Below are 72,089 nucleotides of genomic sequence, written 5' to 3' on the forward strand. Positions count from 1 at the left end.
AGGGCAAGCTCAGGAAGGTTAGTTTGCCTTCAGGAAGAATGTGGTTGAAAATAGATTACAACTCCCCGGCTAGTTCAGGGAGGGGCAGTAGACCCTCAGGCTACTAGAGAACCTGCATAGAACATCCTTAATAATGTGTCAAAAATGAAATGAATAAAGCTTACCAAATTTAAGTTAAAAAAATTGGGATCCTGGTGACGATCTAAGGCTGTGGACATGCATCAGACCCCAACCACCACAGAAAATCCAGAGCCTTTTAAAACCTGAAGACCTGGTCCTTTCCCCACCACTGGAGGCCCTCTTGTGATAGTGGTGAAGTGATCTGTCATCAGTCATGATTCTGTGATGATATCCTCTGTTTTCTTCCATGTATAAAAAGCCCATGGTGCAGTCAGTGGATCTCATTGGCATCTGCACTGTGTGCTGGCTGTTGATTTTCCTTCTTGAATGATTGCCTTTGTCTTGCTTAAGGCAAAAGAAAAGGGTCTGTCTAGGCCAAGCAGTCCTGCTGATGTAATAGGTTAAGCATTGGTCTGCTAAAGTCAGCAGTTCAAAACTTACAGCTGTTTCTGCTCTCATAAACAGTTAGTCTGTGGTCTGGGGGACTGGCCCCAACCCCAGCTATATCAACCCCCGCCCCAAAATAATACACCGCTACAGAGGACAGCACTGATGATACAGCCCAGAGAGAGGGGTGGGTCTGCCCAGACCGCACAGGAGCAAACTAAGAGGGAAAGAGAGGAAGAGAGAGTGGACCACATCGTAGTCCACCAAATCCCGAGGATAACATTCTGGTTGAGAGCAGCCAATGAACAGAGAGGACTGTAGGGTTGGCCTCACCGTGAGACACGGCATCCCCTCACTGACCCATAGTGCTACTGGGGATACACTGCGGGAATTGTGCCAGGTCTGACCTCGAATGTCCCCACCCCCACCTCCCTGCACTGGGGCGGAAAATGAAGGGAGCGCAACAGAGCAGCAATGGGAGCAAAGCAATGAAGTCCCTGAGGAATCCCGAAAATAGACTTCGGAATCCAGGGGGCAGGGCTTGGCACCTCATCAAACTCAATCAGAAAACATTCATAAGGGTCAGCAGACAGACCTGGAACTATTTATAGGCTTTTTCCCCCCTCCTTCCTGCCCCCCCCCATGTCTGTCTATATATGATAAGCAGGATAAACAACACTAAGGAGAAAACAATGGGACTAATGGTTCTGGAGGGTACAGGGGAGAGGGGGAGGTGGGGAAAAGAAGGAGGTGTCAACAAATGTAAGGAGAAGGGAACAAGTGATCTAAAATCAATGGTGTGGAGGCTATAGAATGCCCGGTGGGGGTTGATCAAGTGCAAATGTAGCCAAGAGAAATTACTGAGCTCCAAATCAAGGTCAAACATGATAGCGGGACAGGAGGCAAGTAAACAGAAATAGAGAAAAGAACTAGGAAGCAAAAGACATTTATAGAGGTATAAATATTGGCACATATATATGCAAATATATTTTTATATAATGATAGTGATATAGGTCTATGTACATATATTTATAGGTTAAGTACTAAGGTAGCAGACAGACATTGGGCCTCTATTCAAGTCCTCCCTCAGCACAAGAATACTTTGTTCTAATAACATGGCATTGTCTGATGCTCACCTTCCCAACAAGATTTCTGGAGACAAAATGAGTGCTTAAATAAATGAAGAAAGCTGATGGTGCCCAACTATTAAAAGATTTAGCATCTGGGGTCTTAAAGGCTTAAAGTTAATCAAGTGACCATCTATCAGGAAAGCAACAAAGCCCACATGGAAGAAGCACACTAGCCTGTGTGATCATGAAGTGTTAACAGGATCAGGTAGCAGGCATCAGAAGACCCAAGATAAACAACCATACTAATGAGATGGAGGGGAGCTGTAGTGGAGATCCAAAGCCCATCTCTAGACAATTGGACACCCCCTCACAGAAGGGTCATAAGGAACAGATGAGCCAGTCAGGGTGCAGTATAGCACCGATGATACAACAATCCTCTAGTTCTTTAATGCTTCTTCCCCCCACTCTCATGACCCCAGTTCTACCTTACAAACCTGGCTAGAACAGAGCATGTACCCTGGTACAGATAAGAGCACTCGACACACACAATCCAGGACAGATGACCCCCTCGGGAACAGTCATATGATATCCAGGAATATGGATATCCTGAGGGGATGGGGGAAGGTGAGGGGAGAAAGGGAGAACCCCTAGCTCCCCCGCTCCTCCGAGGGGGACAAACAACAGAAACATGGGTGAAGGGAGACAGTGGATGGTGTAAGATATGAAAACAATAATAATTTGTAATTTATCAAGGGTTCATAAGTGTGGGAGGGGGAGAGAGGAAGGGGAAAAGGAGGAGCTGATACCAAGGGCTCAAGTAGAAAGAAAATGTTTTGAAAGTGATGAAGGCAACATATGTACAAATGTGCTTGATGCAATTGATGTACGGATTGTTACAAGAGTGGTAAGAGCCCTCGATAAAAAATTTTTTGAAAGTTAACTCTTTGAAACTCAGAGGGGCAGCTATACCCAGTCCTCCAGGGTTGCTGTGAGCCAGGATCGACTCAACGACAGTGAGTTTTTTGGATAGAACATGTTTGAGTCTGGGGTGTTTCTTCCTATTTCAAAAAGCTCACTGCCCTTGAGTCGGTCCCAACTCAGAATAGGGCAGGACTGCCCTTGTGGGTTTCTGAGATTAGCTCTTTGTGGGAGTAGAGAGCCTCATCGTTTCCCCTCAGAGTGGCTGTGTTTTTGAACTGCTGGCCTTGTGGTTAGCAGCCCAACTCGTGACGACCACACCACCAGGGCGCCTTTTTCTGCCCCTTAGCATTAATAGATTAACATATCCTGATGCTTATCCCATTTCAGATGCAACTGGTGTATCTAAGTAGTGGTGACTGCGTTATTTAGGTCAAAAGAGCCTCCACCTTGATATTCTTAAGCGATAAGGGCACTCGTGTGACTTTTGTGACAAACCAGGCCAGCTTCATGTATTTTCAAAGCATGTGATTACTGGAAGGGACAAGCTCCATTAAAATCCATTTTGTAAATGGCCATGAACCAAAGGGAGTGCTAATCTGATGAAGGGAGGTAACTTAAAAAATTATTTTTAAACCATTTCACTGACATACAATTCACATATCATACAGTTCATTAGTTCAGTCACATTCATAAGAGTAGTGAAACCCTCACCACTATTAATTCCAGGGTATTTCTCCTGCTTTGTACTTGCTGTTGTTAGCTCTTCATTTCCTGCCCACCTCCCCTGCCAGGTCCCTTTGAAACTATTAATCCAGCTGCTGTCTCTCTAGGTTTACCTATCACGAGTTTTGTATGCAGAAAAACATGCAAAATCAAAACAAAACATAAACCGCCCAATGACAGAATGAAACAGATGTCACGTTTGGACCTTACCTACAACTGCAGTGATCTGCCTTCTAATGTTAATCCTATCAAGGCCTTTCCCGTCCCTGGTCCACAGTCAGAGCAGATTCGCCTGAGACCGAATCCTCAGAGGGGACCCTGCGAATGGGTCTGGGGGTTTCATCTCATCCCGGTGTTCAGAATTTAGGTTTTAATACCACTCCATACTCCAGGTTTGGTTTTTCAGTGATCACTTCATGGGGCAAACATTGAGCAAGGCATGTCATACGTACTAATTATTCTTAGATTAAAGATTAAGTGCTAGATCAAACTCCATTCATATATCTGTGGTTTATATATGTCTCTGGCTCACTTAAAAGATATCATTATTATTTTGTTAAAGGACATTATAAATTATCCCAATGGGGCACCTGGTAGCTCTATTAATATTACCATTAATTTAGTATAGATTTCTATGCCAGCCAATAAGACAGAATTTTAGGAAGATGGATTGACAGAACAGCTGCATTCATGGGTTCAAACACAAGAACCATTGTGAGGATGGGACAGGGTCAGATAGTGTTTTGTTCAGTTGTAAGCAGAGTCAGCACTAACTCAATCACAGCTAAGCACAGCAACAACAGCCATGTTTTTGTCAACCAAATGCCTTTCCTGATAGGTCTCAGTAAGAGAAGTTGGAGAAGAGATTGATTGGATTAAATGATGCAGCTGTGACAGTTAATGGGGTTAATTGTGATTGTAAAAACTTGGGATTGATTGGTCAGTTTGACTATCCTGCTGGGTATGAAATGAATCCTGTCAGCAGCAGAAAAGAGGATGCTTATGAGTATCCAGAAAGAATAAGGAGTGGGAATGGGACACACTCCACAAGAGGGGAATGTGTCAGTGACCCAAGGTTCCTGAGCATTGAACCTGCCTGTTCCAGGGACAGAAAATCGTACCATTGGAAAAATGGCAGAAGAGTAACAGAACCCAGAGTCAGAGCACAAGACAGAGTGGTGGCGTTTCCAGCCCTTGGAGCTAATAAAGGTGAGTGCCTTTTGGAAGGAGGCTTGCTTTCGGAGTGGGGTGCCTCCATGCACTTAACTGGGGTGCTAGGTTTGCTGACTCACTGAGCCAGAGATGAGTGGCTCTGGGCTGAAGCTAATGGTGGAGTAGTTTGCCTTCTGGACCTTTATGGGCAGTGTTAAAAGAGCTCTGTAACATTGCTCAAGCAGAGCAGAGGCCAAGGGACCTTGTAGCTGAGAGGCCAAGGGACCTTGTGGCTGAGAGGCCAAGTGTCACAGAAAAGTCACAGATGAGAGAGGTGTGCCTGTGGCACAGCTAAGAAGAGACTGTCCTTTCCAGAACTGTGTTCTGAGCATTTCTGATCCTGAATCACAACCTGTTAACTTCCCTAATAAACCTTGTGATTGAGAGCATTGTCTGTGAGTTCTTTGTGACCACTGCATTATGTGACCACTGAATTAGCAAACCTAGCGGAGAAGTAGAGAAAGCTGTGGGAGGCATAGTTAGTGTCCAGATGGGCAAGGAAGGCTGGAGACATGCCTGATCCCAGTTTCATAGGAATTGCTCTTGACCTCGGGTTGAGTCATTGTCCCCATTTTGAACCCAGAGAAGGTCCGGTGCTGCCAACACATCACTGCCACTGAGTTGACTCTGACTCATAACAACCCTGTGGGCCAGGGTAGACCTGCCCCTGTGAGTTTCCAAGATTGTAGTTCTTTACAGGAGTCGAAAGGTCCTTCTTCCTCCTGAGAAACACCTGGTGGTTTTGAACCACTGATCTTGTTATTAGCAGGGCTAAAACGCCACCAGGGCTCCTTGAAAACGATTCTAAGCTCTTTTATTTTAAATCTCAAAATAGCTTATGGCTATCGGCCATATTATTAGCAGCCAGGTCAGAATAGCCTGTTACCAATTGATCTCAGTAAGAGAAGGGCAAAGTTCAATCACTCACGTTGAGAAGTCAATAGTAGATCTTTTGGCCTCCTTGTCCCTTTGTACACTGCATTATAGCTAGCTGACTTTTGAGTCATTTCGTTTTTTCTCGAATGAGCATGCTGGCCCTGTAGGCATATAGAACAATTGCTCCAAGTAAACCTTACGTTTCCATTTCTTTGCATTTGGGTTATTTTTAACAAGGCTTGTTGACAAAGCCTTTTCTATGGAGCAGAGTGAATCTAGGCATTGGAAATTCTCTTCAGAGACTCAGGCTTGATCCCCAGACAGTGTACCTCCTGTGCAGCCACCACCCCTCTGTCAGAGGAGGTTTGCATCTACTGTTCTTGGGGTGCCAGTTAAAATCGACTGAAATCCATTCTGCAGGGCAGCCAATGAAACCCTATGGACCACACTGATCTGATCCACAACCCCTCATGGGAATGGTGCAGAAATGGACATCGGTTCCTTCTGCTGACCCCCAGGGGGGGAGGTCACCTCAAGTCAGAGCTGACTCCCCAGTAGCTAGCCACAGTGGCATGTAAAAACTGAGTGACTGACAGCTGCTGACTGATAACCAAAAAGTTCATCTCCGGCAGAATAATAAAACAAGTATGTGGAAGATGGAGTCAAAGATGTATGTTAAGGCTAACAGAGGGAGGTCATCCATCTCTTAACTGGAATATGAGGGTGACTCATCTAATTCATGCATACACCAAGTACTTTGAGCAATTAAAAATTATTCATGATAAACTCAATATTAAAATTTTTATTGTAAAAATACAGATGACACATTTGCCAACACAACCATTTTCTCATTTAGTGTACAAGTTAGTGACCAAATGACATCGTCATGTTGTACAGCTGTCACCAGGGTAGGTTGCCAAACTTTCCATGACCATAAACATAATACACATTTTGTATAGTTAAGGCAAGTCTGCGCAGCAAAGGACAGTTCATTCCATTCCCAAATACGTGACTATCTTAACCCAGCTCCTAAGAAGTGTTCTCATTGCTTAGCATCATTTGTCATGATCATAAAATTCACTTACCTAGCTAAAGAATGCTTGACACGGAGAGAAGTAACAATGGTAAGAATCTAAAGTCTCCATGTCATTTCTACAAATGAATTGAGGGCTGTTTGAAATAGATATACTAATTGTGTTTTCCAGTTCTAGAAAATGTTAACTGATTATTAGACGTCAAATCGAGACCTTTTACCCAGAAGTTAAAAGAGAAATGTCAGTCATACAAAATTTCAAGTCTAACCTGGCCAAAGGCAGGAATGCTGGTGTACAGCGGCCAAAGTACACAACTGCTGACCGATATGTTGGCAGTTCAAATCCACCGGCCACCCTGCTAGAGAAAGACGTGGCAGTGCGCTTCAGGGAAGTTTTGTAGTTTGGAAACGCTATGGGGCAATTCTGTTCTGTCCTATAGCCTCACTGTGAGTTAGAATGGACTTGATGGAGAAGGGTTTGGCTTCTTATTATTATTGATGGCAAAAGGTAACTCTAACCAAAGTAAGTAAACAAATGGCAGATTTGGGAAGAAAGCATGGACGTTATAATGATTTGTGTGCTTTTCACACGTTGAGTATGGTCCAGTCACATCACGAGATACTCCACAGCCACCTAAAAGAGTGAGAGCTGCACAGGGGACTTGGGACATCACCCCTGTCGCTTTGTTGCACTGTGGTTGGCTTGTGCGTTCCTTTGATGCTGGAAACTGCTATCAGTATCTCAAATACTCGCAGGATCACCTGTGGAGGACAGGTTCCAGAGGACGCTGGGCTGCTACCCACAGGGTCAGCAGTTTAAACCCCTCATCCACTCGTTGGGAGAAAAACGTGGCTTTGTAGTCCCATAAAGATTTACAGTCTCAGAAAATGACAGGGGCAGTCCTATAGGGTCACTCTGATTCAGAATTGCCTAGATGAGCTTTGATTCCAAAAATTTCCAGTGAATTATTTTCCCTAACCAGTCATAAAAGTGGATTCTGACTAATAAAAACAAAACCTCAAACAGCTTCCGTTGAGTTGATTATGATTCATCGAGCCGCTCTAAGACAGGGTAGAACTGCCCCGTGGGTTTCTGAGAGATAACTCTTTATTGAGAATAGAGACCGTCTTCTTTCTCCCAAGGAGGGCCAACTGGTTTTGAACCACTGACTTTGCAGTTAGCAGGCCAACGTACAACCACCTGTGCCACCAGGGCTCCTCAATTCTGACTGATAGAAATTCCATATGTAGACCTGTAGACTTTCCGATGAGCGATTTTCCAGAGCAGCCAGCAAGGGATTTCTTTTGAGGTTTGTCTGTCACTTTGAGGGCCACTCCTGTCCTTAAGACAGACAGGAGAAGACATGTGCTGGCAAAGAATACTAGATCTGTCTGGGAAGAATGTAGTCAAAATAGAATGCTCCTTCGAGGAGATGGTGGTGAGACTTGCCTCGAATGCTTTGGACATGTTCCAGGAGAGATCAGTCCCCGGAAAGGGTCAGTTTGAAAAGATGGAGGACACAGTCGCTGCACCTGTGGGTTCAAATGTAACAGTTATGAGGATGACACAGGGCCAGGGCCTGTTTGGTAGGTAAGGAGAGCTCTGCGTTGGAACGGATTCCATGTTTTACTTAGAAGTATGTCGTTTAAGTGTTACATATCTGGGTGTTTGCAGGTGTCTCTTAGTTGTGGACTTTTAATTCAGTCAGAGAATATGCTTTATATGATCTTGCTTTTAAAAAAAGTGATGGAAACCTAGTTTGGGCTCAACCCAAACAGCAACAACATCAAACTGAAACAAAAAACCCTCACTGCCATCAACTCAATGCTGACTCACAGCGACCCTCTAGGACAGAGTGAAACTCCCGTGGGTGTCTCAGACTAACTCCCTGCAGGAGTGGAAAGCCTCATCTAACATCATCATCATCATCAACAACAACAACAACTCAGAACAAAAATATCTATCTTTCCAAGTTTGGTAGTGCCTATTCTTCTCTCCTTGAGCATCTCTCATCTCCTAGCTTAAGTAGTTACACACTTGACCTTTGCCCTCTCATTCTCCTTCCCTGAGTATCTTCCTTACTGTCTTCGGTGCTACCTTTCCCTCGGGTGCAATTCTCATCCATCATCTCTTCCCTCTCTATCCGATTCCCAGCGGGTCTCATGATGTGCATGGTGACAGCTGATTCTTCTATCTCCAGTGCCAACTGTCCCTTTGAGTTTCAGACAGGCACCTGGATCCTGCCATCTTCTCAATAACCCCACCAGCCGTGATGGACATCTCCTAACAGAGAAACCTAACACAGCTCCCTACTGCCACCTCTCCCATCTGCTCCTTCATTTGTTAATAGTGGTCTTAGATACCTGGAGCTGCGGTGATAAAAGATACCACAAGTGAGTGGCTTTAAAGGATGGGAATTTTTCTCACAGTTCTGGATGCTGGGAGACGAAATCGGGGTCTAAGCCACGTAGATTCTCCTGTGCGCCTCTCCCAGCTTCTAGTGGCTAGTGGCAATCCTAGACATTCTTTTGCTCCCTATAGGTGCCTCTTTTGCTCTCTATAGGTGCATGTGCCCAAATTGTCCATGGGTCTATTATCTTTATGTGTGCATATGTGTGTGTATGTGCGTGCTTTGCTCTTTTTACAAGGCACCACTCAGAAGAGATTAGGTTTAGGATGCCCGCCCATGGCATGGAGGATAATGCATTAATTTGAACTGTGAGGTGAGTGGTTCGAAACCACCAGCTGCTCTGTGGGACAAAGGGGAGGCTTTTACTCCCATCATGATTCACAGCCTGAGAGACCCACAGGGGCCGTTCTACCCTATCCTGTAGGGTCGCAGTGAGTCAGAATCACAATGAGTTTTGACCTTATTACCTAACAAAAGAAAAACCCAATTTCCAAGCAGGATCCTATTTCTAGGCACGGGTTAGGAGGGCAACACAATTCTTTGGGGCCCCTCTTGACTCCCTGAGACAAGAGCAGCAACCCCTCTCCCAGCCAGAACCTCACCCTCCTTTCCCAGCCCCCTTGCTCCTGGGGCTAATCTCTTATAAAGTCCCCCGATGTCATCTCCCACCCTGATGTGTGCGCTTTTCCTTCCCTCCCTAAGGCCTGCCTTAGGCCAGTCGCTACTTACCCCCAACAAATCACTCCATACTTGCTGGCTTAAAATAGCCAACAATGATCATCTCCTTTTCTGTGATTAGCTTGTTTGGTGATGCCTCAGGAACCCCCTGGAGAGCATAATGAACATGTTGACCAGCACTACAGTCACCTAAGGGTCAGGTGCTCAGATCTGCTTCCAAGTGCACTCACAAGTTACAGGCTTGTGGCAAGTTCCTTACATGGAACTCTCTCGTGCAGGGCTGCCACCCTGGCCGCTGGCTATCGTGGAGTCCTCAATGGAGATCCATGTACTGGGGACAGGACAGGGGGCTGCCTAGGCATGGGTCATGCCCTATCACGCATGCCCTGACTGCCCTTGTTGGAAGGCCCTGGCCCAATCTTGTAAGCTCTTCTATCTAGCAATATCTACATGTCCCAGTTGCAGGGCCATGGTTCCTGCTTCTGTGACTGTCACTGTGATGTCTTCATCAGCCACTGAGCCTGATGTTGTGACACTTCCCTGTTGTTCCCTGCCTTATGTGACTAGTATGCTGAGTCTGAATCCTCAGACGCCATTATGACCCCGGATGCAAATGGCCTCTTTCCTTTACATGACGTGTCTGTATCTCAGACCCTTTTAAATGTACTCCTCAAAATTTTTGGCGACGGGGAGCTCAATAAAGCCCAGCCCGTACTTGAGAGGGGAATTAAGTTGCACCTATGAAAGTGTTTGTATTTGTAACTTCTGAATGACACATAGTCCCAAAGATTAATGGTTTAAAATATCAACCCAAACCCAAATCCACCACCATAGAGTGTTCTGACTCCTAGTGACCCTGTAGGGATAGGAGAACTGCCCCCGTCTAAAATGAACGTTTTATAGGAATACAAAACTTCTTCTTTCTCCCGAGGAACTGTTGGTGGTTTCAAACTGCTGACCTTGACGTTCACAGCCTTGCCTTTTTTCTGAGGAGCGACTAGTGGTTTCACATGAAAAGAAAGGCAGCTGTACCTGGGGCCTTTGCCTCAAAGTCTACCTCAAGGCCGCAATCAGCACGTGGCCCAGCGCTGGGGGAGGGTGTACACCCAGGTAACCAGCAGAGAATCCACTTCTATGCTGCCCAACGTGGCTGGTGGAAGAATACAGTGAGCCCAACAGTTGGATGGACTGAGCGCCTGGCTCCTCCCTAGGTTGAACGGAAGCCCACCTCCACTCCTGGTCACACGGACTTCTCCCTAGGACCCTGCACGACATGGTAGCTGGCTTCCTCTGAGCAAGCAGTAAGTCAGGGGGCACACAAGTTCTCCTTTTACAAGAATCTCAGAAGAGGGTTATGCTATGGCTTTTGCCGTCTTCTTTTCATTGGTAGCTTCCCTCTCAACTCAGGTCATGTTCATGGGGAAGGGACTACACAAGGGTGGGTGTGGGGCCAGCGGGGGGCTGGGGGTGTGTGTCTTAGAGATTGCTACCAGGGTTGAAGAGGAAGGCCCTTAACCAGAGGGACTGACACAGTGGCTCCCAGGCTGGACTCCAACATAAGAACAACCGTGAATGTGGCACAGGACCAGGAGGTTTCCTTCTGTTAATGTGGGATCGCTCTGAATCGGAACCCACCCTGACTACCCCCACAGCCCGTGTTTCCAGGGCAGTTGATGGGTCTCGGGCTTAGGGCCTTCTTTCTCAGTGGCCCGACACGCCCAGTGAGGATTCCCTTTGATGAACTTACTAAAAAATGCAGATTCCTGGGCAGCGAAAGAATTCTCATTTTATAGATTCAGAAATTCTTAAGTTTTAATAACCCCAGAGAAAAATCCAAGCGGCAGGCATAGTGTTCAATGCCCAAGTCGTGCGCCAGTGAGGACAACCCCTCCGTTTCCTTGCGTGCAAAGTGAGGGAAATGCCTGCCTCCAGTAGTGCTTCCACGTTCAAATCATATACTGCCCGTCGAGTGCCTGGCAGCGTCCGACATTAAGGCATGTGCAACTTTAGCAGGAACTGCTCACTCAATAGTTACTTATTTGATTTCAAACCACACTCCCTGCCGTCCAGCCAACTCCAATTTCTACGGGCAGGGTAAAGCTGTCTGTATTTTTTATGGGAGTAAAAAGCATCTTTCGCTAGCAGAGCAGCTGGTGGTCTTGAACTGCTGACCTGGGGATTAGCAGCCCCCCTCACTTGCCACCAGGGCGCCCTTGTTCAATCTATCTCCCAGCCCCGTGTCTCGCTCCCTAGGGAGTAGATGGATCTAGAGGGATTTCAAAGGCAGCTATCTATGCTGTATTCTGGACAATGGGCTACAGTGCAAATGTTTTCTTATTTTTTTCTGAGTTTTAAAAATCATTAAATATTTTTATTGGGGGCTCTTACATCTCTTATCACAATCCATACATTCATCCATTGTGTCAAGCACATTTGCACATATGCTGCCATCATTTTCAAATCTTTCTCTTCCCACTTGATCCTCTAATATCAGCTCCCCATTTCTTTCCCCTCCCTACCCGGCCCACCCTCCCTCATGAACCCTTGCTAAGTTAGACATTATGTTCATATCTTACATCGTCCTCCATCGCCCCTAACCCACTTTTCCACTGTTTGTCCTCCTGAGAGAGGGTTATAGGCTGATCTTTGTGATCGATTCCCCCTTCCTCCCCTTAATCCTCCTGGTATCTCTACTCTCATTGTTGCCCCTGGGAGGAGAGGGTGTTTATCTACCCTGGATTCCCTGTGTTGCGGGCTCTTATCTGTAGCAGTAGCACAAACATTTTCATTGTGATTTTTTTCCGGAGGAGGACATTAGGCCAAATAAGTCTGTGAAACGTTGCCCTTGCCTATTTCAAGTTACTGATCTCATTGTCACCGGGCACCTGGACGGCACCGCTGTAAGTTTCTGTGCCTTTGCCCATGTCTAACGAGCAACTGGGTTCACCTTTTAAAACCTGTCCAGCTGTAATCCCGTGACACTGAATCCTCCTTGCCTTTCTCCTCACGATCTGAATGAAAATAGTACGTACAGACATCAATTATATATCTAATACAAGACCACGTTCCAAACCGGGCCTTCTCCATGTCATGTCAGGATCATATGACGATGGCTTCCAATAGTTGTGCAAATGCTTGCAAGTTAGGTGTGGCAGGTCAGTTTCTAAAGATGGCCACTGCGTTTCCCAGCCCACGTGCTCCTCTGCAGTCTGGCCCCTTAGGAGCGAGAGGCTCAACTAGGATATGGCAGAGGAGAAGCCGAGTTCTGGGAGAGTCAGGTTGGCACCATCTGCTTCGTGCCTCCTGATACACTTCCCCTGGGGACGCCCAATCTCAGAAACCAGACCCATTCTGTGAGCGTCCCACTCACCGTCAATAAGCCTGCCATGAGTGGTGTCCACCTCACTTTCTGACCAGTTTGGCGTTTTCAGATGGCTGTTGGCCTAGCCAGTGACCTGCAAGCACGAAAACCACCCAGCAGAGCCTAGTCAAACCACAGGACTTTGGGAAATACTAAGAAGCTGTTTGAAGCCCTTAAGTTTTGGGGTGATGTGTTAAGCAGCAATAAGCATTAGCAGCTAGGTTTGTCAGTTATCTACTCTTACAAGAATGCTGCGTAATAATACCAAAACTATACGGCTTTCAATAAGCACTTATGATTGCTCGTGAGGTTACAGGTCACCGGGAGGTTCTGCTGATCTGGACTATGCTTGACTGATCTCCGTTTAGCTCACTTGAGCATCTGTGAGCTGGCAAGGTGGCCGAGGGCAGCTACTCCGGCATTGCCTCACACACCCGGCTGCTGGTTCACTAGGGCCCCAGACGGAGCCGAGCCTCTCATCCTCCAAGCTGGGCTGTTTCTTTGTGTCATGGTAGATGGGCAGCATCCCCCAGGACCCAAGGGAAGCATTCAAAACCTCTTTAAAGTCTACACAGAATTGGCCTACTATTATTTTCTCTGCGTGCTACTGAGTCTATTGGCCATAACAAGCCATGAGGCCAGCCAGTCCAGAGTTAACTCAAAACTCACTGCCACTGAGTCAATTCTGACTCCAGGAGAGCAGATGAGAACTGCCTCTGTGTGATTCCAAGATTGTAACACTTTACAGGGGCAGAGAGCCTCATCTTTTTCTCTTGGGTTCCAGTCCAAATTTAAAGGGTATGCAAATAAAATCAAACTCTTGGCTGGAGCCGCTGTGAAGTCACACCATGAAAATGCAGAGGGGTGAAAAAGTAGGGTACAATGTAAAAAGTCTATAAAGAATAAGTATTAAACTTTTATTGTTTTATTGACAGTTTTAGAAAGTAAGAAACATTTCTCAAATGGCGGTTACTGAACGGTGTTGGGCATTGTCCTTTTCCTATCCAAACTCATTAATGGCAGCTATCTTAAAGCCTCCCCAAAACGTCCTGGGAAGAGTCTGAGCCTCTCTCAATTATCCACAGTAGTGTTGAATTATTCATCATCACAAAGTTCCCATAAAGACAAAAATTCAATCAGTTCTTTATTCAGTTCTTATTGCTCTACCTTTCCCCAGTCCATTGATACACATTTGAAGAAGCACATGCTGATTTCCCCCCCTAAACGGTAACTTTCACCTCAGGGATTCAAGACAGTTTAGCAGGAAGGCTCCAAGCACCACCAGAGTTAACAGTGAATGAAAAATGTAAATGAATTCCTGTTTCCAGAGTGAGCCAAGCACAGAACAGAATAAGGGAACCAGAATATCCCAAGGTCAACAACTGGACATTTGTGAAGTTTGCTTAAAAAAAAAAAAAAAAGCTTTTGTATAGATATGCATGGATTAAAAACACATACAAAATGAACAAAAATGTTTTCTTAAGTATTTCTTAGAAACAATCATATCTTTTAAAATTGATACATTTTTCTGGGTTCAACAATTATAAGAAGTGGAATAGATCTTTGTACTTACACTCAAGATACATACATTTATGAGCTTAACACTGGAATATTGGTTGTTGTTCTTGACAGGCTTTCTTTTTCAAAGTTTTCCTAGGAGAAAAGATCTTTAAAAGAAAGTCTCTCCAGACTACCCATTATTTTTTTTTAACATTTACTTTGGAATAAGTCAGTGTTACAACAGCTTGATTTTGAAACATGTTGATTTGATGCTGGCGTGTTAATGTTCTTTTTAAGATCTTGCTTTGGAAAAGAAAGTGTGTAGAAAAGCGATTCGGCCCTGGCAGGACCAGGTGTGCGATCCACCCGTACAGTCCACTGAGTCAACTCACAGAGTGTCTGTCTGTGTTCAGAGAGACTAAAATGGAAAGGGACGGGCAGTAGAGAGGTTAGCTTTTTAAAATTCTTTTTGTTTAAACTTAATATGTATTTTATTGTGGTACATATACACACATATTTATACATGAACACGGCGTGGGACTTGCCGTTTCAGTACCTTTCCATGCACAACCTGGGACATCAGTTTGCAGCACGGGGGGAGAGGTTAGCTTTGGCTGGTGTATTCATTCCAGGGCACAGGGGAGATATCCTCCTCCTGAAGCCTGAACTAGACACCTCTGGGAAGGGATGCGCACCCTACTGTCACAGGCACTGACAGCGGCCACTCTCCTGGGAGAGGAACTATGCTTACCTCCTTGACAGCCACAGTCTGAACTGCAAGGACAAGATTACAGGCCAGAACTCAATGTGAGCTACCCTGCTACCAGTCGCAACACAAGGAGTTCGCAGTGCTTCTCCAGGGGGTGTTGCTGGCACGGTCAAGGGCGATTTTGGGTTGTGGTTGGGTTAGGCTGGGTCGTGGGAGAGGATCCCAGACCCTGCAGAACATTTCAGTCCCTTTAGGTTACCTACTGAAGGCCTTCAAGGGGAGGGCGACAACCAAAACACCTTCCCAGCTGAGATCCACTCAGTGATATGACGGGAGATGATCTCTCACCTCCATGACTTCCACCGAGAGTTACTGCTTCCAGACCTTCAGGGACAATGACTGAAGGGGAACGTTTTGTGGAAAAGAACATCATAATCAAACATTGTATCAGAAAGGTAAACTGATTTCTTTAGACGGTTGGGAAACGGAAAGGCTTCCATGCACAGAGTCCAGCATTGTTTTTTTATCCCCAAGTGCACACATACAGGAGAATGACTCTTGATGGTCCCGCGGCAGGTCTGACCCATTTAACTTTGGCATAAAGACACGTGCACCTACTCCGCGAGGAGAAGGAACCGAACAAAGCATGCAGACGCGTCTTGGGGTGCGTCCTCTCATACCGGGGCTCCAGGGAATGGCTGCTGTCTTTGCTCCAAAACTTGCTGACTTAAGAGCTGCTGCTGTTTCTGTAGGAACTGCACGACTTCTGGACTCCGCAGTAATGACTTCAGAAAGGAAAACAGAGCACATCAGTTCTTTGTCGCTATCGTCATTCTTTTTTTAATCTCATAAATCTTTTTATTGGGGCTCATACAACTCTTTATCGCAATCCATACATACATCAATTGAGTAAAGCACCCTTATACATTCGTTGTCTTTGTCATTCTCAAAATTCACCTTCCACTTGGGTTCCTGGAATCAGCTTGTTTTCCTCCTCCTCCTCCCTCCCCGCTGCCCCCTGAATCCTTAATAGTTTATAAATTATTACTTTATCTTATCTTACACTGCCTGGCACCTCCCTTCACCCACCTTCCCATTGCCCATCCCCCAGAGGCGGTTACACATAGATCTCCGAGATCGGTTCTCCCTTTCTACACCCCCTTCCCTCCTGGTGTCGCCACTCTCACTGCTGGTCCTCAGGGGTTCATCCGTCCTAGATTCCCTGTTTCCAGATCCCTACTGCAATGCTGTGCATCCTCTGGTCTAATCAGGTTTGCAAGGTAGAATTGGGATCATGATAATTGGGAGGGGAGGAAGCGTTCAAGAACTAGAGGAAGGTTTTAAGTTTCATTGTTGCTACACTGAACCCTGAGTGACTCATCTCCTCCCCACTTCCCCTCTGCAAGGGATGTCCAGCTGTCTACAGATGGGCATTGGGTCCCCATCATGCACTCCACCTCATTCATGGTGATGTGATTCCCCCCCCCCCCCCCCCGCCGCCTTTGTTGTTTGAGACCTGGTCCCCTCAGCCCTTCACGATCACACATATTGGTGTGCTGCTTCCATGTGGGCTTTGTTGCTTCTGGGCTAGATGGCCGCTTGTTTACTTTCAAGCCTTTAAATCCCCGGACACTATATCTCTCAATAGCCGGGCACCATCAGCCTTCTTCACCACACTTCCTTATGCACACCTTCGTCTTCAGCATTTATGTGAAGAAGGTGCTCACACAATGATGTTGTTTGTTCCTTAGTGTCTGCTACCTGGTCCGTTCAACACCTTGTATTCGCTTAGGCTGTGTGCGTTTTCTCTGTGGGCTTTGTTGCTGTTGAGCTAGATGGCCACTTGTTTGCCTTCAAGCCTTTAAGACCCCAGACGCTGTATCTTTTTGATAGCCGGGCACCATCAGCTTTCTTCACCACGTTTGCTTATACACACGTCTGTCTTCAGGGATCATGTCGGGAAGATGGGTATCATGGAATGACCATTTAGCTGGGCAAGGTGCTATTGTATTGAGGAAGTGTGCGTGAGGAGGTTCAATGTCCACCTGCTACCCTACTACTAAACCTATAAATATATGTACACAGGTCCATTTCCCCCATATTCATAAATATATTTACATATGTACATGTTTGTATTTAGGCTTCTATGTATACCCTTTGCTTCCTACTCCTTTCCTCTATTTCCCTATGCTTTCCTCCCATCCCACTACCATGTTCAGCCTTCATTCTGGTTTCAGTAATTCCTATCACCATTCTTATGTGACGAGATTGTATCTGGGCTATGGAATGATGCTGATGCGTCCCTAGCTATACCGAAGACACACATGCTTCCCAAACGAACACAGGCCTGGAGTACATTCACTTCTGCAGCTGGTACGTTACAAGAATGCTGCAAACTAATAATACAGAATAAAACTAGATGCCGGACACCAAAATACTAAAGCCTAGAGATAACAGGTAGGAGCCCCGGTGGTACAGTGGTTCTGCTTTGGTGAGCCTCATGGTCAGCAGTTCAAAATCACCAGCAGCTCCGTGGACTGGGCTTTCTACTCTCATAAAGGGTTACAGGGTCAGAAATCCACGGGGTTGCTATGAGTTAGTATTAACTTGATGGCAATGAGAAAGTTAACAAGTAGAGTTTGATGATTTGAGTGACTTTCTGCAAAACAGAAAACACTTCAAATAATATGCCAACATATACTTTCTTTGAAACATGTGAGAGCAATCAGCCATGTACATCACTGGCCCAGGATTATAGGAACACATGCACATACGCACACACACACACACACACACAGAGAAATAAAACGCAGCTCTATGTGAAAAGAGCAGTTCAATATCAGTATAAAAATACATTTAAGACTAACACAAATCTGACTTGGAAGAAGTATAATCAGAATGCTCCTTAACTTAAAAGCAAGGATGGTGAGACTTTGTCTCATGTATTTGGACATGCTTCAGGAGAGACCAATCCTTGGGGAGAAAGACATACTGTTTGGTAAAGTCGAGGAGCAGCAAAAAAGAAGGCGGCCCTCCAGGAGATGGGCTGACACAGTGGCTGCTTCAACGGGCTCAAAGATTTGACAATTGTGAAAATGGTGTAGGACCAGGTAGTGTTTTGTTATGTTGTACACAGGGTTGCTAGGAGTCAGAACCCACTTAACGTACTGGCACCTAACAACAACAACACCGAAACTTGTTTCTCCCACTGATCTAGAGTCTTCCTGAATAAAACTGAGAATGTGTGTGTGTGTGCATATATCATATGAAGGGGCTTCAAAAAGTTCATGGAAAAATTGCAATCTCCCTCTCTTTTATTTTATTAAATACTTTTATTGGGGGCTCTTACAAATCTCATCACAATCCATATGTTTATCCTTTATGTCAAGCACATTTGCTACCATCATTTTCAAAGCATTCTCTTCCCACCTGAGCCCGTGATATAAACTCCCCATTTCTTCCCCCTTCCTCCTCCACCACCCCTCTCTCCCAAACCCTTGGTAAATTTCCAATCTCTTTTAATTCAATTTTTCCACAAACGTTTCGGAGCCCCTTATATAGAAATAGATATGGAAATATATGTAATAGCATATTACTACATTTTTAGAAACTAATGCAACTGTCTAAAATAACAGGCATTTTTGCCCACCTGTCAGTTTTACAGTTGTAGTTGCTAATCTGCTTTCTGAAAGTGCTGGCACACACAAAATGACACTGGCAAAATGATAGTGCCCATTTCGATGATCCCCCCCACCAGGGTCCTTTATCAACTAATCTTCACTTACTGTCATTTTATTGTGCGATTGCTGCAAATACGGAATTTCCCCATATCAATGAAATATAGGATTTCTCCTTGTATTTCCCCTATAGCTATGTTTTGCAATGTTTGGAAGTCAACAATATATATTTAATAAAATAAATATATATTTAATAAAATAAATATATATTTAATATAATAAAACATCAACCATATTATACAATTATTTATATTTGTTGCAAATCCAAATCCTTTTCCTATTCTATTTTGCATTTTTATTTGTGCCACCAATTTTGACATGTACTATTCATTTTATGTAATCAAATTTATAGTCTCTCCATTGTGATTCTGCCTATTTAAGTCAGAACATTCTCTTTTCATATTTTGGGGACATATAAAGATATATTAAAATATTTAAAATATTCTACCTTGTTCTTTTATTAAAAAACCAAAATTTTAATTTATTAAGAATTTATTATGATGTATGACATAATGCTTTTTTTCTTACCTCAAATTATTTTCAGTCATTTATTAAATAACTCTAGTATGTATTGAATAATCTTTTCCTGATTGAGCTCTGATGGCTATCAAAATTATACTGATCCTTATTAAATTTGTCCAATTAACAGAAAATGCGGAGGAAGTACATGGCTATTTTAAAGAGCAATTGAAAACAAAGCTTTCAATTAATGGCACTGAATAACCCCAGGAATTATTCAACCAATCTCAAATTCAGTACAAGTACAGTGTCTTAAAATACCATCTTGCTCAGGTGGTCAAAGGGTAGCCAATAAAATCAATATTACAAGTGGCTGTTCCTATAAACCTGAGCGATTATGAGGCTCCAGTAGGCAGTAAGCACCGAGGTACCACTCAATTCCGATGCCCAGTTCAACAAGTTCTGAAGTCTCAAAGATCTAACCTGTTCCCTGTACAACTTTACGCATACTTACCAGTCTTTTTTGATTTAATACTTGTTCTAAAAGAGTAGGCCTTGCAGGACGATCCCCCAGAGATCCCGTTCTTTGTTTAACAATGGAGAGTATGCTGTCAGCGCTTTCCTAGGGTAATGACAACAACACAGTGGGTGAACAGCTATCATGATGTAGCAATCCGCAATGATAAGCATTTCAATGCTGTAATGACTAGGTCTGTGCTCCTCTTCCTCCTCCTCCCGGTCCTTATGGGACTTCGGGAAAGCCAGGGCGAGGTCAGATGTTGGCAGTTTGCTCTCCTCCCTCTTCTTTGGTAGAGGCACAAGTGTAGGGCTTTCAAGACAGCTCTCTCCAGTCTTAATGAAAGAAGGTAATAATAGTGTGGCAGAGGCTAGGAGAGAGGTGAGCAGAGTTACCTGTCGGGTATTTTCAATTTTACAAATATATCAAGTGGAAATTGAACACCTTCTTCATAAAAAGCTATCCAGTCAAAAGAAAAAAAAATCCATCTGGTAGTATAGTGGTTATTCAGCAGTTCGAAACCACCAGCTGCTCTACTGGTGAAAGACGAGGCTTTCTACTCCCATACAGTCAGTCTTAGAAACCCACAGGGGCATTTCTACTCTGCTCTACAGGGTCTGAGACAAATCAACGTGACGGCAGTGAATTAGGTTTTTTGTACCTGTACCATATGAACTCAGTTGTTACACCCATCTTGCAAATATGTCAACACTTTGACAATGTTTTTGCCCAATTAACAGGAAATAAGGGGGAAGTAAATGATGGTTTAAACGAGCAATTTCAAAGGCAATGTTTTCAAACTGTAAAGTCATAAAGAGAAAATGACAAACTGACTATTAAGAGGTGAAAGAACTAGAAATCATTAGTATAAATAATCTCCAGCTGTTAATACAGACAAGATAGGTAAGTCTTAAAATTAGACAATTACCCCAAGAAATCATTACCCAAGCAGTATCAGCAACACTTCCAAATACGGACCCAAAATTATCTGAGAGAATCTTGTATTTGTATAATTTCCCTTATAAACCACTTAATTAAAATACGTTACTTCCATAAAACCATAATAATGAGCAAACATTCTGACTAAAATATACTATAGAAGAGTTTACTCACCCTCTCTTCTCCATTTCATGGGAGAAAGACGAGGCTTTCTACTCCCATCAATAGTTATTGCCTCAGGAACCCAGCCCGACAGTTCTACTCCGTCCTGTAGTGGTCAGTATGAGTCAGAATCTGCTCAGTGGCAGTGAGTTATCAGAATTCCAGAAAAACAGGATAGGATGGCGGGAAAGAATGAAACTCTAGGAATCAAGAGTGTGTGTTCGAAAACTTGCCAGCTGGTTGTAAGACCTCACCTTAGATCTGTGTCTTGATTTCTACAATGTAAAATACAATACCTGTGCGTCTGCAGAAGAACAGTGAGACTCCACTTACACCTGAGCACATAGGCATTTAGTGATTCAGCACGAGTGGCTAGCCAACCTTTCTGGCGTACACAGTTGTGTTTCCTTTTGGAGTATCTTGTCCTTTGAGGACCTCTGACCTACTATAGTACTACCTAAGAGGGGTTCATGGAAAAACAGGATTAAGGACAATAGGATGCTTTTCATAAACTGGTCAAAAGACCAAACTCACTGCCATCCAGTGGATTCTGACTCTTGGCGCCCCTGTAGTTCTACCTATCCTGAATTGTTTCGGGTTTACTGGCGCAGACAGCCTCGTCTTTCACCCACAGAGCAGCCGGTGGGTTTGAACCCGTGACCTTGTGGTTAGCGGGGCTGTTTGTCGTCGTGGTTGGGGAGGGTGGGGGGGTTTGCAGGGGAATTCGGGTTTCTTCCTGCACTCCCCATGCCCCGCGGCCCACGCAAAGGCCCCCCCACCCCCCATACCTCCAGCTTCACGTTTCCCGCGCTGGCGCTGGCGGTGGTCCCGCCGCAGTTCAAGGCCTGGTCGCTTTTCTTCTTCTTGTACTTGTCTTTGTACATCTTGTTGCGGTGCTTCTTGCACATCCACGGCTTGCGCTGCTTGGCCACCTGGGTGGTGGTCTCGCGGCAGCCCTCGTAGGTGCACGTCTTGCTCGCGCCGCCCCCGCCGCCGCCCCGCCGCCGGGCCCCGCCCCCGCTGCTGCCCTCGCCGCCCGACTGCGGGTCCTCGTCCTCCAGGTCCTCCAAACTGGCCGCGCTCTCGCCGCCGCCCGGCGGGTCCGAAGTGTCCAGCAGGTCGGCCTCGGCCTCGGCCTCGTCGTCGCCCGCCTCCTCCTCGCCGTCGCCCGCCAGGTCACACAGGTACTGGACGGAGTGGCCCGCCGCCGGCCGCAGGACGGCCCCGGCCGCGCGCTCCTCCTGCCCGCCGCAGGGATGCATCACCAGCAGGGTCAGCGGCGCCGCCGAAGCCGGAGCGCAGGCCGGAGCGGGGCCGGGAGCCGCGGGAGCGCCGGGGCAGGCGCTGCCGGGCGCCCCCCGCCCGGGGCCCTCGGCCACCCCCTGCACCTCCGTGCTGCTGGCCCTCGCCCGGGGTTCCACGGCCCCGGCCGCGTCCGCGTCCGCGTCCGCGTCGCCCGGGCTTAACGGCCTCTGGCATCAATTGAGAGGAAGAGGCGCCGCGCCGTGAGCGCGTCCCCACTGCGCCTGCGCAGCTCCAAGGACGCCCCGCCTTCTGGTGGCTGTGGGCGGGGCGTCCATCCGGAGGCGGGGCTGAGCGGAGCCTCCGCGGGACGACTGCGCATGCGAACCTGCGGCGTGGGGGCTGTGAAGGTGCGCCCACCGCGTCCTGGGATAGACTGCGGAGCCCCATCCCGTGGAGTGCTTTGCCAACTCCTAAACCCGAACTAAACTCACGGCCATCAGCTCTTAGCCGACTCAAAGCGAACCGCCCCAGGCGGTGAGTCTGTCCAGGCAGACAGCCTCCTCTTTCTCCCTCAGAGCGGCCGGTGAGTTGTAAACGCGGTCGTTGGGTTAGTCGTCAACACAACTCACTGCCGTCCAGCCAGTTCTCGCTCATAGCGATCCTGTAGAACAAAATAGGCCTGTCCCGTGGGTTTCAGAGACTGCCAGTCATTTCGGGAGTGGAAATCCTTAAATATCCCCTGCTGAGTGGCCAATGGGTTTGAACTGTTGACCTTGAGGTTAGCAGCCCAATTCTTAACACACTAACCAAAGAAAAACAAAAAGCAAAACACTGCAATTGAGTCGATGCCATCTCACGGCGACCCTATTAAACCTTGGCCAAACTCGTAGCTATCAACTCTGTGCTGACTCATAGCAACCCAATATGGTGGAGTAGAATTGCTCCTGTAGGATTCCCCGAATGCAACTCTTAACAGGAGTCAAAAGCCCTGTCTTTCTCCTATGGAGTGGCTGGTGTTCTCGAACTGCGGACCTGCAGTTTAGCAGCCAAATTCTTAACGCACTACCAAAAGCTAAACCAAACTCACTGTAATTGAGTCGATTCTGCCTCACAGTGACCCTGTAAAACTTACCAAACTCACTGCCATCGAGACCATGGTGACTCACAGTGACCCAATAGGACAGAGTAGTACTGCCCTTGTGAGTTTTGTTTCAGAGACTGAAACTCCCAACAGGAGTAGAAAGTCCAATCCTTCCCTCATGGAGGGGCTGGTGGTTTCAAACTGCTGACCTTGCTGGTAGCAGCCCAACTCATAACCAGTAGGCAACTAGTGATCCCTAACATCTGCCCCCAAACCCATTGCCATTCGGTTGCTGAACTGTTAAGGACAGATAAGCGCACCATGGGTTTTCTAAAGCTATAAGTCCCTGTTGAAATGGACTGCCACATCTTTTCCCCACATCCCCACTCTCCACCCCCCTTGCTGCTGCTTTGTTCAAAAGCAACTTGAGAGAGTGAGGGTGACATAGAGAGGGATTTTGTTGAATTATTATGTTTGGGACTATTCTTTAAAAAACACAAACAAACCTCCTTGCCATTGGAATTCATTGAATTTTTTCAGACTCTTGGTGACCCCATATATTACAAAGTAGAATTCCCCCAAAGGGTTTTCTTGGCTGTAATTTTATTGAAAGGACCCCTGGTGGTGCCGTGATTAAGTGCTAGGGTGCTAGGAAAAGGACTAACAAGATCAGAGGTTGGATCCCACCAGCTGGTGTGGCCGGCAACCGGCTCCTGTCAAGATCACAGCCTTAGAAACCCTATGGCGTAGCTATACTCAATCATATAGGGTCCTATGAGTTGTAATCCACACATGTCAATCCCAAATATTTTGCAGTTCTATTTGTTTAATCTTTATGGCACTGGGTTTTCAAGTCTTTCTTCTGTCATGCCTCTGGGTGAGTTTGAACCGACAACTTTTAGTTTCATAGTTAAGCACAAACTGCTTGGGTCACTTAGAAACTTCTATGTAGAACTAGCTGCCCTAACTTAGGACTTCATAAGCAATGTATTTGTCACTGGCCAGTAAGATTGTGCATACACATGTTTTTTTAGAAGAACTGATGCACTTGAGTGAATAGTTCTAGTGAACATTGACAATACTATGAACTGCCAGTAAACAAATCTGTCTTGGAAGAAATACAACCAGCATCCTCAGCAGCAAGGATGGTGAGACTTCGTCTTGTGTATTTTGGACATGTTGTCAGAGGAGACCAGTCCCTGGAAAAGGACATCATGCTTGTTACAGTAGAAGGACAGTGAGAAAGAGGAAGTCTCTTCAGTTGGATTGACACAGTGGCTGCAGCAAGGGCTGAAACATAAGAACCACTGAAGATGACAGAGAACTGGGTGGTGTTTTGTTCTGTTGTACAGAGAGGGTGACTATGAACAGGAACCAACTCAATGGCACCTAACAACACTTTTTTAAATGATAGAAATGCAGATTATGATCAACATAACATTTGAGCATTTATTAGATCCTGTAGATTCCATCCATATAAATGTTCTTTGAAGACTTACTGCTAAAGCTCAGGCATTATGTAAATTCTAGGAGAGTGTCCTTATCTCTACAGGTCTCTTTTCCATTCCCTCATTTTTTCCCATAACCATAAACATTTCTTCTTCTGAAAGGTTTGCTTACTTCTACTAAGAGGGCCCACCCCTTAGAGAAAACCTTGGGCGACAAACACATAAACATTATGTTTGGTAAAGTAGAGAGTCAAAAGCCAAGGATCAACGTCTTAGATGAAACAAAAAACATTATGGAAGTAGAGGGTCAGCAAAAAGAGGAAGACCTTTAGTGAGCTGCAACAGTGGGCTCAGACATGACAATGGTGAAGATGGTGCACGAAGGGACCACTACGAGTCAGAACCAACTCAGTGGAGCACTGAGTTAAGCACTGGGCTGGTAGCCATGAGGATGGTTCAATCCCACTAGCCTTTCCAAGGAAGAAAGATGAAACTGTCTTGACAACCCATGTAGAGATTTAACATTTTCAGAAACCCTAAAAAGTAGTTCTGCTTATACTATGACCTATATGAACGCTATGAGTGGGAATTCATTCATTTGGGTGGCAATGGTGGTTTTGTTGTTTTCTTTTTTATATTTTATTGTAAGGAAGTCCCCTCCTTCCTCATATAATAATTGCTTACTTTTTATGATCAGTGTGGTGGTCACCTACTCTGGAATCAATTTAAGGATGAAGAGTGTAGGGGTGGAGTCTAGGCTGTCAGTGTGGAGATAGCCAATGAGACTTCTGTGTGGGCGTGGCCTTCCCCTGAGAATTCTGGGAAATCTGGTACTTCCTCCTTGGAGGCAGGAGAGATACACTTTTTCTGTACTACTTTCTGGGAGGCATTGTAGAAGACAGGACACATGGACGCAACCAGACCTTGGAAGCCAGAGAAGCCACAGAGAGAGACCCCTGCCAGCACTGAGATGTTTCCAGTGACACTGGATCCAAAGACTTTGTACCCACTGGCCTGTGATCTTCTGCATTCGCGTCATTGCATGTGTTTCGTGAGTCTGAAGAGGCCTTTATAGATTGATATCAGACATATGGCCTAATGTCAGATTTATGGCTTTGGACTGGACTGGATTGGGATGTTTTCTCAGTGTTCAATTCCTCTTGTATATAAACCTCTCCCTTATATACATATGTGTGTTTATGTATTTGTTTCTTTAGGCTACCCAGACTAACACAATCAGTATGGAGTCATCATTTTATTTTTTTCTTAATGGAGTATAAGTGATTCTTTATCTTATTTATGTTGCTGCACCAAATTGTGTTATATTTGGCCAGTAGTCGTCTTCGAGGTGGCTCGGTGCCCTTTTGAGATGCCCCTATTGTTTCATAGATGCTTCTTCCTTTCTAGCACAAGTAGATAGTTTAGATTCATAGTGTTCCCTTCCAACCTCAGTCCTGGACTCAGCCATTTTTTATTTCTCCAAGGCACCCTGATTCCCTTCAGTGGGGACTGATATTTGGAAACCAGTGTATGGGTACCACGTGTGCGCATTCCTTCCAGGGACTTAAACGAGACGAGGATAAGACATGTACCTGTAGATAAATCCACATCGGTCTGGCTATATGTATATATGGCTTCATATTGATAACTCAGTACTAATCTTACTCCGTGTGATTTCCCCCTGTCTTCCCCATTCCACATAAGTATGAAGGGCTTTTTAAAAATTTACGGAAAAATTCTTCTTTTTTGTATTTTTATAAATTTTTTTCTAATATCTTTTCATTTCATTTTCCATGAACTTTTTGAAATCCCCTGTGATACCTTTTCCTCCTAGTGAGCTCTTTATCTCTGCTATGATGAATTTATTGAATACATCGATATTGTTATATTTTATTAGTATGTTTATTTAATCAAAGTGAAAACAACCACAAACTCATCCTTTACGTCCAGAGCAGAAAGGTTTACTAAGAAAATAAGAATACCCGAAGAGTTTCTATGGAGCCTACACACAATGTGTGAGCATTCGCGTCGGTTCTGTTCTGGCTGTTCTGTTTCCATTCATCTCTTTCCCTGCTACCTTATATTCTCATCTTGGTTTTAAAGAATTGTTGCAGTTTCCCCTGTTATAGGTGGTTTTTTAAAGGAGAGCCGTACTTAAGAGTGGTGTTCATTATTTTGTTAGCCAATCTGCTATTCAGTCACACAATGACGCCAGGGGTTAGTTTTGGTTCATGGGTTAAAGAGTGGCTCAGGGAATCTTCTAGCAGAAACCAGACCAGTCGATTGATTCCTCCATCCCAGAATGTCCTCTCATTTACCAGGGTCTTTCTGTTGTGGCCCTGGTTGGAATGGTTGGTGTGAGCCGACACCATCAAATTCCTTTGATTTTCCAATAACAGAGGGCAAGTTTTATGCAGACGATTGATCCTGTACGCCAGTCCTTTGAGGCCTTCCTTTTTCTCTCTGTTTTGCTCGACACAGTGGAGGTCAGTAGTTCTGTCTTAGAAGGCCATTCATAGCATTGACTCACCAGACTAGGTTATAGAACATAACTGCGGTGGTCAAGTTGGCTGGGCCATGATTCTCAGTGTTTGCAGTTATGACGTAATCATCCCCATGATGAGATCCGCTGTGAGCAGCTAATGAATTAAAATGCCACGGAAATGGCACTTCTTTGAGTCTGAAGCTTGCATCCAAAAGGAGAGAAAGAAAAAAAGAAGGCTAGATGGACTCAGGAAAAGCTCTCTAGCTTTTCGCTCCTTCTGTAGCCTGTACCCGGCTCTTATCTGATCTTTGTTCCTCGGGACACGAGCCAGTCAGAGGCCTGCCATACTACCTGCCAACCTTGGGAGATGTATTCCAACAGAAAATCTCAGTAACTTCAATTAAGAAAAAAAAAGAATTGATAGTAATACGATGTTAGCCCAGGATTAAAATCATCACTTTCAGAAATGAGAAAGGGATAATGCTTAAGGCAGGACTACCTTGCTCTTTATACGGCTTCTAGGGAACATGGGGCGACCAGGCAGACAGAAAAGCCAAGCACTACGTACATCCTCTGGTCTAGCCTGGTTTGTAAGGTAGAATTGGGATCATGATAGTGGGGAGGTGGGGGGGGACAGGGAGAAAGTATTTAAGTACTAGAGGAAAGTTGTATGTTTCATTGTTGCTACACTGCACCCTGACTGGTTCATCTCCTCCACACGACCCTTTTGTAAGGGGATGTCCAGTTGCCCACTGAATTTGGACCTTACTGGCAACTTTTAACTAGGCAAAAAGTACCTAGCCTCCCTAAATCCTAATATTATCATTAGTAAATGAGTGCAATCGTACAAGTTTTTAAATAGTTTCAATGACATATAATTCACATATTATAGAATTCAATAGTTTGATCACATCAAAAAGATTTGTACAATCACCACCACATTTACTTGAGAACATGTTCTGCATTCTTGTAGAAGATAAATTTTAAGTCTGCCGTATCTGTAACGATCCACTTTTCAATGTATTCTGCATGATAGCAAGACTATTCACATCCCTGGTCCATGGCTAGAGGGATTTCATTCACCAAAGACTTAATCCACATGTATTTCTCTTTCACTTAAAAAACAAACAAACTGAAACAACTTTAAAATGGATCAAAAGGGAGCTCAGGTGACATTACATTTAAACCTAACTACGTCTGCCATAATTGGCTTTATAATGCCCTCTATCTGATAACAAGGCTACTGACATCCCTCACCTATGATCGTGGGGACTCACCGGAGGCTCAATAGATGGGGACCCAGCAAATGGATTTTGGCTTCCACCGTCATCCATAGCCTTCTGCAAACCAGGTGTTCACAAGTTAAACTCTGATACCATTCCTGTTTTTGGATTTGGATTATATCACGTAGTTACAGTCTTTGGCTCACGCAGGCTGGTTGCTTCTTCTGTGTGGATTTAGTTGGCGCCTCACTCAGCTGACTGCTTGTTTGAAGACAAGCCTTTACGACCTCAGACCCAGCAAGTTTTCAAAGCAAGCAAACCAACCAACACCACACACGGCATCAAAAGGTTAAGTAGTTGAGGAGAAAACAAGGAGAAGGCTTGTCTTATTTTGCCAAATGTTTAAGAGGGCTTGAATTGGGTTTTGTATTTTAAAATGGTTGCAAAGCACCTTGCAATGATAATGTATTTAATTTTACAGGTGTTGATTGTCCATCTACCATTTATTTGGCAGACTATTTGATAATGACATCATTTTACTTCTAAAGGGAACTCAAGGTTACCCCCATTTCATGTTAAATGTGACGTCTTGTATTTGGGTACATTTGCCTTGGGATTTATTTCAAATTTGGTGTTTGTTGTTCTTTATCAGATTTTGTTTTGGACTTCTGGATTTTTCTATTTTTGAATATGGCTCATAGAAGGGCCACCATAAATTCATGACCTGACCTTGATCATTAAGATGATACCTAAAAGTATACATAGTGAAATCAACTCCTGAACCTGCCCACCTACTTCCTGAGAACAGCAAAGTCTGTCTGGCTAGGATAGATGTTTGTCTCAAACTTGGCACAACCACACCAAGATCTATTTCAGATTCTGAATACTGCTAATCAATGGAAATTTTGCAATAGCTAGTGATTGGCATTGCAGAAGTTTCTCAAATGCTCCTAAGTGTCCTCCGATTTTTTTATGGTTTGCATGTGATACCTTTCTTAAGGAGATTTTCCTCAGAGACTCTTGTGTTTCTCATCAATGCTTAGACCAGTACTTCCTGCTGTGTTTCCTCATAAGGTGAAGTTGTGAGGAATAGGGAAATAATTGGGTAGATATTGAGGGGTTATATCAAGGTTGACTCCTAACTTGGATGGTAGTTATGTGCCAGAGAGAATCGATTCTGCCTAATATCAACCCCATGTGATGGATAGAACTTCTGCCAAGGGTTTCTTAGCTGTAATCTTTAGGTAACATCATGGTAAATGGAGAAAAGATTTCAGTTGTCAAGGATTTAATCTTGCTGGAATCCACAATCAATGTTCGTGGACGTAGCAATCAGAAATGCAAGTGCCACCTAAGACCCAGAATAAAACCACTTCCAAGGTGAATGGGGGGCATGCCCATCTGTAGACAATTGAACAGCCCCTCACAGAGGGGTCCCAGGGAAGAGACGAGCCGGTCAGGGTGCAGTATAGCACCGATGAAGCACACACCTTTCCTCTAGTTCTTTGGTGCTTCCTTTCCCCCACTATCATGACCTCAATTCTGCCTTACACATCAGATTAGACCAGAGCATGCTCACTGCTACAGATAACAACCGGAAACATAGGGAATCCATGATAGATAAACCCTTCAGGGCCAACAAGAAGAGTAGAGATATCAGGAGGATTAGGGTAGGGTCAGGGAGAAAGGGAACTGATCACAAGGATCAATCTAGAACCTCCTCCCAGGGGGACGAATAACAGAAAAGTGGGAGAGGGGCGACAGAGGACGATGTAAGATATGGAAAAAATAATCTATAACTTATCAAGGGTTTGTGAGGGAGGCTGGGCTGGGGAGGGAGGGAGAAGAAATGGGGTGCTGATATTGGGCTCAAGTGGGAAGAGACTGCTTTGAAAATGATGATGGCGGCATATGTGCAAATGTGCTTGGCACATTGGAGGAATGCATGGACTGTGATAAGAGATGTAAGAGCCCCCCAAAAAAGTATATAAAAAAATCAAATGCCGTGTTGCCTTGGGTAAATGTCTTGAAAGTGTTGAGAGCAAGGGTGTCGCTTTGAGGACTAAGGTGTGTCTGACCCAATCCAAGGCATTTCCCATTGCCTCATGTGCATGTGAACGTTGGACGTTAAATAAGGAAGACCAATGCTACTGGTCCAGAATGCTAATCGATCACAATGATCAACTAATGGCCCCCATCCAAGGGGGACAGACAGCAGAAAAGTGGGTGAAATGAGACAGCAGTTGTTGTAAGACAAGAAAGAAAGATAATAATTTATAAATTATCATGGGGGGGCATGGAGGAAGGAGGGAGAAAAATGAGGAGCCCATGTCAGGGGCTCAAGTAGAAAGAAAATGTGTTGAAAAAGATGATGACAACATATGTACAGATGTGTTTGACAAAATGGATATATGTATGGGTTGTGGTAAGAGCCCCCAGTAAAATAAAATTAAAAAACCAAAATATTTACTTGTTAATGTGAAACACACATATATGCACTGGTCAATATCTAGAGTTTATTTCAATCTATTAACTCTCTTCCACCAGCGGCAAGACTGTTTAGACTGTTCAGTACCACAGGCAACAATAGAAATGTAAAATTGTCTGTAAAATGGATATACTTTGCATATTCTTTTTAACCAGGAGAATTTAAAAGCAACAATGGTGTTTCTTTTTCTTTTATAGATTTGCCTACAGATTTTGAGTGTCTGAAGTTGGCTCCTGGGTCCAAGCATTTACCTGGTGCTCCCTGAACCTTTGAAGAGATGTCTGCCATGGAGGATGATTCTGTTGGAATTGAAGTGTCCAGTGGCATCTTCGGGAGGTAATGTCACGTACTTCTTCCTTCTGAGAGCAGGCCCCGATCTTGGGTGCCAGGCGTGTCTCTGCTGTTGCTGCTGTCGGGGAACTGGGGTGCGGACGGTTGGGTCAGACCTCCATGCGGACATGTGTTTTCATCTTGTTTAGGTGTGGTCAGCTCTCCAGGAAGGTGCTGGACTTTCTTGCCAGGAGAGTGTCTGATCCTTAAAGAGGCTGGGGGTGTTTATTCTCATCTAGCCAAGCAGCCCATTCACAGCTGTGGGAGGTTCTGTGACCCCTGGGTGTACTTGGCGTGTCCCTGTAGAAACCTGGCATCTTAGTGCTCTTGATGTACCGTATCTTTGTCTCTACAGATGGTAGAAAGTTCTGTGGCGTCGGGGTGGCACTTGGCTTATCTCTGTCTTTATGGCTGCTTAAAAGTGCTGTGTCATCCTCGTACCCTTGATATATCTTCTCTTTACAGCTGGGGAAGGTCTGTGACATCTTGGTGTCCTTGATTGATCCTTCCATTGACAGCTGGTGGAAGGCTCTGTGGTCTCTGGGTATACTTCACTTACCCTTGGCCTTACAGCTGGTGGGAGGCTCTGTAGCTGCTCATGTTGTTGATAAACTTTGGATGAACGTGGCTGAGTTTGACTCCATGGACTTCCTTGGAGAAACCTCACCAGCGGTTTTCCCTGCTGTTTGGCCCGCCTGGTACACTGGGGCCTTCTGCAGCCCCATAGCCTGCCTGGAACACTGGGGCCTCCTGCAGCCTCTCTGGGGTGCTTGAGCTTTGGAGTCTGTTAAAGGCCAGGAGGACATGGAGGGTGACGCCAAAGTTCTCTTTGAAAGGTGGTCCTAGGGGATCGGGGGCCTTGAATGGGCCTCCATCACAAATTCTGTGGCCATTGTGGGAAACTGAGGACAGGTGGGGACACATGCTGTCCGATCCCTCCCCACCCCAAAGACTTGGCTGAGCACCCTCTATCCTCAGCCCTAAGTGGGCTCTGGAAGCCAGGCTCTGCCTCCTGTGTGATGGCGTGTTGATGGGGATAGTTCTTCAAACCTGCAGACATGACTTGTCTCCCGCCCAGGCTGGTCCTGAGTGTTCAGGTCCCCGGGGAAGGAGGGGCAAGGGTCCGAGTAGGTTGTCTCTGAGGGCAACTCAGTGAAAGTGAGGCAGGCTCTGTCCCAGTTCCAGCACCTGCTTCAATGGGATGGCGTCACTGAAGCCGAAGGCCCCAGGAGGTTGCCAGAGGCCGGAGCCCAGGTTACCAGTCCAGGGAGTGGGTGAGACTAACAGGCACTCAACAGTGGTGACCTCTGAGAGACAGGTTGGGATACAGGAACATGGAAGCCATGTTGGAAGTCCCTGGTGGCCACAAGTGCAAGTGGCTTGGGTGTGTCCTCCTGATGCCCGTCAAAGTGGGGAGATCGGGGTGGGGGGGCATGGGAGATGGAAGCTAAGCCTTGCCTGGCAGCCTGGAGCAGACAGATAGCAGGCTCTGGGGCTCATTCCCTCAACTGTGGCTGTGTCCTGCTGGCTAGCTCCTGCTGGCTAGCTCCTGAGTTCCCACTGTGTGCCAGCGATGTCCCTGTCCACTGGTTTGTAGCTGCCCCACGACATTCCTTCCCTTGTGCCTTGAGGTGGTGCCCACTCCTTAGCCCCTTCTTATATTCACTATGGAGAGATTGGACCGTGATGAGACGACTCCTGGTGTCAGGTGACCTCCCTAACCTCTGGTCTCTAACATCACCATGGGTCAGCATTGACTGGATGTCAAGGACTTGTTGTTGTTTTGGTGTGAGTTCCAAAGAGGAGGAGACTTTAGATGTCCCAAATATCCAGTGTTTCCAAGATGGCATACTGCTCCATTTTCCCTGATGTTAACCACCCCCTCCCCCCTCCCTTTGGGACTCCCTCGTGTCCCCCGGGTTCTGCAGTTTGCAGCAAGGTCTCACAGAACTCACAGAGCTTTAAGGACATGACTCACACCTGTGGCTGTGGGTGCGGTTCAGTCCCCAATCCCAAGTTCAGTTGTCTGGAGGATTCTCCTCACTCATGAGGTGGAGGAGCTAGTGCAAGATTGCACCTCATGCCCCGAGAATCAGAGGACAGGCAGAGGCGAGCCGATCACCGAGTCCAGAGCAGCAACCTCTGATGTCCGAAAGCCAGAGCTGGTCGTCGGTCAGAAAGCAGAGGGCACAGAACGGGCAGGCTTGGCTGGAAGTGCGGGGTTTGCCTTTCAGCAGACCAGACTCCCAAGGAAACACAAGGTGGTGCCTGGAAAGTGAAGACTCTGAATCCATCTCGCCTTAACCCTATAATGAGGGGCCCTGGTGGGGTAGTGGGTGGGCTGCTAACTGCACGATCAGTAGTTTGAATCCACCAGCCAGTTCCCAGGGAAGAAGAGGGCTTTCTACTCCCATAAAGACTTAGTGTCTGATGGGCCCTACTTTGTCTTGTAGGGTCACGATGAGTCAGCATCGACTCCAGGGCAGTGAGATTTTTTTGTTTGTTTGTTTTAATCCTGTAGCACAGAATTCCCTCCACAATGGGATTATAACCACAGGTATAGAGGCTAGAGTTTACAATGCACCACAAAAGGGACTATGGCTAGAAGGGCCACACGAAGTAATCGACCCCATCTCAGCCCGAACTAGTCAAGCTGCTGAAGTCCACGGTTGCCATTGAGGTTCCAGCTCACAGTCACCGTGCAGGACAGAGTCGAGCTGCCCCTTGGGGTTCCCAATGTTGTCAATCATTGTGGAAGCAGATTGCCACACCCTTTTCCTACCGAGCAGCTGGTGGGTTCAAACTACCAACCTTTGGCTATCAGCTGAGTATGTAAACAGTGAGCGGCCAAGTCCTCCTGTGCTGCAGAGAGAGAATTTCCGAGTCATGGGTATGACTGTTCTTGGGAAACTCTGGTCTGAGGGTCACATACTCCCACCTCTACGCCTTTCCTGGTCTAGAGCAGGAAATAATGAGCACATCCCCCACTACCCCCCCTACCAGAGTCATTTTAGTCTTCAGATGTAACTTTAGTTAGAAAAGTACCTCTGGCCTTGTTGCTCTGGCGACCTCAATGTAAGCAGGCATCTGGTAAGATTATAACAAGGTTTGAACATCGACGAAGAATTAATACTTGCATCTAATGGAACTAATCCATAAACTTAGAGTTATTATGATTAAAATATAAACCCCAGTGGAGAGAGAAAGAAAGAAATGTGATAAGGTGATTCCATGATCTCTTTCTTCTCCGATACCAGATTTCAAAGGAATTGCTTTGAGAAGATTCATCCTCTTCTCAGCCCAGTCTACTCACTTGTCAAGTTCAAGCTCACCGCCCTTGGGTCCACTGTGACCCATAGGAGCTTCTGGAGCAGACTGAGATTGCTCCTGTGGGTTTCCAAGGCTGTCAGTCTTTGTTTAAATTTTTATTTCCCTCCCACCCTCCACCCTGCATAATTTATTATTCCTCCCTGCCCCTGCCTCCACCCCCGCCCCACTCCTACCCTCTGCGTAGTCTTCAAAGTCTTATCCTTTGGGGATGAAAACCATTTTGCTTTTCTTTGTTTTTCTTTATAATAATGGTGTCATTAAATATTTATCTTTATGAGATGGACTAATTTTGCTAAGCATAGCATTTTCTAGTTTGGGTGCTTAACGGAGTCATCGTGGTTTTTTGTTTTTTGTTTTTATCGATGCATAAGATTTCATTCTACGAACCTACCAGAGTTTGGTTCTCCATTCCTCCACAATCAGAGTGTCTGGTTGTTTCCACAGTTTGCTATTATGGAAAAGGCTGCAAAAGAGTTTGTAAATCGTACGGGAGCAAAAACCCTCATAGTTCGCCCAAGGAGCAACTGGTGGGTTTGAACTGCTGACCTTGAGGTCAGCTCTGTAACACGATTGTCCCCAAGAATCATCTACTCGGTTACCACGTCTTCCTCTCGCTCTTACTGCTCACCATTCCCGTCTGGCACAGGGTGAAGGAGTCGGGAGGGATCCTTTGGGAGCAGTACACTCAGGAGGGGCTTCGGCTGGCTTGCACTGGTCCTGCAGAGCCCGCACCTGATAGCCCCGAGTTTGGCACACTGGTTGTGAAGATGGCACTTGTCATCAGGGTCCATGCTAAGGCGGGCAGCTGCTCAGGGTGGACATCACACATCTACATTCCTCTCTCTTTTTCAGCATTCACCCGTGTGTGCAACATCGTATTCTAAACGCCTGTAGTAATGCTCATTCCGCCCATAGGCATACAAAATTAGGTGGAGTGATGCTTGTAATACTCATTTCAATGTCCTTTTGATGCAATGCTGTATGTGTATCCCCATGTGTTTGTTACTTCAGTAAACAAGCATAGAACCTAAAGAGAAAGGGGCCCAACAACCAGAGGGGAACTAGCGCTCATTCTTTTCTGCTTTGTGTGATACCGCCGCAAATTCCCACGAGAATTGTGTGCAGTTCCTGAAAGTGTCCAAAGAGCTAACAGAGATGGTCAGAACAATTGCTGTATGTTCGGCATAAGGGTAAAGGGTTTTAAAAAAGATGAACATAATATATTCTGCGAAGAGAAGCCATCTGTTTCTATTGTCTCAAACACAATGACTAACCAGCATACCTCCAAAGGAATAGGATCCAATTCCTACAGGGAAAAGACGGTTAAGGCTAAATCACACAGCTGGTAATGCACAGATAAGCGTGAATACTACTCCAAGTGAGGACACAATCAAGAAGCAATATAGAAACATCTTCAATAACAGCTCTATTGTTTTTTGTCAGATACTATTTACTATTTTTCATCAATCCTTTAAAACATTTGTATAACCTAATCTAGTTTGTATGCCTCTTTTATTATTCTTATTTAAGTCTCTCCTGTATGAAATAATAAACTACCTTTCGGCATATCCTTTTTAATACTTAAAAGGGTCTTTAGGGCAGTGAACTGGTTGTTAAATTATTTGAATTCCACCATTAAATCGGTTCCAATACATGTGTCATTTTCTTAGGGAGATGAAATGAATTTTTTGTCTGCTTTCTATATAGACTAGGTTTTAGTAGGAATTAGTATCGAGGCAGGACATACTCAAAATGATATCATCAACAATACAATGAAAAAGAACCAAAGGAAAAGTTATACTTCCTCTATAGGACACTAGAGGTCGCCCTAACATAAGTTTTCTAAATTCAACTACGATTGGAATTGGGAGCCTGGTGACTAGTTAGGCGTTGGGCTTTGCTCCTTAAGGCCAGCAGTTCAAAACCAACACCTCCTTGGGGGAAAGACAGGGTTGCCTACGCTCTCAGAAACTCAGGACAATTCTGTCCCGTCCTATACGGTCACTATACGTCATCATCCACTCGGTGGGAGTGAGGCCTCCTCCTGGCGCTGTTGGAACCTGCTAATCAAAGGCTGGTGAGAAAGAGGAGGCGGTCTGCCCTCGAAAAGGATCTAGGATCTAGTCTCCGATGAGTCGGAATCCACTGGATGGCAGTGACTTGCTGTTACTTTTCTACATACACTTCCAAGGTTGCAAAGATGGCTGATCCTTCAAGGATACCGATGCTGACTGTCCTCTGTTAAGTTAAGGCAATTGACATGCTTGCCTACACTCAGTACCTTTTCTGTCTTACTGAACACACACAATCTGACTATAGAGTACAATACATGTAGCTGCTCTCAGTTTCAGCATCCTTGCCGAAAATCCGCCCTGTACCAATTTTACCTACAACAGCAGCTGTGTTTTGTATCGTTTTCTGTACGGGAAGTCTAGGATAGGTAGATGGTCTAGAGACAAAAACTGGATCGATAATTGCCTAGGGGATAGGGGGGAATGGGGAGCTAACAACAATGAGTATAAGGAGCAACTGTTCAGAGATTGATTGTGGCTATGACTGCACAAATCATCTCAATGCCATTGAATGAGCAAGTTGTATGATATGTGAAGTAGGTGCCAATGAAACGACCTAAAACAAACCCCACACACCTTATCTGTTTAGTGTGTCATCAGCTCTGTACTCAGTAATTGTGGCTCTCCCTCGTGCCGTCATTGGCTTTCCTGTAACCAAAGCAGAAACCCAAAGGCAAGACATCACCAGATAGTTTACAAGGCCGACCAGGCATTTAGTGAAATACTCACCAGTTAAAGTAGAATCGTGTCTGTTACCAAGAAAAGAAAGGTTTTGAGCATCTGCATCTCCAAAGTGGTTTGCTTTTCCCCCACTTTTTATTGTGAAGTTGGGTAGGGGTATACACTTCAGATCATCAGCTTTACAGTCAACAACTCAAACTATCAGTCCCTCAGTAGCTTGATCTGCTTGACGTGCCCCCACTCTTACCTTGATTTCTTTCCTCTGGTGACATACTGCCTTCCCCTTCACCAAAGTTCATACCTGTCTGCCCTCTAGCCCAATTGTTTCATTGTTGCCTCCCCACCAACCATCAAAGTCTGTTTTTGTGATGAAACCCTGGTCTTGCCCCCCCCCAACTTTATAACAGTGGCGTCATACAATATTTGTCCTTTTGTGATTGGCTAATTTCACTCAACATAATCTTCTCCAAATCCATCGCGGAGGTGTTTTGTGATAGCACCATTATTTTTAGCATTGAGTAGTGTATTCCATCTGTCAAGTCTTCCATGGATGGGCATTTAGGTTGTCTCCCTCGTCTTGCTGTTGTGAACAGTTCTGAGATGAACATGGATATGCATATACCTGTTGGGTCTATGGCTCTTACTTCTTTGGGGTGTGTGGCAGTTACATAATCTCCTGTCAACCCGAGCGAGGGGGTGGAGTCCAGCCTGTCATTCAGGTCATAGCAAATGATGCCTCTATGTGGGCCTGGCCTTCTCCTGAGGATTCTGGGAACTCGTCTTCCTCCCCGGAGGCGGGACACACTCTCTCGGCTTCACCTTCCTGTGGACAAGCCAGAGGGAGCCATGCTGATGGCGGCAGAGCCCTGGGGATGCTTCCACCACCACTAGTCCCACAGGACTTTCTGCCCACCAGCCTGCGATCTTCCTGTTTTGGGCATCATTGCATGTGCTGCATGAGTCTGTAGAAGAATTTATGGACTAGTAATGGACATATAGGCTAATATCAGACTTATGGACTTGATCTGGTCTGGGCCGGCTGTTTTCTTAATGTACAACCACTCTTTGATACAAAGCTCTCTCACACACATATGATTGCCTCTGGATCTGTTTCTCTAGTCTACCCGGACTGACGCAGTGTACATACCCAGCAAGGGGATGACTGAGTCCTCGGGACTTTCTCTTCCCGGTTTTGAGGTGGCACCACCCTGCGTTCCATGGTGGTTGCTCACCGTTGCAGTCCCGCCAGCAGTGGATTTGGATTCCAATCTCTCCACACCCTCTCCAGTATTTGTTATTTACTGTTTTGCTTTTAATTTTGCTGTCAATGCCGGGGTAAGGTGGCATCTCATCATTGTTTTGATTTGCATCGTTCTGTTGGCTAGTGATGTTGAGCATTTCGTCATCTATTTGTGGGCTGCCTGGCTCTGGTGCACTGTGGGTCCATGTCCTCTGTCCATTTTAAAAGTAAATGATTCATCTTTCTCTCGTTGTGGTTTCGAAATCTATATATTTTAGAGAGTAGTCCCTTGTTCAGTGTAGCATTGCTAGACATTCTCGCCTGCATCCGTGGGCTCCTCTTTTTTCTTTTGATGAAGGCTCTTGATACACACGAGTGTCTTATTGTTAGAAGGTCCCAGACATGTACTCTGCTTCTCTTGTGTATGTGTTTCATTGTGTTTGGTAGTACGATCATGCCCTGTGCAGGGGCAGTGACGTAGCTAATTTGGCTCTTCTGGCCAAAGTCTCTCTCACCAAAGGACCTTTTTCTGCATGGGTCTGATAAGAAGGAGTGGGGAGATACTGATAGGATTCACCTGTATTTGGGAACAGGATTCCCTGGAATGCCATCCTGCTGGGTTTAAATTGAGCCAGCTGAGAAGCAGGAGGAGTGGAGTGCATCCTCTGGACCTGAGATTCCTGCTGAGTAAGCCTCCTGGATCCAGAAGACAGCAATACTATCAGAGGAGCAGCAGCAGGACCAGGAGCCAGAGCATGGAGCAGCATGGTGGACTTCACAGCCTGGGCACTTAATTTAGCGAGCTGGGCTTGCGGACTCAGAGCTTACGTTGGATGTCTTTGGGCTGGGGCTTATAACAGAGTGGTATGCCCTGGGCATTTGTTAGAGGACTTGAAAGAACTTTGTAATTTGTCCTGATAAAAAGCTCAACCCTGAGTAGTTCCCACTGTTTTTGCAACTTGATAACTTCTTTAATAAACCTTTTGATCATGGATTTTGCTGAGTCCTGTGTAGCCATTGCAGTGGATAGTACAACCTACAGATAGAAAACACCAGTTAAGACAGGGCACTCTGCATTAGGACCCTTAAGTTTGTTTGTATTTTCTTATTGATGATCTTCATAGTTCGAGGTTAACATTTAGGCCTTTAATCCACCTTGAGTTTGCTTTTGATTCTGGAGTGAGGAATGGGTACTGTTTCCTTCTTTCTCAGTGGAAATCCAGTTTGCCAGCACGATTTATTGAAAAGATAACGCCTTCCCCACTTAATGTATTTCTTTGCCAAAGATCAGTTATCTCCTGTAGGAGGATGGATTGGTTTCTGATTCTGTCTTCTGTTCCATTGGTCAATGTATCTGTCCTTGTGCCCATATCCCCTGGTGTCATGGAATGCAGTGGATGTGCTAGAGGATCTTCAGAGGTGCATCTGATTGGAAAGCTTTAGTATTCTTAGACTGGGAAGCCCAAGGCTGTTTCAGAGTAGAGCTCACTGGCAAGAAAGAACAAATCCGTATCAGATGTCAGAGACACTACAGACCTGCCCAGTAAGTCTGACCCTTTTATTATTAGTTTGAGTTTTATTCGACATTTATTTTGACTCTCTGTCTACAGAACCTCCTGCGATCCCTTTCAGAGGGATCCGCAGATGTCCAGTTCTTCTGGTGTCAGGGTCATGGTGGCTGGTGGCTAGTGGGTTATGAGTTGTACTGCTAACTGCAAGGTCAGCCGTTTGAAGCTACCAGCCGCTTTGCAGGAGAAAAGATGAGGCTTTCTACTCCTTTCAAGGGTTACAGTTTCAGAAACCCACAGGGCAGTTCTACTCTGTCCTGTAGGGTCGCTGAGTCTGAAGCAACTCAGTGGCAGTGGGTTTGGAAGTATCTCTTTTTCCTTTTGTTTCCAGCAGAAGTTTCAACATCCTCCACAGAGCTGTCCTTTGAAGATCCCACTGCTTTGAAGGCCCTAGTCATTTCACGCATTTATAGGCCTCACAGGAGCAAGATTTTATCTGAGTCTCCCTGTGGGAGCTTCCTAACTGCGAAGGGGAGCAGTTCGAAACCACCGGCCGCTTCTTGGGAGAAAGACAGGTCTTTCTACTCCCACGAAGAGTTACAGTCTCAGAAACTCACAGGGGAGAGTTCTGCCTCTCCCAGGGGGTTGCTATGAGGCTCAGCATCCAATCGGTGGCAGTGAGCTTTTTGGTTTGGTGGGAGCTGGCAGCTGGTGGAGACTGTGACATGTAGGCTAGTACATTCTTTCAGGCAAAGGATCAGAATTGTTGTCCTGGTTTCTCAAGTGAACATGAAAGTGTTGCTATTGGAACGCCCTGTCTTGAGGAAGGCTGGTTTTAAGGAAATTATTTTCTAAAATCTATTGTTTTATGAATGTGTTAGGCTGGGTTGACTAGAGAAACAAATTCGCTGACACATACATGTGTAAAAGAGAGCTTTCTATCAAGAAGTAATTGTAGATAGACATCCTAGCCCAATCCAGATCAAGCCCTTAAGTCTGAGACCAATCCGCAAGTCCCTCTTAAGACTCACGCAGCCCCATGCAATGATCCAGAGTGCAGGAAGGTCACAGGTGGGGAGGTGCAGGGTTGTGTAGATCCGATGGCGATGACTGCATCACAGGGCTCTCTCTGGTCTCAGCGTGGCTCACCGGCAGGAAGGTGAAGGCAGAGAGCGAGGGGGGATTTCCAGGACCCTCCTTATGAGAAGGTCACAACCACAAGGAGGCATCATCAGGCTGTGACCTGATTGACAGGCTAGCCTCCACCCCTACACTTTTACATCTTCAAGTGGACATGAAAATCTGCTTTGTGGGGTTTCATTGTGCTCTGTTTTGTGTTTTGAAAGCATATTCCTTCCACACCATTTCTACAAACCACTCCTGCCACGCCCAAGAAAACTACTCTTTCCAGCAGATGGCACCACAGAGTACAGACAGGGCAGCTGCCCAGGAGCGTGGCTGAACACAGACAGGGTTTCAAGTGCATGTTGCAAACTCCTTCCTGTCATCTCCATATTTTAACGTGGGTTTCTTCTTACCATCTGTGCTCCATCTATGGTCTTGCGTTAAGCTGTCAATCTATGTTATTATCTCTTATTGTCTATGTAATGGTAGCTAGGCTTGTCACAGGAGAAGTGGTTAATGTATTGGGGGCGGGGAGCAATTTTGAAGTTCTGTTTATGTTCTTATCCTGAAAAACCTGGGTTGAGTTTGGGATGCTTGTAAAGCTCTTTGATAAGAAAAGAAAAGTTCTTTTAATCAGATTGCTTTTCATAATTAATGGTTGGACTTGTATTTTTCTCCACCGTATCCACTTGTGACACAGAGCTGGGGGAATCAAGCCCTGTGGGTCACCAGAAGGTCACAAGAAGCAGGTCTGTGCCCTCCCACACTTGGCTCTGTCATAGTGGCTGGTAATCCCATCAGTTCCTACTGATGATCAGGGTGCTACCCAAATGTTTCCATGGGGTTTGGGTAGATCAATTTGCAATGATTTACTGAAGAAATTTCTAATTTGGTTTTCAAACGTTTATATTCATCCAAAAGTTAAGGTAGAGTGTTTGTGAACTATAGTTTGATGGTTCATAAAATGTAAGCTGCTATCTCTAAGGCAGAGTCCCGTGCTACTCCACCTTGGTGTGGTCTCATTTACAACTGACTCTCCCTTCTCCCACGCAGACGAGCCATTTCTGTGTGTTCCAACATTAAGGAGTTTTGAAAAGTCTATTTGAGAAAACTGTGATAGGACTGCAGTGACAATGCTTGTAAATCATTCACGCCATCCGAAGTGTCAGGATATGGGCTTAGCTAAAATTGTAGCTTCATGTAAATGCAATATAATTGATAGACTGTTTTCCATCCAAGGGAACTAGGACCACCTGGCTTATTGTTGTTGTTAGTTGCAGTGTCATTGGTTCCTATTCAGCTGGTCAACCTCATGAATGACTCTCCCAAGAACAAAGGCAAAAACCTGCAAGCGTGAAGCGATGTTCCCAAACCAAAGTAACAGCATCCAACTGAGAAGCCACGTCACCTGATTTTTTGTTTTTCTAAATATTCGCTTTGCTTTTTCGAACTCCTTGAAGTCGCCAAGAGCCACCAGAGCACTCTATTCCATCTTGACCAAAAGATTATCGTTGCTATGGAAAGGAGAATTTCCTTAACCAGGGATCCTTGAACGTTGTTGCCATAGCTTGCATGCTAAGATTATGACAGTGAGCTCCAGTTTAATGGGCGGTGGTGCAGTCAGTCTTGTTGTTTATCTTAGTCGCGGGGTGTTAGTCCCAGGGCTCATTCACCCCTTTGCAGGGAGGGGATCCGGAACAACCACCCGATTTTAACCGAAATAACCAACAGATTTCTTTTCTGGGGACTGTGTAAATCCAGCAAAGAGGCTATGGCTTGAATGACTGAACTCATGCTGTGGAATGAACTGCATGTAGCTCCCTAAAACAGTCAGCATAAACAGACATTATTTAACTGATAAGATTCTGCATGATCCAGACATTAACTCTTAGCATTTCTTATAAGGGAGATGATAAACTCCTTCCTCCCGAGGGAGGGAAATCTGTGTTGCCCCCTGGGTCTGTGTTGGCCTGCCAATGCCTCTCTTTCATTTTCCCGATTCCAGGCCATTCGTCGATCATTTTCTATTTCCTCGTGTTGAGAACACATGTCATTGCTATGTGCCTGCCTTCGGTGGCTCGACCTTCTCCTATTAATCAAAGTCTTCATCAGCAATGTTAAGAGTTTCCAGTTTACCCTTGTAGATGCAGGAGATTCTAGAATCTAGGAGATGCGCTCCCTCAGCCGGAGGCCATGTCAAACGACAACTACAATCATTAGGCTGGCATTGTATGTTAGCTTCTAAACCTTTTTCAAGGTATGTATCACTCTTTTCTGGGCTCACTCATGGGGACAGTACATATTGCACTTACCTATTAAATGACAGAGAACTCTGGAGGTGCAATGGTGAAAACACTGGCCTGCCAGCTGGAAGGTTGGTGGGTCAAGCCCACCAGCCACTACTCAAGAGAAACACCTGGCAGTGTTGTTCTGTAAAGGTTTACAGCTCCGAAACCCTCGGGGCGTGTCTACGTTGTCCCATAGGGTTGCTCCAAGTCCATGTTTACTCAACAGCAGTGGGTTTTCTTTGTAGTCCTGAATACTCATTCTGACTGGGTACTGGAGAACTCTACGGATCTAAAAGACCTATTCTGTATTTCTAGACCCTGACCTTAAAATACTATTACACATTCAGAAATTTTCCTGGCCCTACTATGTTATTAAATGTCCTTCACGTAGAACCTCTGAGGCGAGGCAGTGAGAACAAAGTGGTCTCTTTGAGATAAACATGATATTATTGGATGGAGAATTCCTTTGGGTTCAGAGGTGTTGGTGTAAATGGTCTCTGCAATTCTGCTTTCTCCCCAGCCTTCCCAGTACCCGCTCTCCTTTCATTCGGAATGCTATGCATGATGTGTGAAAAACATTCTTATAGAAAGAGAAGTGGGCAGGTCGATGGAATCCAAATAGACTTGGGTTTGAATCAGTGACCAAAGATAACTTAATTAGCATTGGGAACTTTACGTCATCCTACAATGTATGAAAAGGCCCTATCTCAACACACTTACCAGCAGATTCTTGCTGAATAATAAGTATGTTTTATGACATAGATACCAAAAATGTAAACAAATATACTCAATGCCACCAAGTTGATTCTTTTTCATAATGACCCTACAGAATAGAGTGGAACTGCCTCTTCCAAGGCTCTAAATCTGCTGCACAAAACCTCTTTAAAGTGTTGACTTTGAAGATGAAGGTGTACTTGACCCAAGCCATCGTATTTTCAGTAGCCTCATCTGCATGTGCAGGTTGGACTGTGAATAAAGGCGACTGAAGAAAAGTGATGGTGCCGGTGAAGACTCTTGAAAGGACCTTGGACCGCCAAAAGAACAAACACATCTGTCTGGGAAGAAGTACAGCCAGACTGCTCCTGAGAGGCAAGGAGGATGAACCTTCATCTTCAGTACTCTGGACACGTGAATAGAGGCCAGCCCCTGGAGAAGGACATCATGCTTGGTAAAGTAGCAGGGCAGCGAGAAAGGAGATGATCTTCAACAAGGTGGACGGACACAGAGGCTGCATCAATGGCTCAACCATGAGAACAGTTGTGTGGCTGGCACAGGACTGGGCAGTGCTCCGTTCCATTGTACACGGATTGACTACGAGTTAGAATGACATGATAGTACTAACAGCAACAACAAATATTTATGGGAACCTCATAGAGCCTCATGTTTCTCTCAAATAGTATTTAGTGATTTAGAACTGCTGACTCTGGGGTTATAGGCAAACCCATATCCCACTATGCCATGGGGCCTCTAGTACATGTACATATGTAAATATATGCCATGGGGCCTCTAGTACATGTACATACATAAATATATGGGCATGACAACAGCACAGAGAAATGAAAAATAATCTCAAAAAAAAAACTTCCTAAGAAAAATGTGGAAGCCATATGAGAAAAATTGAAAATTCTTCCTACCTGAAATGAAAGATTTCTTGAGGAAGAGCCTTTTTGAAGAACTGTTTCTGGGTAGACAGATTAAGTATTTAAATATCTAGCCTTTCTAACCATTTAAATATTAGAATAAAGAGAATCCTTGAAATATTGATTTTGAAACTTGTGAAAATAATTTCAAACACCATCTGAACAAAATTAATGAGTGTGAATAGCTAATGGATTTTTTGGGAAAAAAAACTGTGGGGTGCTTTTTTTTCCTTCTTTAATCATTTTATTAGGACGCATACAACTCTTATCAAAATCCATACATACATCAATTGTGTAAAGCACATTTGTACATTCATTGCCCTCATCATTCTCAAAACATTTGCTTTCCACCTAAGCCCCTGGCATCAGCTCTTCATTTTTCCCCTCCCTCCCTGCTCCCCCCTCCCTCAAGAACCCTTGATAATTTATAAATTATTATTTTGTCATATCTTTCCCTGTCCAACGTCTCGCTTCACCCACTCTTCTGTTTTCTGTCCCCAGGGAGGAGGTTATATGTAGATCCTTGTAATCGGTTCCCCTGTTCCAACCCACCCTTCGTCCACCCTCCCAGTATCGCCAATCACACCACTGGTCCTGAAGGGATCATCTGACCTGGATTCCCTGTGTTTCCAGTTCCTATCTGTACCAGTGTACATTCTCTGGTCTAGCCAGTGTCCATGCTCTGGTCTAGCCAGATTTTTAGGGTAGAATTGGGATCATGATAGTGGGGGGAGGGGAGGAAGCATTAAAGAACTAGAGGAAAGTTGTACGTTTCATTGGTGCTATAGTGCACATTGACTGACTTATCTCCTCCCCGAGACCCTTCGACACCTCATGATCGCACAGTCTGGTGTGCTTCTTCCATGTGGGCTTTGTTGCTTCTGAGCTAGATGGCCACTTGTTTACCTTCAAGCCTTTAAGACCCCAGACGCTATATCTTTCGATAGCCGGGCTCCATCAGCTTTCTTCACTACATTTGCTTATTCACCCGCTTTGTCTTCAGTGATTCTGTCCGGAAGGTGAGCATCATAGAATGCCAGTTTAATAAAACAAAGTATTCTTGCATTGAGGGAGTACTTGAGCGGAGGCCCAATGTCCATCTGCTACCTTTATACTAAACCTATAATTATATGCACATAGATATATTTCCCATCCTTATATATAAGTATATTTACATATATACATGCCTTTATTTAGACCTCTATAAATGCCCTTTGCCTCCTAGCTCTTTCCTCTGTTTCCTTTGATGTTCCTCTTATCCCACTATCATGCTCAGTCTTCATTTGGGTTTCAGTAATTCCTCTTGGTTATATAACCCTTGATCACGCCCTGCCAGGCCTCCTACACCCTCCTCACTACCAATTTGGATGATTTGTTGTTCCCTTGTCCCTGAGTTTGTTAACACCACTTCCTTTCCCCTCATCTCTCCCTCTCCCATGTCCTCCCGGAACTGTCAGTCCTATTGTTTTCTCCTCCAGATTGTTCATCAGCCTATCTTATTTAGACAGACCTGCAGAGATAATAGCATGCACAAAACAAGACAGAGCAAAACCATACAACAACAACAACAAACCAATGACAAAAAACAAAGCAAAACATAACAAGAAAGAAAAGCTTATAGTTAGTTCAAGGGCTGTTTGTTGACCTTTAGAAGAGTTGTCCAGTCCAGCTGTGGGGTGCTTTTACAGTCAGGTATTCAAATGGCAAGACTCTACTGTAAATTCACAAGGAGGTTTTGAAAGGGAGCCAAAGGCAGATAAAAACAAACAACAACAAAAACATAGATCCAGGGATGGGTTTTGGGCTCGCACTAATTCGCGGCTCCAACTTAAGAGCAATTAGTTTGTACATCACGGCCTTGCTAGATACTCGCTCTCAGGAAGGGAACACAGAAGCTATGGGGCTATAGAAAAATGTGGCCAAGAAATTAGATGGTGCCCAGCTACTAGATAAAATAGCACCTGGGGTCTTAAACACTTGTCTCTAAACAAGCAGCCATCGAGGTGAGCTCTCAACTTAGTCTGCTTGGAAGATTACACCATCATCAGTCACTTAAAGATCCTTTCCTGGATCTATGTTTTTGTTGTTTGTTTTTATCTGCCTTTGGCCTACGTCAAAGGTGGGATTAGTGTCAGCACCTAAATTGTGAGGGTCTGGTTTGCAGAAGGCGATGGATGACAGTGGGAGTCCAAGATCCATTTGTGGGAGCTACAGAGGAAACAAGCCTCCGGTGATCTCCCTCTGTCCACAATTGAGGGAGGGAGGAAAGTGGTTACTGAACAGAGAGCCTTAGAGAGATGAGTACAGAAGAGCAAAGGGATCAACCTGACTTGAACAGTTAAACTCTGTCAGTCGATCCCGCCCCACCTCTGATGCATGCTGGACCCCATCTGGTTTCCAGCGTTTTCTGTGCTGTCGTTTTGCTTTGTTCCTTAGGGTATGTCTCAGAGGTCTATGTCACTGGGGGTCACTCTCTGCACTTTGTGTTACATGTTTGTCTGTTTTTCGGTATATGAAACCCAGGATTGATGAACGTACAGGGGCAGCAAGTAGAATGAAGGTTTCAGGAGGGGAGGGGTGGTGGAGGTTTACAGTGGGGTGTGGGGAGGAGGTAAAAGGGAGAGGATGTGAAGGAGTCCAGGAAGAAAAAGAATGTTTTCAAACTGATTGTGGTAACAATTGTACAATTTTGCTTGATGTGATTGAACAATGGAATAATATGATGTATGTTAACTCCCAATTAACAATAAATTAAAAATAATTAAAATGGGGAAGACAGATTTTCTTTCAAGAGTTACAGTGTGTGTGTGTCTGTGTGCGTGTGCGTGTGCATGCACTTGCATGTGCACACATGCACACCCACGTGGTGGGTAGAGGAGAAAGAATTCAGACAGACGGGCATTCTGTATGTATCATAAATGTTGTGCTGAGGACATATCTTGTGCTATTTGAGCACATGGGAGGGTCCCTGACTCAGCCGGGGCTAATGGGGTCCCAGAATGCTTTCAGGAGGATGTTGTCTAGGGTGTGGCATGAAAGAGGAAAAGAGGTCTTTCCTGAAAAGGGAGTGAAGGACTGGGGGAAAACTCAGAAAAAAGAATATGCTCAGTCTGGGACATAGAGTTGGCAATGCTTGACAGTGATAGAGGATGAGACTGTCATGGAAATGAAATGGCTCACCTTGGCTGAAACGAGAGTTTGAGTGAGAATTGGGGAGTGGAGAAAAGTAAAATGGAGGGTCTGACCTTGTAAACACTGCTAATAATTCAGATATTATCCTGACCCAAACAAACAAACAAACACCATAGGAGAGTTTTAGACAAAGTGGTCACTACTTTGACATCAACGAAGAGAACAATTGAAGAAAGTAATTATAGAGACTGAGATACCAGCCAAGAAGCTCTCATAATAGTCAAGAGATTACAGTAGCTTGGAGGTGGCAATGGACATAAAAATCCAGTATTTGGGAGCAAAATTGTAGGACATGATGATGATTGAATTTTTAGTTCAGAGAGAAGTTTCTCAGTATACACAGATTTATAGAGTTGAGTAGGTCTTAAGAGGAAAGATAAAGAATGTAAAATCGAAAACTCCTATTACATTTTTAAACAAAATTTGAATTGGCAGATATTATGGCCTGATTTATGTCTTCCAAAAATAAGTATAAATTTGGCTATATCATAATTATCATCGTTATAAAATGATGATCCGTTTTGGGAGCAGATGTAATTATCCAATGTAGGACAAATCCTCACTTTACTATGAGCGTTGATTGTGAACCCAAGCAGAATGAAATCCTTGACAACTTTAGTCTTTTCATCGTTTATCAAGCAGTTACCTACTGGTCCAGTTGTAAGGAATTTGGTTTTCTTTACATTGAATTGTAATCCACGTTGAACTTGCTACAACGCAAGTGCTTCAAGTCCTCCTCACTTCCAGCCAGCAAGGTTGTACGTCTGCATATAAAAAAATAAGAAAATAAACTCACTGTCATGAAGCCAATGCTGACTCATAGTGACCCCTCCCCTTCTGAGTTTCTGAGACTGTAACTGCTTATGGGAGTAGAAAGCCCAATCTTAATCGTGAGGAAACCGTTGGTGGTTTTAAACTGCTGACTCTTCGGATCACAGCCCGGTGCGTCACCACTACATCATTAAGACTGCTCCTCATCTGCATGTGGCAGGTTGTTCATAACTAAGGTGACCAGACGTCTCGCTTTTGGCGGGACAGTCCCATTTTTTAACTATTTGTCCTGCGTCCCACGACATTTTAAAAAATTCCGATTTTTGGAAAGAATGCACGACAAGCTGGGGTAGACGGTTTTTGGCTTCCATGTGGCCATTTCTCCAGGATATGAGTTTTATCAATGGTGTCCCGCTTTACCAATGTTAAGATCTGCTCACCCTATCACGAGCCCCTCCAGTCCTGGTGCGGTGCTCTTCTTCAGAGCGCCCTGCGTTCTTAGTGTTCAAGCCACTGTGGCGGCCGCGGTGTCGGTCCATCTTGTCAAGGGCCTTCTTTTTCACAGCGCCTCTCCTTTCATACGAATGAGGATCTTTCCCAGGGGCTGGCCTCTGCTGATGACACATCCAAAGCCTCTGAGACAACGCCTCATCATGCTTGCCTGCAGAGAGCATTCTGCTGTACTCCTTTCAAGGTAGATCTGTTTGTTCTTTTGGCAGTCCCTGAGATCTGCAGTATTCCCGGCCAGCCCCACAACTCAAAGGCACCCATTCTTCTTTGGCCTTCCTTATTCAGTGTCCAGCCTTCACATGCATCTGAGTTGTTTGACTCCACAATCAGTGTTCATGGAAGCAGCAGTCAGTAATCAAACGGCACATTGCATTGGGTAAATCTGCTGCACGAGACCTCGTTAAAATATCGAAGAGCAAAGATGTCACTTTGAGGACTAGGGTGCACTTGACCCAAGCCACGGTGTTTTCGTTTGCCTCCCGTCCTACTTGGATATGAGAAAAGAGGAAGCCCCTTAAGGAGGAAGGTCTGTTCCGAGACAACAGTAAGAAATGTGGTCAAACATTTCCATATGGTCTTGTTGGAAACAGCCGGGGTATTATGTTTTAGGCTAAATCTGTAAGGTGAAATATTTCCCAGCTGTACAAGGGCATTGGAGGGTAAGTGTTGGGCTGCTAACCACAAGGTCAGTGGTTTAACCCCGGCCCCAGGCTGTCTATGGGGAAAAGATGAGGCAATAGGCACCTATAAAGAAGTCCCAGGAACCTATATAGTGTTGCTCTGAGTTGGAACCAACTCCATGACAGTTGCTTTCATTATTTTGTACAAGTAATAAATGTTTAAATAAGTTAAATGTTTGGAAGGCCTGGTAGCACAGTGGTTAAAGCCCTTGGCTGCAAATAAGTTAAATGTCATTAAAATGTATATCAACGGGATCTTAGAGGCTAAGGGAATTCTGGAAGGAAATAATGGATGCGGGCTACCTGGCTATTTTCTTTCTATTTTTTCCTCCTATGTGTTTTCTGAAATTTTATGAGACTTTATTATTAAGATAATGAGAATGGGGTTATTGACATACTGTGTAAAGAGAGAGAATGACCACATGGGAGAGTTATTGTGAATATGAAATATGATGGAGTATGTAAAGCAATTAAACAGTAAAGTGCTTGGCTCCGATCCAGTGGGTTGTTGGTTCAAACTCACTCAGAGGTACCTTAGAAGAATAGTCTGGAGGTCTCCTGAAAAGGTCATGACCCTAAAAACTCAACGGAGCAATTTTTTCTACGCACATGGCGTAGCTAAGAATCAGAATCAACTTGACAGAAACTGAGAACAATAGCAATTTGGCTCTGAATCCGTGGTCTACATTTTCAGCTAGGACTAAAGATAGCCCAAGAGGAGTTCGCATGATCATTCATTTTTGTCAGAAAACATTTTTACTATGGAACATTGGACCCGTGTCTTCTGTAAAATAAAATATGTAACTGTCCCCAAGAAGAGGATTGAACTCATGTTAACATTTTATCTTGTCATTTTGCAGAAGCGTAGGTGGTAGGAACAAGAGCAAGTGGAAGTAAAAAGAACAACTTTGCCAAGCCGGTTTCCCTGAGCCAACCCGACTCAGAAGGACCCCCTGTGTGTCAGAGTAGAATTGTGCTCCATACAATTTTCAACGAGTGCCTTTTCCGAAGTAGATCAATAGGCCTTCCTATGAGGTCCCCTGGGTGAGCCCAACCGTTATTATTCCAGGTAAGCCACTGAATACGTCAACCATTCACACTACCCACGGACGTTAAGAAACTCTGAAGGTGGAGTGAGAAAGCAGAGAGTAGCGGGCTCAGAAACTTTGTAGTACATGGACAGCTGGGTAGTTAAAGGCTTCATCGCTGGTGGTATTGTGGTTACTCATTGAGTTGCTAACCCTAAGGTCATCAGTTTGAGACCATCAGCCACTCCTCAGGAGATGAGGTGCCAGACTTTTCCCCTGGAGCTGCTGCTGGTAACTGCTGGCCATGCGGACCACTGCCCAATGCATAACCACTACACCACAAGGGCTCCTGGGGTCTCACGGAGAGTTGGAATCAACTCCACAGTAGTGAGATATTCTGTACCCTGGTTTCTCAATGAGCACGTTTCCCTATGTCAGGTAAAGCTGAGACTATAAGAAACATGATATTAAAAATAGTCAGGCCAAATGAGTCTTTTTCAGGGTGGTAATTTTTGCATTCACTTCTATACAGAGTTGTCAAGATAAACATGGTTGTTAGTGTCTGGTAGAGCCTTTAAATTTTTAAGTTTAAATTAACCTGCTAACATTTACACTCCACGAAGCCCTATTGGTCTTTCAGCAGAGTACTTCATGTCTTTTTAAGTGGCCATTCATTGTCTGGTGGTCCGTTCTACTAATGTTGTTAAAGAAAACTCATTGGTTTCTAGTTGTTAGAGACTTTTATTTTTTTTCCCACTGAAAGCGTTTTTCACAACATTGGCCAATTTTTTTCATTCTGGGAGCTTTTCCCTATTTCTAGTGACTTCAAAAATTTAAGCACCAGTGGGTAGGACATTCTCAAAAATCCCAGCTTTTTTTTCATACATGAAGGTAAATGTCATCAGAGCACATATATGCACCATCTGAGTAAAAAGGGTCATTTTTATACCTTCTCTTCCTATAGGTGATAGATATCACCATACTTATTCAATCTGTATGCCGAGCAAATCATCCGAGAAGCTGGATTATATGATGAAGAATGAGATATTGGGGTTGGACTAAGGCTACTGGCAACCTGAGATATGCAGAAGACACCACGTTGCTTGTTGAAAGTGAGGAGATTTGAAGCGCTTGCTGATGAAGATCAAGGATGGCAGCCTTCAGTGTGGAGTGCAACTCAATGTAGAGAAACACAAAATCTTCACAAGTGCACTACTAGCTAACATCATGATGAATGGAGAAGAGATGGAAGTTGTCAGATTTCATCTTGTTTGGATCCACAATCAATGCTCCTAGAAGCAGCAGTCAGGAGATCAAATTGAAATAGTTTCATATGTATGTGAAAGGTGGACATTGACTAAGGAAGACAGAAGAATCGAGGCATTTGAATTATGTCTTTACACATCTCTTTCTATAATCTTCTATACTTAAAACACATTGGGGAGCTAATCATGAGCGTACAGGAGTGAAGAAAATGTTCCCAAACTGGTTGTGGTCATGATTGTACAACTCTTCTTGATGTGACTGAACTATTGAATTGTATGATAATGTGAATTATATGCCTCTAAAGCTGTTGGGGGAAAATACGGTGGGTGATGTCTGACAGGGGAAGGCTGTCCTTTGGAGGACCTCAGGTTACAGTCCCATCTCTCTGGTAGAAATTTAAAACTTCATGTGTATGAAACTAAAGGATGACCGGAACAAGTTTAATCGGCCACCTTTAGGCATTTATAGTGCTGTCATTTGCATGTTGAGTAGATTTGAAACCCACAATAAGATCAGTCCCCAAAACAGATAATTTCTTCAAAAATTTCCTTAAAAAGTTTTGCTGTATTTATTTTTACTGCCACCAATTCAAGAAGCCGGAACAATCTTTTATCCACTCTACCTAGGACATGTTTGACAACTACGTGCACGGTCATAAAAATGCGAATCCCTTTTCAAAAGCCGGGTAAGAAATAGCTAGATTTAGCAAATATTGCTTTAAATCCTGGGCAAGATGGAAGGAGTTCCAGTGTAGTAAAATTTTGGTGGAAGTAGATAGAGGTTGATGAGACAGGACTGTGTGCCGTAAAAGCTTTAGATGGAGGTTTCTAGAAATGGTTCTGGGGCCACTAGCTGAAGAATTGGGGTAAGGAGATGATTAGGATGGCAAGGCCAATCGATGCTAAGGAAATATTGGAGCTGGTGGACTTGAAGGAGGGGGTGTGGGTGATGTAGGGGAGACACCATAAGAGAAGGTGCACCAGTCTTCAAAGCAGACCTCTCCCAGGTTGGGTCATCTGAAAAGTGCCATCACTCCATGCGGACATGCGGGTTTGGTGGAAAATATTTAATCACTTATAATCCTGGTCATTTTTATTTCATGGGGAGAAGAAAAACCACCATTTCACTAAGCCGCCATCACCTGGAAATAGAGTGTGCTGTATTTACCTTCGTCATTCTAACTTCGATGGAACATCCTGGTTGCTCTTCCTCCAGGACAGGTTTGCTTGTTCTTCTGGCAGACTGTGATTTTTTATTCTCTTCACCCACAAACGTGATGGCCGTCGAGCTGATTCTGACATGGGGATTCTCAAGGATGCGGTAAAACTGCCGCCGTGACTTAAGCCGCACCTTTCTCCTGTGGAGTGGCTGGTCCTTTCGGCTGCCTTTGCAGTTCACAGCCCAACATGTAACCAGTACAAGTAGAGGAGGCTTTCTACTCCCATAAGGAGGCTCAGCCTCAGAAACTTTGTCTGAGTTTCCGAGACACAATTCAGAAACTCAGAGGAATTTGAGGGTGGGGAAGGGGGGACCTCTCAGTCACAGGCATTGGGACAATGGTTCACCTTCGCCCCTTACCATCTTAATGGTAGTGCTTGGTCCTGGTGAAGGAACTTCAGGATTTCTCTTGCAGTCTTTACCTTAAAAAAAACCCCAAAAGGTTATTCTTTCTCCAGATTTGTGATTTCTGTGTATCCAGTGGCTTCCCTTTAATCATGCATTGGTAGCCTGGTTCTGGCTGGCTTCTCAGAGAAGGATCTAGCAGGCCAGAGAATCAATGGGAACCCCTACTGGGGAAGAGCAAAGTGCTTCTTGACAGCTCATGCGTTGAACTCAACCTAAAAACTGTCGCTGCCTATTTCCCTCACAGTGTACATGGGCTGAAACCACAGCCTCCCCAGCCCTGGGGTCTCTACCAAATCTTCTGCCCAGTTATGCTGAATTCAAGATGTTCACGCCAGGCCTTCAGCCGCAAAAACCATCCAAGTAAGCGAACCCACATCTCTGGAAACGAAATAAAAATAGAAGGTTTATAGAAAACCAATGCTGGTTTGTTGTAAATGGGCAAGATCCACCACACCATTATATTAATAGTTAAAGCCTTTATTAAACAGCTGGACTGAGGGTAGGCTAGTGCCTGGAAACCTCTCGATCCAGAACAAAGAATTTCCTTGATTTTTATTGTTCAAAGTCGTGGGCTGGCTCAAGGGGAGGGATACTCTGGCAGGTCGATTTTTATCAGGTTGGCAGGGTAACGGGGTTGGGGGAACAGCACAGCTGCAGGTAGTAATTCACGGTCTTGTAAGATAGTGTAGACTTCTTGCTAATTGGGCAGGTGGAGTTTGGAGACATCTCAAACCGTCAAGGCCTTGTTTGGAGAGCCCGGAGTGGGAAGAGGTGAGGTGGCACTAACTGCTAGGAGGGGCTGAAGGCAGTTTGAAACAACATGGAGTTCCTCGTGTTAAGCTAAGTGACTGCGATATACATAGTTAAATGAAAATGTGATATTTGATCTCCCTTGTGACCCACTTAAAAGTTGCTTCAGGTAAAAAACAAAAATGAAAGGGAGGTGCACGTGGCTCAAGCCTCTGGTGAGCCCCTCTGAGCAGGGGCGTGCGCAGCCTCGCTGTCCTGCAGAGTGGTTTGGGAAGCGGGTGATTACAGATGCAGTTAGGTGAACGTGGAACACTCTCTCGTTGGATCTCCCTTGGGACCTATTTGGACTTTGTTCTGCTTAGTATTTTCTACTCTCTTTTCGATGGAGGTTTTTCTCTGCTTTGCTTTGTTATTGTTGTTAGTTTATTTTGTGTGTGTTTGTATTTTTAAATGTTTTTCCATATATGTAATCCAGGACAGGTAAGTCTATAGAGACAGTACCTGGATTAATGTTTCCTTGGGGACATGGCAGGGAGATGTTGGGGGGAAATGGGGAGCTAATAGCAATGGATAAAAGAAGGGAAAAAATGTCTAAAATTTGTTGTGGTAATGATTGTACAACTCCTCTCGATGTGATTGAACTATTGAATTGTATGATATGTAGATTTTTTTTTTTTACCAATAAAGCGTTTTGTTAAAAAAAATGACTGAGAACAGAGTTGCAAAGAGAAAGAATGTTTATTTATTGGACATCTTTCCAGTCTGTTGTTTTGTTTAAAATTCTCATCTATCCCTCTAGAAAACATCCTTTCAGGAATATCGAGGAAGAAAATCAATCTTTCTGTTTGGTGATTCCGTTTCAATTTCTTTTCTTTAAATGTTTCTTTTATTAGGTCACCTATTCCGTCAAAAATATTCATTCGATAAATGTGTCCATTTCTACTTTAGGTGCAAGGAATACCAGGATAGGAATCATGATGCTTTCTTTCTGGCCATTCAGTGTGGGGAAAGTAACAGACATGCAGGCAGTTACACAGCAGTATGTGTGTTAGCCTGGGTTGACTAGAGAAACAAATCCAGAGATATTCTTATGTGTATAAGAAAGAGCTTTATATCCAAGAGCAATGGGATATTGAGAAAACATCCCAACCCAGTCCAGATCAAGTCCATAAGTCTGATATTAGCCCATATGTATGATACCAGTCTATAAACTGCTCTTCAGACTCACGAAACACATGCAGTGCCACCGAATGCAGGAAGATCACAGGCTAGTGGGTGGAAAGTTTTATGGATCCAGTGGTGGTAGAAGCATCTCAGTGCTGGCGTGGGTCTCCACGTGGCTCTTCCAGCTCCAGGGCTCTGGCTGCATCAGCATTGCTCCATCAGGCTCGTCATCAGCAATGTCTCACAGGAAGTGTGTGTGTCTGCCCTCCAGTGAGCTATTCATCTTTGTGGCATCTCCCAATGAAGTCATCAAGCTGAGACCTGATTGACAGGCTAGAGTCCACCCCTTCACAAGTTGCACCAGATTATGTAACTACCACAGACCACCCCTTGTCAACTTGATATTTTTCATCCATATATACTTTTCAAATAATAAAATATCATATCTGTAGCTAACAGGATAAAACTAAAACTCATACAATTCAGTATATGCCAAAGCCTCATTTAAGCATAATATTCTATAAATGAACATTACAGCAATATTCAATGCCTAACAGTTGCAGTTAAGTAACACCTAACCTTAATCCTATAATCCTATGAATATATTCCAGCACCTATGAAATTTTATAAGCCAGCCACTTCATGCCTTTATCTTCCCAGTTATGGGTATGCAATTTCTATACTGCCCACTTACATCAACCCAGTGCTCTGACCTTCATTGGCCAGGGATTGAACCTGAGTCTCCCACAGGGTCACAAACAAGGCCCTCTACCGCCCTCAACAGTAAAATGCTGCAGTTTCTCTACGGTTCACACACCGTTCCCCACAGGTGTTGGCTGGGGAGTGTTTGCTGACCTTGTCTCCCCCCAAACAAGGTTTCTCTATCTGTGTGGTGTCTCGTGGAGCAACCAGCCCACGTGTGCACTTAATTGTATGTAATGATGAAAATACAAGCATGTTCAACGCAGCGAGCATCGTTTCAGGCACTCTTTGAACGTTAACTAACTTAACAACTGTCAGTCACCTCCCCAGAGAGAGTCCAAAAGTGATCATGAACATGCAAATAGTCCAAATAGGACAAATCCACACCCCAAAGCTCTTCTCTAACTTATTATGCCTGGACTGGAAGGACTTAAAGATCAAAACCTCCTCCTTTCCCCTCAAAAGGAGGGAGTAAGCACGATGGACAAGGGAAGACACAAGGGACGCCATTAGGGTGCTAATTACAGAGGTGGCTTCTCTCTGATGGGGGAAGACAGAGCCATTAGTGAGTCACTGGTGTGTGCAGTGCTTGGGGAGTGGCTTGATGCATGTGAAGGGCCCCGGCGGGCACAGACCAATGGAGAGCACAGCTGAGAGCCCCCAGGAGCTGGGGCTCTATTTGCATTTCTTGGGCACACTCACTGGTCACGTGACTCAATTGCTTAGCCTTTGTGCGCGCATCTTTCTTGGTGCAATGAGACAGGCGACCCCCCTCTCCTCATCAGCTGGACTGAGGCTCGGTGAGGGTGTCAGAGTTTTTCTTAACCAAGATTTCAGACCTGCCTCCCCACAGACACCAATCAGGTAGACTCAGGTCTGAGTCCAAACAGGACACTGGCCCGGCCCAAGGTAAGCAGCCGAGAATCAGCAGGGTTGGTGGATGATCGTGCCGATCAGCACGAGGCCAACAGTAACAAGAGCAGCAACAACCTCAAGCATTAAGTACGTGCAACTATACTCACTGCGAGCGTCTTCCGTACAGCAGTTCCTCATACAAACTGCCCAGTACAAACCGTTGCCACGCGCCTGTCACACAAAAGCCCCAGGTCGCAGGGCTAGAGATTGGAAGTGTCCAGGACACCTCCTCGCTAGGCATGCTGGGCCATGGAGCCCACATCTTGGGCTCTAGTCGCAAGCTGCTGCCGCTCCCCCAAGTGCCCAAACACAGTGTCACCGCAGGGCAGCCCTGGACTAAGATGAGCGCCAAATGGCCGGCCTGAACTACAATTTGTAGGTGACAGAAATATATAACAGCTTTTAACAAGAAACATACCTGTGCAAGATGGGTGCGTGAAAAAAAAACAAACATATCTGTATATATAAATATCCCCCGTGGTATTAAAAATAATATCCCACAATCCAAATTTATGGAAGCACAGTATCAGGGCTAGAGAAGGCCCACAAGTCACTCTAGATTCTAGGACTCGCTATTGATCATACAACTCAAATTGGCCAGTTTTTCATTAAGTTTATATTTCTATGTTTATATATCTATCTAAGTCCTATATCTACATTTCCCCCCCAGAAATTAAAAAGATGAAAAGGAATACAAGTGTAGTCTCCTTCCAAGAGTTTCTTTTCAACAGAAAACGACTGCTATTAACTTCTTATGTATCTTTCCAGAGATGTTCACGTCTATACAAGCAAATGTTAACATACATATTTTCCTCTTGTTCTACCCAAATCCGTGCATAATACGCTGCTTTCAATCTTGCCTGAAGATCTTTCTGTATTAGTGTTTTTGACAGCTTTTTGCCATTCCATTGGATGAATAGTCTGTAACCTCTTTCATCAATCTGCTACTGATGAACATTTACATAGCTTCTAAGCTTCTGCTGAGAAAAAAGCCTGCAGTGAAAAACACTGCATAAATCATTTGACACATGGGTAAATGTATCTAAAATAAATTCTTAGAAATCTGATCACAAGGCCCAAGGATTTACACATTTGAATTTAGATGAATACTGGCTTTCTGCTATGGGTTTTACTAATTTATCCCTGCCACCCTCATTTAAAAAGAGTCCTTTTGGTATAGTTATTTATCCATTGGGATGCTAAGTACAAGATCAGAGGTTCAAACCCACTAGCTGTTCTGTGGGAGAAAGATGAGGCTTTGTGATCCTATAAAGATTTACAGTCTGTGAAATCCACAGGGGGCAGTCTTACTGTGTCCTATCAGATCACTGCAAGTCAAATCAACTTGGTAGCAGTGAGATTGGGTTTTATTTTTAAATATAACGTGATATGTTTTGCATATTCTGTGTGTTGTGCTGGATCATTTGGGGCTAAGCTAGAACTGTGCCCTCCAAGGCATTTGTTTCACAAGAGCTAAAAGGATAGAAACTATTTCTCAGAATCCCTGCCACCAGGGCTGCAGGTTTTGCACTCTGCCTATGAACGATCATAGAGCGAGTTTGGAACGACAAGAGAGAGGCAGAGCCGCAATATGATCCCAGTAGCAGTGGCACGCAGATCATCAGCTTTGGCAGGTGGTTGATGAGGACGTGTTTCCAGAGGCTTCTGGGCATCCTCCTGTGAATTCTCTCATTCCAGTAGCAAAGAGGCAGCTGACTCTCAGCCAGCCATTTCCTAGTGCCCCTGAAATTCCTAACTTCCTGAAAGTCATTGGCAGTTTTGCTTAACGTTTATTCCCCCAGCATCTCTGTTCCCTGGACAGAAATCTGACGGACATGTGCACATTACAAAGCATATCATAAATAATAGAAATAAGAAAGGATAGCAGACAGCATTTCAATTCTTAAAGGCATCAAACGTCTTCATAAAAATACATCTGCTTGCAATTAGTTGTAAAATGAATTAGCATGTGGCTTCAATGTCTGATCCTAAATTGATTTTAATGCAAGGCTCCGTTTTAATAGCTGTCAGCTCCCGTAATGATTTACAGTCTTTGCAACCGTGGACAGGGTCCCTGAGTGTTAGAATCGACTAGATGGCGATGCCTGGTGGGTGTTGAGAATTCTTTAAAAGACATCTGGGGGAATGACTCAAAGAGGACTTGTGATGTACCAGAAAATTAAGCTGTGGTTAGTTTGGGACTTATGTTCACCAAAATGTGCTATTAGAAGGTGAAAAGGGGAGGGGGGAGTGGGGAAGGAGGGGGAGGGTAAAAAGGAAGGTGAGCTGATTCCAGGAACCCAAGCAGAAGGTGGATTTTGAGAATGATGAGGGCAAGGAATTTATAAGGGTGCTTTACTCAATTGATGTATGTATGGATTGTGATAAGAGTTGTATGGACTCCAATAAAATGATTTTTAAAAATAAAATATTACAAAAAAAGAAACAACAAAAAACGTGAAAAGACAAGATACAGTGTAAGAAAATGTATCTTCCACTTAATGAAACACACAATACAGCACACCAAAAAGGATGATTTTCTAGTTTATTGAAAGAATTCTTAGGATTCACTAGGAGAAATGGAGTCCAATAGAAACCATGGACAATAAACATCTACATCAAAGAAGAGAAAACACATATGGCCAATTGACACGTGAAAGTGTGCCTGATTATACAAGATAACATTAGAAAGTAAATGAGTTTGTGATTTTTAAAAATGAGATGAGTGAGAGTACTTATCGCTGAGCCAATAATATGCATCTTTTTTAATAGATGTAAATTCAAATTTTCAGAACGGATTCCTTTTCCTCTTTTACAAAGAAGGCCCACACCCTTGCTTTACAGAAACCACTCGCTTTTCATGATTTCCTGCTTAACTGGAACTGCTGCTTCTTCAGTACCCCGTATAACAACTCATTGTCCTCTCTAACACTCATTCCACCCCACCCTGACTGCTAGTCTTTTGAATCTGGCAAATCTAGACACTAAAAAGGCATTTAAAAAATCTATTGTGACCATGACATTCTCTTTCTGAGTTCATGTGCTGAGTTTTTCAGTAAAAAACTCTCCGGGGAAGCTACTCCTCATAAAGGAATGTATTTATCAAAGAAACTGATATTTTACATTCTGTGAGATGGATATTTATGTGTCTGTTTCTTAGATGATGAAAGTAACAGAGAGGTCTTGGTCCTGGCCCAGGATTAATGAGAAGAGGAGGGAAGAGGGGCCAGACTCTTCCAGAAGGCCTGGCTCCGAATTCTGAGCTCGTTAAGATCACTGTGACAGCACATCTGTGTCCACACTAATAATTGTAAGAAGAGGGTCCTGGGTTATACCTTTGAAGTCATAAAGTAAACTCAAAGAAAGTCATGATTCTATTTATGAAAATGCGCTACCGAAATTGCTGCTTCCATTCACATGGTAGACTCACTTCCATCTTTTTTCAAGACGCATATAAAATGGATAGTTTTCTGATGCCTGCTGTCCGTTCTCCTTTCACTGGGAAACTTGGAAGCGCCCTGATCACATTTGCGAGAGGCAGCTGGCATCCTGTGATTCCACCCCTCAGCCCCATACAGGGCGGATTGGATGACAGGACTGCATGAGCCCAAAGGCAAGCCCATCCACCCACCTGGCAGAAGCCGACCCCAGTGCAGCCCAGCTTAGAAAGGGAGCCAGACCTACCAGGCTTTCACTGGAGGATGTGGGACTGAGAGTAGCAGGCTTAGAGTTATCTAGTAGAAAATATCACAGTAACTTTGATAGTGGGCCAGGGGTAAGCTGAAATTATAGTGTAGTGAAAAATCAGACTCATACACGATAATAGTACTTAAAAAAAAACACTCATTGCCATCCAGGTGATCCCAAGTCATAGAAACCCTATACAGACAGGGTAGAATTGCCTCTGTGGGGAATAGCAAGCCTCGTCTTTCTCCCAAGAAGTGGCTGGTGGTTTTGAATTCATAACCTCGCAGTTGGCAGCCCAATGTGTAACCACTGTGCCACCAAGCTCCTGCATGCTGAGAATAAGATTCATCATTTATATGGTGTATATTGTGTGCATCACATTCTTCATTCATCTGTCCTGGGAAGTAATCACCACTCTAAACGAGTTCTACTGTCATTTGTTTATGAGAAGACTAAGACCGCAGGGAACCAGAAACTTGTCCAAGTTAATGAGGGAAAAAAACATGAGACCCGGGCCTTGTGACTGTGCTAACAAAATAGGATTTCCAATTAAGGCAGCCTAGTGCATTGTGGCAGTTACATAATCTGGTGTCAACTTGTGAAGGGGTGGAGTCTAGCCTGTCAATCAGGTCACAGCTTGATGACCTCATTTGGAGGCGCCACAGAGATAGATAGCTCACTGGAGGCCTGATACACACAGACTATCTGCTTTATCTTCCTGCTGACAAGATACACTAGAGGTACGCTAGAGCCCTGGAACTGGAGGAGCCACGTGGAGCCCTCTGCCAGCGTTGAGATGCTTCCACCACCCCAGGACCCACAAGGCTTCCCACCCACTGGTCTGTGATCTTCCTGCATTCAGTGTCATTGCATGTGTTGCATGAGTCTGAAGGGAAATTTATAGATTGGTATCAGAAATATGGGCTAATAGCGGACTTATGGATTTGATCTGGACTGGGCTGGGATGTTTTCTCAATGTTCAATTGCTCTTGTATACAAAGCTCTTTCTTACACACATCTGAATGTCTGAGTTTGTTTCTCTAGTCAACCCAGACTAACACGTGCCTAGACAGAGAAGATGACATGACTACACATACACTTACGAGAAGCAGAACACCTCTAGAAAGGGAGACTCAGAGACAGTGACTCGCAATATCGCAAGGGACATGCAGCTCCCAGAAATACTTTCTCTCCTCAGAGTCCCATGAAATCTGTGTCCTTAGTAGGTCAAGTGCGCCCATTCCTTTCAAATGAAAAATCCCTAAGTAAATTACTGACTTAAAAACACTTTTTTCTTGTGCTTTAGATGAAGGCTTATAGATGAGATCATCAGTTTTGAATTCAACCATCTTTACACATATTGTTTCAACTCATCCTTTCCCATTCCCTCATGTACATTTCCCTTACTTATTCCACTTTCCACCTGGGTTTCCTGTTTCCACGACTCCTTCTTGCCTAGCTCTTTGCCCTTGGGTAAATGCTGTCCTTATGATCAAAATAGTGGATTCTTCCAAAATGGGTAAGTTCCGTTCTAGACCTAAAAGGTGCTTAAGGGTCCTAGTTGTGGAGGTATGTTGTTTTTATTGTTAGGTGCCATGGAGTCGGTTCTGACACGTAGCAACCTTATGCACAACCAAATGAAACACTGCCTGGTCCTGCACCATCTTCATAACAGTTCATATACTTGAGCCCATGCACCATACCCCAGTCTCTCGCGAACCAACTATCCTGGTATCTTGTGATTTTGCATTCTGTTCCACATTTTTCTCCCACTCTATCTAGAACCATCTTAATGTGATTCTTTTCAGGGCATTTGGTCATGACAGTACCTGGATACAGTTTGTGCAAACTGATGTTTGCATGATCCATTTGTCCACTAATTGTTTCCAGACGGGGAGAGACGAGTAGCTGGACCATTGATGGCCACTTCCAAGCAGTTAAGAGCATTGTCTTTGTGGACTATCTCATGTTAATAAACTTTGGAATACCCTAAGACATGACCCTTAGTCCCCAGGCCCAGCCAGTCATTCCTTCCAGGTGTTTGTTTATAGTTAAGAAGTTTTCATAACCTGCCCTTTCATGTGCTCCACCACGTTCATGGATATATTTTCGGCAAAAGGGAATACACATGTGAAATCTATATATTTCATAGGTATATGTCCTCTCTCTCAGCCTGTGGTCTAGCCAAGCATCACCTTGTATATCACCACTTCCCTAGGACTGTATATCTAACAGTGTTTGCCTCTGTTGCCTTCAACTCCTGCAAATTCCCCAGTGTCCTTCCTGTCTCCATCATTTTTGCCCCCCTAACCTCTCTCTATTCTACATTGCCCGCCCCTTCACCCCACTCAGTCTTCCTTCTAACATGTGAGTTGTAATTATTGAAGAATTTTTTTCTTCTTAGTGTGAAACTCGTTTCTTGGCTTTGTATGATAGTGGTCTCATACAATATTGGTCCTATGCGGATTGACTAATTTTACTCAGCACAGTGTACTTCAGGCTTATCCATGTTATGAGTTGTTCTGCATATTCATCTTTATTCTAGAACGTTGCATGGTATTCCATTGTGTATATATATGTACCAACGTTTATTCATCCATTCTTCCGTGGGTGGGATTTAGGTTGTTTCTATCTTTTTGCCATTGTGAATAGTGTTAAGATTGACTCATTTTTTCTTATATTGTAAATATTGTTGCTGTGGGGGCACTGTATATTTCATGTTTAAGATAAAAGTTAAATCTCTGAAAGGCTTATAATTCAACAGGCCAGATAGAGTAGTCAAATATATACACAAAAGAAATGTAAACAATACCAAAAATAGCATGAGAGTGTAATGCTGATTGGAGTTAACATCAACATAATAAACTCAAAGCTGTTGGTAATAAATCCTGACGAAATAAGGTATAACTTATAGTCAAAGTGGATGACACTGTGTGCCTAGTGCAGCGAATGAAAAGGTGTTAGGAAGGTTAGATAAGCAAAATGTGTGTGTGCTATTGAAATGAAGAGTCAATACAAAGAGTAGAAGAATAAAGTATAGTCAGATGATACAAGATTCCAGGCCAGGATCACCACTTTCTATGATATTCTAAAAATCAGATATATTTTTGGAAGATCACTCAGTAATATAAAAGGGCTTCAAAAAGTTCATGGGAAATTATAATTATATCTTCATTTCATTTTTTCCACAAACTTCATAAAGCCACATCTTTCAAACACTTGGTGGCTTTCTGGATTTGCATACCATTAATGGGCTGGGCAGTTTCATGGGTGTTCTTAAAATGCACCTGAAGATTTGACCCTCTTGATTTGCATGATTTTGTGGGGTTATGGGGTCAATTCAAGAGTGAACCATTTTGGCAGGTCAACTCAGCTTGCTACGGGAAGAACTGGCGCCACTGTTCTTGTCTGAGCCCATCGGTGCAGCCAGTGTGTCAGTTCCTCCCGTGGAAGGTCTGCCGCTTTCTAACTGCTGCACTACTGCACCAAGCGTGATGACCCTCTCCAGGGACTGGCTTCTCCTGATAACCTGTCCACGTACACAGGACAAAGTCTCGCTGAGCCCCTCCTTAAGAAAAGAGCATACAAAACTAAAATGTCAAGTTAGATGCAGGCACAAATATAATTTTAGAACAAGAAGATAAATTACATGTATTTAAATCTGATACATACCGCAAACATCACAAATATCCAGGAAATTAATACAATACTTTTATCACTTGCCTACTTCCTCTATGATATCTCTATGTCTATATATAATAGTCTTTCTATATGCTGATCACTTCCCACTCTGAATAAAAATTAAGGTGTGATAGATAGCACACATCTTGAAAGAGAAACAGAAAGAAAATGCAATCTACTCTCTAGCATGGATAATGAGAATAGATTTAAAAATGTTTATTTCTTATAGTTTAGGAAATTTTATTTTATTTTCTCAATTCCTTATTGGGAAAGCCACATCAATTTTTCTCACTGTCATTGAGTCAATTCTGATTTTTTTAAAACAATTTATTAGGGGCTCATACAACTCTTATCACAGTCCATACATATACATACATCAATTGTATAAAGCATATCTGTACATTCTTTTCCCTAATCATTTTCTTTTTTTTTTCTCCTCTTTTCTTTTTTTAAATTCTGATTCTTAATGACCCTATAAGACAGGATAGAATTTCCCCTGTGGGTTTCTGAGACTACATTTGTATGAGAGTAGAAAGCCTCATCTTTCTCCCTCAGGGTGGCTGGAGGTTTTGAACTGACCACCTTCTGGTGAACAGCCCAACTTGTAACTCATTATGCTACCAGGGCTCCTGTACATCAATTTTTTAGGATTGACAAATAAGATTCAGGGTCCCGTGAGTTGTTTTCTTAATTATTAAAATAATAATACTATTAAAATAGCAAATTTTCCTTTTTTCTTTAACATTTAAAAAATCATTTTATTGTGGGCTCATACAACTCTTATCACAATCCATACATACATCCATTGTGTCAAGCACATTTGTACACTTGTTGCCATTGTCATTCTCAAAACACCTGTATTTAATCTGGGAAACAACAAAAGATGGCAATTTCACTTCCAAGGGAAGTTAGTGGTTGGTTGGATGCACAAACGAGTGCAGAAATCCAGACTGGAGGCGTCAACTAGGAATCAGTGGGGCTGGGAATCCTGAGGGTGAAGGGCATCACCAAGGGGGAGCCTGGGGAGAAAAGATGCAGGGACAGGGTCCTGCCCTCAGGACTCCTTTGTAGAGACCAAGGAAGTGAGGAATTAAGAGCAAAGAAGAATGTCATAGGCCAAGTAGAATAAAGGATGAGAACTGGCAAGCCTAGAAAAGTTAAGGTCATTGAGGACCTTAATGAGTTTAAACTCCAGTTCATAGCAGGCCGCCCCATTGCTTACTGGTGACAGAACTGAGCGGAAAGGGACATTATGAAACAATATAACAATCAATGAAACTTCAGACTAATCATATTCAAATATCATATAGCACTTGACTCTAGTACCACACGAGGGAGACCTGCTGAGCTGCTAAACGCTTCAAAATTAATAGCAAGATGATCAGTGCAAAGTAACAAGTAAAGGATTAAAAAATTCACACTCAACTGGGATGAAGACTCAGAGGTGTAGTACACACTAATCACCCTCAATGAGCAAGATTCTCTGTGATGCATGCTTAGTTTAAATCCTAATGTAGACTCACGGCCACCTTGCTACCAGCCATCTGCCTCCTGCAAATGCCGGGCAGGCAATAGGGATCAGCACTTCTGCATCTCAGGATGGCTCTGCGAGTTCACCTGACGCACAGTCTGATCTTTTATTTATACTTGAAGTATTCAATGCTTGATATGATGTCATTATCCCTTATGTGATAATGCTGATCACCACAAAAAGCCAAGGGCCCTGATAGCAATCACCTTCTCTTCCTGTCTAAACCCCAGTGGCTCTGCAGACAGCAAAGTAATCCCTCCGCCCCCTCCCCACCCGATCCACTGATTCACTTTTCCCCACAGCACCAACCACCACCGGACATACTATTAACCGTTGGTTCTAGAACTCATGCTCCACACAGGCAGGGAGTTTTGTATCTTTTACTCACTAATACATCATCAGGGCCTAGTGCCTGGTGCAGAGAGGGTACCCAATAAGAATTATCTGCGCGAACAAGGGGCCCTGGTGACGTAGTGGCTACATGTTGGGCTAGTAATCACAAGCTCAGCAGTTCAAAACTACCAGCCACTCCACTGGGAGAAAGACAAGGCGAAAGTAGAGTACAGTCTCTGAAACCCACAGGGACAGTTCCCATTAGTTCATGGGTCGCTGTGCATCAGAATTGACTTGAGGGCAGTGAGTTTGGGCATGGATGAATGAACGGCAGAGCAGTAATACTATTTTTAAATGTTTTACTGTGAACTGGGTGAAGATTGACAGAGCAGATCATCAGTCTCACATTCAACAGTCTGTGTGCATTTTATTTGAACCCATCCTTTGCCATCCCGTGAATGCGCCACCACTTACTTATCCCACTTCCTACCCGTGTTTCCTGTTCCCATTCCTCCTCCTTTCCCACCCCCTGAACTTTGTCTTCGGGTCAGTGCTGCCCTTTAGGTCTTACATAGTTGAGAATTCCCCAAGGATGACTTTAGTTCTAGACCTAGAGGGTGACTACGGGTCTGCGTCTCAGGGGTGTCACTAATCTCCATCTGACCAGGTAACCTGGTCTCTATTATGGTTTCAAGTCCTGTCCCATGTTTTTGTCCCACTCTATCCAGGACCATCTAATAGGATCCTTTTCAGAACAGTTGACAGTCGTAGTCAGGCACCATGTACTTCTGGTTCTGGGTGGTGGCGACTGTGCAGCCACTGTGCCAGCCCATCATGTTGAGGGCCTCCTTTCTCACTGCCCCTTCACTTTCCCAAGCATGATGTCCTTCCCCAGGGACTGGTCTCCTCTGACATGTCCAAGGTCTGTCTGTAAGATGAGGTCTCGCCATGCTTGCCTTTAAGGAGCCGTAGTTTTCCTTAGACAGAGCTGCTTGTCCTTTCAGTATTCTCTGCCAGCACCACAACACAAATGCATCATCTTCAGTTTTCCACAGTCAGCGCCCCACTTTCACAGGCGTTCACTGGCTTGGGTCAGGCACACCTCAGTCTTCAAAGTCACATCCTTGCTTTTCAATCATCTGAAGATGTCTTGTGCAGCAGATTGACCCAATGCAAGGAGCCTTTTGATCTCTTGACTGATGCTTTCCTGAGCCAATCAAGACGAAACTTTAACACCTTTAATCTTTTCTCCATTTATCATGATGTTACCTATTGGTCCAGTTGTGAGAATTTCGGTCTCCTTTACTTTGGGTGTAATCCATACTGAACGCTGTGTCCTTGACCTTCTCCAGCAAGTACTTCCGGTCCTCCTTGCTTTTAGCAAGCAAGGTGTGTCATCTGCCTATCACAGGTTGTTCATCCCGATGCCTCCAATCCTGATGCCACATTCTTCTTCATACAACCCAGCTTTTCTGTAGGAATGGTATTTAAAAACCAACTGGCAGGAGAATTTCAGAAGTTTCCGCTCCGCTCTTCCTCTCATGATGAGTCTTACTCCAGGTGTCCAGATGCTGAAAAGGGCTTTCTTTGGTTTTGAGTGCATTCATCGAAATCAGGGACAGAGTAAACGGCCCGGTCTTCACTGAGGTGGATTCGGGCCCACCCGTCCCCAGAGACCTCGGCAATGCCTCATTCTAACCAATACACACTGGTGTCCTTGGGGTCCCCACTAACTAGTGTTCATTCACAAAAACTGTTCTATTTCTTGTGAAAAGTTCAGACAAGGGCTCGGCAAATGTGGGGCATGGAAGAGCCAATCTCTCACACGCATTTAAAAATCATTCCAGAACTATAAATACGTTTTTACAAACAAATGGAGTCACCATCATCTGAAGACGAACCCGTGGTGGTTTTGCTTTCCTGCTCAGTTTCACTTCAGAGCCACACGCACATCCAGGATCGATCCCTGGGCCAGCGTCTCCCTTTCCCAAGGGACACGACTAATGTCCATTTGCAGAGGCAAGAAGGGATACCCACGTGAGATAGTCGTTTTTCCTTTTCACGGATTAAGAATTTTCTATTTTCAAGCAGACAAAGCCTTCCTTGTCGGGTCTAGAATTTAAGTTTAGAAATCTGGGAAATTGCCAACACTTTTTATTGCCGTGGGCAAGTGAGCCGTCTGTTCCCAGGGTTGGCATTGTTTTACAGAGCGAGCATTCTCTTGTTAGACTGTACATCCAGTCCATTTGCTGAGGTACCTGTGATTCTTGAGCGACTACTGAAGGTCAGTTGGATTCAGACTACTTTGAATGCTTACTCTCGTCCAGCAGAAGTCCAACCCGTGTCCACTCCGAGCTTCTAGTACCCCTGCCAGTTATGAAACGATTGTGTCCTCACTGAGGCAAAACAATGTGGCCTATTTCTCCTCTTAACATTTGACCTGCAAAGTCAGTTGACCTCCAAGCTCATTTTCCACAAATGCCAAATAAAAAAATTGGACAAGATCTTTTCCAGCTTTGAAAGATGGCCAGCTCTGTGTGCCCATGCTCCACCCCCACTAAAAGAGGACTCTGTTTCCATTTGGTTGGATGGTCAAAATACTCAGCCAAGGGAGATAAAATATAAATTGTAAAGTAGCCAATTCTGAGTCATATAAACAAAAACCCAGTTACTCAGCATTTCCACAATGCTTAATTTTCAAACAAAATTGGACTGTTAAGCCACACAAGCCATATTTCAAACTATAAAATAAGACACAAACACAAAGGGAAATGACTTTGAAAAAATATCCCCAACTTTTCAAAAGGGGCAAGGCTTGGGGCAGGGGTGGGGGTGACATTTAAAAATGATATGACTCAGGTATTGGGTTATATAATCCCATGATTACACAGCAGGGCCGGGTCTTATCTCTTTCTCTATCTCTATTTTTCCATTTCTATCTCTTCTAGGCTCCAATCCTCTTACCCTGGCTCACTTAATGCTAAGACTGTTATTCCACTTTATACGTCGTGACTACTGATTCTGACCTTCACATGCATCTCTCCTTTATATAATCAAATCATTCAAACAGTACTTCCTGGTGATTTTTATGCTTCATATAAAGTATGACACTTTTTCATATGATCCTTTGAAAAGAAAAGCACAAAACAAAAATCATTGCATTTGATCGCTTCTCAGCCTTTTGGCTAAGCTCAAGTGTAAAATCACTGCATTTGAGGCAGTGCCAACTCACAGGGACCCTGTAGGACAGGGTGGACCTGCCCCTGTGAGTTTCCAAGACTGGAACTCTTTATGGGAGTAGAAAGCCCCATCTGTGTCCCTCAGAGCAGCTGGTGAGTTTTAACTGCAGATCTTGCAGTAAGCAGCCCAATAGTGTAACCGCTGCGATGCCTGAACGCCTCCATATGAGCCCTAATATGGAGTAGATTGTGTACTGCAAGAAAGCATGTTAAGATCCTAACCCATAAACGTAAACGTGACTTTGTTTGGAAATAGAGTCTTCAGAGATAACATTAGTTTGTTGTTAACTGCGGTAAAGTCTGTTTCAACTCATAGCAACCCAGTGCCTGGTCCTGCACCAGCCTCACAATGGTTAGGTTAGAGGCTGTCGTTGCAGCCATTGTGTGTCAGTCCATCTTGCCCAGAGTCGCCGTCTTTATTAGCTGCCCTTCTACTTTACCAAGCGTGATGTCCTTTTGCAAGGCCTGGTTTTTCCAGGTCCAGAGTTGGTGAGACAGAGCCTCACCATCTTCCCTTCCAAGGAGACTTCTGGTGGTATTTCTTCCAAGACACATTTGTTTTTTTCTGAAAGTCCATGGTACTTTAAATATTCTTCCCCAGCACCACAAATTCAAATGCATCAATTCTTCTTTGGTCTTCTTAATTTAATGTCAAGTTTCACATACATATGAGGTGATTGAAAATACTGTGACTGGCTCAGGTGCGTTTTAGATCTCAAAGTGAATCCTTGACCTACGACATTTTCAAGAGGTCTTATGCAGCAGATTTACCTAATGCAATACATTGTTTGATTTCTTAACATCAACCCATAATCCTAAATGGCTGGTGTCCTTATAAAAGAGGGGACATTTCCCTGAGACCGATTCAGATAGAAGGAAGACTGCCAAGGGAATGGCTGAAGCTACCAGAAGGGGCAGTCGATAAAAAAGAGTCTTCCTCATTTGCCTTATCACCCCCCATTGTTTATATAAATAATGTCTAGACACTTAAGAGTTTAGCCTGTACAAATCAATAATTCATGCATTGTGGCTCATAGCTGCCCTATACTCATATAATTTATTTTTCTCAACAGTATCCTAAATTTTATACTGTTGGCTAAACTGTTGACACTATAAACACATAGTGATTACACATTGGGTTGTTAACTCTGAGGACAGCGGTTCCAAACCATCAGCCAGATCCACAGAGAAAGGATGAGGCTTTCTATCCTGTGAAGATTTGCTGGCTTGGAGCCTCACCAGGGCAGTTCTACCCTGCCCTATAGGGTCATTGTGAGTCAGTATTGACTTGCTGGTAGTGGATGTGATGCCCCAGGGGGATGATTGATAATGTTCTCTAACATAAAATGACAATGATGTCTCTATGGTGAACCAGAGACATATATAAATCATCAACGCATGAATGGATTTTGGACTTGCATTAATTCTAGGCCCAATCTAAGAACAATGTGTTCTTATAACATGGCCTTCTTGATGCTGACCTCATGAAGAGATCACTGGAGTTATGAATGCTATACTAAAATGTAGTGAAGAAACTAGATGGTGCCCTTCTAAACTCTATTAGATGTTTAGGAACAGAGTTTTGTTTCTCTTATTTCTGCAGGCTAGAAGTACTACATTCTGGGCACTGACAGAGGCATGCTCTCTCTGAAAGTTAAAGGGAAGATTCTTTTCTCTTTCCAAATTTTAATTGGCATATAATTCACACATCATGTAATATAATCATTTAATTACATCAAGAAGAGTTGCACAATCATCACCATCATCAATTGTCAAACATTTTCTTCATCTTTGTATATTCATCATTATTAGCTCCCCAAGCCCCTCCCCCATCACAGCATCCAATCCCAAATCCTCAAGGAACCATTAATCTAGCTACTGACTCTATAGCTTTATCTAGCTCAGATTTCACATACAGAAAGCATTTAAACAAGCAAACAAAACAAGAATAACAAAGAAAAACAGATGAAAACCTCAATGAAGGGAAAACAGAAAATATTAGAAAGGAGAAGACA

At 44.3% G+C, this 72,089-nt stretch overlaps 1 protein-coding gene and 1 long non-coding RNA gene across 3 annotated transcripts; one reads left to right on the forward strand and one right to left on the reverse strand.

Annotated features, from left to right (window-relative positions):
• Positions 1 to 13,695: 13,695 nt before the first annotated feature.
• On the reverse strand, positions 13,696 to 22,328 carry RFXAP (regulatory factor X associated protein). Its single transcript, XM_075562946.1, has 3 exons — positions 21,604 to 22,328; positions 19,712 to 19,819; positions 13,696 to 15,786 (listed from the first exon to the last, which is right to left on the reverse strand). Exons 1-3 carry the CDS (start codon positions 22,075 to 22,077, stop codon positions 15,676 to 15,678), a joined length of 693 nt encoding a protein of 230 aa, XP_075419061.1. The 5' UTR covers positions 22,078 to 22,328; the 3' UTR covers positions 13,696 to 15,675.
• LOC142461223 (uncharacterized) lies at positions 21,611 to 55,504 on the forward strand. 2 transcript variants are annotated; one of them, XR_012786860.1, is made up of 4 exons: positions 21,611 to 22,643; positions 30,983 to 31,121; positions 51,013 to 51,221; positions 52,145 to 55,504. It is a non-coding gene; the product is annotated as an uncharacterized LOC142461223 (long non-coding RNA). The 2 variants fall into 2 exon arrangements; XR_012786859.1 differs by having other exon boundaries at positions 21,611 to 21,999.
• Positions 55,505 to 72,089: the final 16,585 nt, after the last annotated feature.

This window comes from Tenrec ecaudatus, chromosome 11 (assembly GCF_050624435.1).
Source record: "Tenrec ecaudatus isolate mTenEca1 chromosome 11, mTenEca1.hap1, whole genome shotgun sequence".
In the NCBI taxonomy this organism is placed as follows: domain Eukaryota; kingdom Metazoa; phylum Chordata; class Mammalia; order Afrosoricida; family Tenrecidae; genus Tenrec; species Tenrec ecaudatus.

What these genes read in the sequence shown, in the direction of transcription:
- RFXAP (XM_075562946.1), bottom strand. Translation starts at nt 22,077, where the DNA reads ATGCATCCCTGCGGCGGGCAGGAGGAGCGCGCGGCCGGGGCCGTCCTG. An exon ending in CGGGAAACGTGAAGCTGGAG is followed by an intron (nt 19,820 to 21,603) that starts GTATGGGGGGTG and finishes TCATTACCCTAG; the next exon opens with GAAAGCGCTGACAGCATACT. An exon ending in TATTAAATCAAAAAAGACTG is followed by an intron (nt 15,787 to 19,711) that starts GTAAGTATGCGT and finishes TCCTTTCTGAAG; the next exon opens with TCATTACTGCGGAGTCCAGA.